The sequence below is a fragment of the Corvus kubaryi genome, unplaced genomic scaffold (assembly GCF_017639235.1).
Source record: "Corvus kubaryi isolate FWS band 111438036 unplaced genomic scaffold, C.kubaryi_AGA036_p1.0 37300, whole genome shotgun sequence".
Taxonomy (NCBI): Eukaryota; Metazoa; Chordata; class Aves; order Passeriformes; family Corvidae; genus Corvus; species Corvus kubaryi.
In genome coordinates, this window is record NW_024581093.1 from 747,760 (window position 1) to 816,883 (window position 69,124).

The 69,124-nt window shown below is 51.5% G+C and overlaps 2 protein-coding genes across 6 annotated transcripts in view; both read left to right on the plus strand.

The window, feature by feature from the left end:
* The first annotated feature begins 2,319 nt into the window (after positions 1 to 2,319).
* SLC7A5 (solute carrier family 7 member 5) lies at positions 2,320 to 37,470 on the plus strand. The gene is made up of 10 exons (XM_042027048.1): positions 2,320 to 3,075; positions 14,466 to 14,591; positions 24,166 to 24,271; positions 24,601 to 24,645; positions 26,149 to 26,272; positions 27,437 to 27,540; positions 28,170 to 28,266; positions 28,721 to 28,870; positions 29,737 to 29,914; positions 31,599 to 37,470. Exons 1-10 carry the CDS (start codon positions 2,493 to 2,495, stop codon positions 31,652 to 31,654), a joined length of 1,569 nt encoding a protein of 522 aa, XP_041882982.1. The 5' UTR covers positions 2,320 to 2,492; the 3' UTR covers positions 31,655 to 37,470.
* Positions 37,471 to 52,634: 15,164 nt separating this feature from the next.
* The window catches only part of KLHDC4 (kelch domain containing 4), a 24,881-nt gene continuing 8,391 nt past the window's right edge, over positions 52,635 to 69,124 (plus strand). For 4 of the 5 annotated variants that reach the window (XR_006015858.1, XM_042027056.1, XM_042027057.1 and 1 more), the window contains exons 1-8: positions 52,635 to 53,014; positions 54,069 to 54,160; positions 54,971 to 55,049; positions 55,887 to 55,985; positions 58,143 to 58,279; positions 63,232 to 63,324; positions 63,743 to 63,902; positions 68,472 to 68,553. Coding sequence is in view for 4 of the 5 variants with exons in the window: in XM_042027056.1 (XP_041882990.1) it covers positions 52,916 to 53,014; positions 54,069 to 54,160; positions 54,971 to 55,049; positions 55,887 to 55,985; positions 58,143 to 58,279; positions 63,232 to 63,324; positions 63,743 to 63,902; positions 68,472 to 68,553 (841 nt within the window). In the remaining variant the exon portion in view is untranslated. The remainder of the gene's footprint in view (positions 53,015 to 54,068; positions 54,161 to 54,970; positions 55,050 to 55,886; positions 55,986 to 58,142; positions 58,280 to 63,231; positions 63,325 to 63,742; positions 63,903 to 68,471; positions 68,554 to 69,124) is intronic. The other variant, XM_042027054.1, reaches the window with a different exon arrangement.

Genomic DNA, 69,124 nt, shown 5'->3' on the forward strand with positions numbered 1-69,124 from the left:
TCAGGAGTGAGGCCAGCTCTGCTCTTGTGACCATTTAATGGTTCTAGAAGCTGCCACCACTTCCATTTACCCAGGAAAACCAGCTCTGAGCTCTTTATCAGCACAGCCGAGGTGTTTGCTGAAGAAATGGGGGATTTGCTGCCAGCAGGGTGGCTGGATCAAGGCAGCTTTTCCAAAGAACTGGTTAAAAACATCCCCATCGCTCCTCACAAATGGCCAATTTGCTCCTGCTCCTGCTCATTGTTTGTCCTCCTGACAAATCATTCCTTCCCTCCTCCTTTTTGATGTGCCAAACTCCGAGTGCCTGAGTGTTAGCACATGGAGAACTGATTGGATAATCAAATAGTCTTCAAAGATCCTGCTGAATAACTTGGGGGCCTGAGGAGAGGTAATGTTCGTGGCCGGGCTGATAACAACACTCGGCATTTGGGAAGTGCTTTGAAGATACCAAGCACTCTGGGAACACACCCCAATGCCAGGCTGGTGTTTTCTCAGGAGTACAAATGGAAAAACAATTGCAGAATTAACTTCCATGGATTAAGTTGCAAGAGAGTCAAGTGTGTGCTGGGCTTGGAACAGTGGAACAGTGGAACAGTTCAGTGGCTGCTGCTCCACTGCCTCTGGAGCCTGGGATTTCTGGGTTCTTGGCTGTGAGTCCAGTAAGAAATTCCCTTCTGGAAGAATAAGAACAGGATAACTCTGTCCCATGCTTGTGAGAGTTCATGGAAATGCCTGTGTGGGTTCATGTCAGGTGTGAAATGCCCATGGTGGGATTCTTGGGGCCAGGAGTTGGACTTGATCCCTGTGGGGCTCTTCCAAATCGGGAGATCCTGTTCTAGGTCATTGTTGGCCTTGAGGAGCTTGGCCTGGAGCTCTGAAGTGAATCCCTTGATGAATGATTTTATTCCCCCAATACATAACTGAGTTTGAGCATTCCTCTGAAAACACCTGAAGCAAATACTTAATTTCAATCCCAGTCCTGTGTGCTGGATCCTGATGTAACAAGGCTGACACAGGGATAATCCCAAATGTTGTAAGTATGTGCTTCTTTTCCTGACTTCGTGGTCCTGTGAACATTTTACCTGGGATAAATCATGAAATGCAGTTCTAAAAATTGCCTGTAATGGTAAACCGGTAAGGTCAAATAAAGGCTTTTGGGGTTACAGAAAAACCATGATAAATGTTTTGTTGTTTGTTTTTAATTAATTGTCAGAGTCTTTCCAGTCTCTTCAGGTCCCATTTCTCCTTGAAAATTGGAAGAACGTGCTCGGTGCCAAGGTAATTTCTGTCTTTGCTCTCTTCCTAAACCTGGATGTTTACATGAAGTCAGCCGCAGGTTTTTGAGCCCCTGAGCAGCCACTAGATGTCAGGTTCGGATTAGTGCTCCGAGGCTTGGGCTGGTTGGGATTCCTGGAATGGCGGGAAGCGGTCGTGATGGAAATGAAATGTAACTGAAATGTGCCCTTTTCCCCCAGAATGTCGATCTCACGTTTCCCTGGAGTTCTCTTGGATAAAACCTTCCACCCCATCTCCTGCCTGTCTGAAAAGTGCACAGAGGAGGGTGCTCCAGGAGGAGGGACACCAACCCTGGGGTTTGGAGCTTGCGCTCCACTCCTCGTGTGCAGCACTCGCTGGGAAGCAGCTCCTCACAGGTACCACTTCCACTCTCAGAGGGAACGTTTGGAATCAGAGCTTCCAGGCTGGAGCCTCCGAGCTTCTCTCCTAGAGGGAGTATGAATTTGCTGAAGGATTGGCTCTTTGGGTATTATTGTAGCATCCAAGTGATTCTCCGTGGATGCACCTCTGCCTTCAGTGAGCAGGCACTGCCCTTTTTGCCTGCACGACTGCCAGATTGGTGAATTATTTTGTATTTTCGTTTTGCAAACAAGCATTTTTGGTGACTTGGCATCTGTCAGATTTGAGATTGGTGAATTATTTATTTTGCAGACAAGCCCTTTTGGCGATTTTTGGTGTCTGACAGGAGGGGCTGATTCCTGCAGCGCCTCTGCAGAGGTGCAGGGGATGCAGCGCCGGGGCCTTGCCCTGTGCTTGTGTATTCGGATGGAAAAGCCCAGCAGGATGGGGCTGGGGGGGGAGCTGGGAGAGGCAGGATCTGCGGGTTTGGACACACACAGAGGGATCCGTTCTCCTTTACACGATCACACAGAACACACCGCCCTTGCCGGTAAGAACACAGCGCTCATGCAGGGAGGAGAAGGGCCGCTGCGGGGAGCGAGCAGCACGCTGCACCCGGCGCTGGGCCGGAGCTGCGGGGGGGCCGCTTGCCTCCTGCCGTCCCCTTTTGGGGCGCGGGGACGGTCGGAGGGGGCCGGGCTGAGAGCGGGGCCGAGCGTAAGCCGGGGGCTGCACCATCCCCCCCGAGCTCCTGCCCTCCTCCTCCTCCTCCCCCCGGAACGGAGCCCGGCCCACCGCCGCCGGAACAAAAGGGGCGGCCGAAGGTGGCGGCGTGGCCGCTCCCGTGCTCCGCCACCATGTCTGCCAGCGGAGGCAGCTCCCCCGGCAATGCCGTGAAGAAGCGGAGCCCCGCCGGCTCGGCCGCCTCGCTGGCGCAGGAAGATGAGAAGCAGGCGATGGAGAAGATGCTGGAAGGGGCGCAGGAAAACGGCTGTGCCCGCTCGCCATCACCCTGCGGCTCGGCGGAGGGGGTGACCCTGCAGCGGAACATCACCCTGCTGAACGGCGTGGCCATCATCGTGGGCACCATCATCGGCTCCGGCATCTTCGTCACCCCCACGGGCGTGCTGCGGGAGGCCGGCTCGCCGGGGCTGTCACTCGTGGTCTGGGCCGTGTGCGGCGCCTTCTCCATCGTGGGCGCGCTGTGCTACGCCGAGCTCGGCACCACCATCACCAAGTCCGGCGGAGACTACGCCTATATGCTGGAGGTGTACGGCTCCCTGCCCGCCTTCCTGAAGCTCTGGATAGAGCTGCTCATCATCCGGCCCTCCTCGCAGTACATCGTGGCTCTGGTGTTCGCCACGTACCTGCTCAAGCCCATCTTCCCCACGTGCCCCGTGCCCGATGAGGCTGCCAAGCTGGTGGCCTGTCTGTGTGTCCGTAAGTAGCCGCTCGTGGCTTTCAGCTGACAGGGGATGGGTTAGATGGGATATTGGAAGGAAATTCCTCCCTGTGAGGGTAGGGAGGGCCTGGCACATGTTTCTCTGAGGAGCTGTGGCTGCCCCTGCATCCCTGGAAGTGTCCGGCTTGGGCAGGGCTTGGAGCATCCTGGTCTAGTGGAAGGTGACCCTGCCCCATGGAACGGGATGGGCTTTAAATTCCCTTCCTACCCAAGTCATTCCGTGATTCGATGACCCGCTGCAGGTTCCTGCTGCCCTGCTCCACGTGGTTCCTCATTCACCATCACCTCCCCAGCAGATCTGCACCATCTCTCCTGTGATACTGTGGCTGCATGCTGCCTCCATTTTTTTGGCTGTTTTGAATAGCCACAGCAGAAAATATGGCCCCATCCGTAAAAAATTGAGCAAAAAATTCCCCAAATGCCAGCTGTGAGCTAGTGAGGCTCTCTGATTCCCGACAGCGCAGCGAGCAGCGTGTGATAAACACAGCGTGCTTTTTTTCCTGGGAGCTGGGATAGGATTTCTTGTGCTCTCCATCAGGACTGTGCTCGGGCAGGGTAAAAGCCCCTTGTGCCGAGGCTCTGCAGGGCCGGGATGGGCATTGATGTGCGGGTTTGGGCGAGGGGAACAATTATCTCTCACCAGCAGCCGGTGCTGAACACGCCCCTGAGCTGCTTTCAGCACCACTTGCGAGAGGAGATATTTCCCGGCCGTGTGTGCGCTGACACCGAGCTCCAAACCTGCTTTGGTGGGGTTTCTTTTCGCTAGCAACCCTTCTGTCTCTGAAGCGTTGCCGTGCAGACAAGTTCAGTCACGGTGGGATGAATTCAGGGCCAGGGCTGCCAACCTGGGCACACAGAGCCCTGCCAGGGCACACAGCTCCTGCTGCAGTTTTTATCACCTCTCTGGTATTTTGGGCTCTGCAGTTTTGTCACTCAAATCCTATTTTTCGTTCCTGTGGTGACTGCAAAGTCACCCCGTTGAAATTCTCAATCCTTTAAATACAGGTCCGTGTCCTGCCTTTCCCTCCTCATTTCCCGTTCAATCCGTTCTGCTCCGCTGGAATGTAATGCCTTTATAAAGATGTTCATTGGGAGAGGATATAATTTTGTGAGGGATTTATAAAGCATTTGTTCACTGTGCAAAACCACAGCCAGGTGATCTCCATACTTCTGCATTTTGGGTGATGAGGAGGCTGCTCGTTCGTGCTGCCCTTTCCCAGGGGATTGTGTGAGATTCCTTCCCTCTCTGAGGATCTCAGGCATCCCAAAGCTGCAGCACATGGTCGTTATGGGAAGATATATTGTCTGGAAATGTCTCATAGCCGACCTGACCCAGGCTTTGGGAGGTAAATTATATGGCTAATTATAGGATTGATAACAGGCAGGGCAGTGGGTTGTGCTTTCTTCAGGCAAACACCGAAATTTCTCAGTCCCCAGCTGAATTTTTAGGAATATAAAGATACCTAGGCAGGCACGTGCATTTCCATCCAAGTTTCTTACAGCGTGGAGGGTGTTTATTAGGAAATGCACTCATTTAACTAAGAAAGCTGTAACGTGGTCAGGGAATAGTGCTGCTGATGGGTGTCTTGCCTTTTGGAAATCTGGTTTTTGAGCTTTCCTGCCAGTGTGCACTGTGGTTTCCTCAGGGGCACACAGGAGAGGGGCATGGATTCACGTGGCATTTGTGTTCCTTGCTGAAAAACCAAGGAATTGGGGCATAATTTAGGATTTTCAAAGTTTTGCTGTGCAAGCACAGATTGGAGCTGGCAAAGCCTTTGAGGACGTGTTCCTAGCTGTGACTTTTCATCTGCAGGATCATTCCCAAAACTGGTCTCTGTTCCCATTTTACTGATCAAAACCCAGTGCAGGGTTAAACAGACCTGCCCATGTTGGGATCTGGGCACTGATGGGGGATTTGCAGCATGAAACTCCTTGAAGCCAGGTCTTATTCCCATTTATCCTTCTCCAAGAAGTGTCTCCAGCCTTCCTTTGGTAGCAATTAGGAGTTTGCCTGCGGCAGAATTTGTTCTTGAACCTTTATCATGAAATGCCAAGGCAAGAGTTTGGAGTTCTCCAGATCTGCATCATTCCCATGTGTTTCTCCTTTAAACTCTGCTCTCCCCTGCACCGCTGGCTCTTGCTTTGTTTATGCTTTGGGTTAAATTTGGGGTTGTCTCCTTTGCTCCAAGAGGTTTGTTCATCCTGCAGCGCCTTCAGCAAGGCAGCTCTCAGGAACTTTGATTTTTGGAACTTGGATTTTTGGAATCGGCTTTTCATCTCCCCGGTGCCAAAACCACACCGTGGCCCAGGAACAATAAATGAAGTAAATCTGCTCCAAGAGCTCAGGGAGTCACACAACACTTGTGGGGACTAACAGACAGCTTTGTTCAAACACTAACTGCCCAGGGAGAGACTTTTTACTCCTTTCAAAAGCTCTAGAGTAGAAAAAAATGACCTATTTGTGCATAGGCTGTAGCACATACATTAATGAGTTACCTCAGAACGGGGGAGAGCAGCTTGGGAAGCAGCAGAGGAATTTGGGACCTGGGGCTGGAATACAGTAGCCAAAATCCAGCCTTGCAGAACAGTCCCAGCTCTATTCCTTGCAAAGTTTGTATCTCCACACCAAGTGCACTTGGCTGCACAGTTTTTTGTAGTAAGAGGAGGAATAACAAGTTATTTGTTTCCACTTTGCGCTGTTGAACAGTTGAATAAATCATGTGTTGTTCAGTGTTTGCCACCATGAACTTCAGAGACGTAATTAATGCATTAAGAGAATCTAAATCACAGGCTTGAGTGAAAGGAAAAAATGGCTGGAAGAGGGAATTCAGTTCCCCTGAAAGGTGCTGAGGAAAACAAGGTGGGTGGTAAGGAGAATTTAACTACAAATAAGTATTTTCTGCTCTGGAGATTGTAATCTACACACAGTTGGTATGCAGGGCTTCTTTCATGGGCACCGGGAGTGCCTGTGGTGTTTGCCAGATAAAGGCTGGGAATCCACTACAGGGAAGTGTTCCTGGAGCAGGATGGGTCAGGCTGTTCATCCTTAGCCTGGCTCATTTTATGTTCCCCAAAGATTTGGCTGAAGGCTTTCCAGGCTGTAGGTTACTTGGGTGATTCAGAAACTGGAACATGTTTTTTACCTGTGAGATTGAATGGTTGGTACTTTAAAACTGATCAGTCAGAGCAGCAAATGCCAAGGGACAGCAAACACAAAATCCATCCAAGTGTTTGGAACACAAGGATTGAAAGTTCGGGAAGCAGAGTTTGTGCATTTGTGTGAAAATCCAGCAATAATTTGAATTCTCTCACTTCTGATCTCATCTAAACCAGTTTTCCCCTCCTATAGCGGGTGGAGGGACAGTTATTAGATCTTGAATTTGCATATTTGAAGATCTATATTACAATGTCAGTATTGGACGTGGCAAAGAATTAAACCGTGGATTCCGTGCTCTGTCTCAGGTGTGAGGGGATCAGGCTTTCTTTCCCATCCTGCTGCCAGGATGTGAACATTTCTTCAATTCAAACTGATAAACCCTAACAAAAATCATTAAAACTCACCAGTGCACCGTGTGTGTTCCAGAGAGGGCTCAGGGATGGAAAGGGTTAAACTGATCTATTAAAGATACCCTGGCTATTCCTCATTTCCCCCTGGTAATTTGCAGATTTCCTGCTTGCACAGAGGCACCTTCCCAGCTGTTTGGGCTGTGGCACAGTAAATTGGATCAGGGAGACAAGGGATGAAGCTGCTCCCAGCCCTGAGCTGGTTCTTGGTGTTCCACAAGTGCCTGAGCTGTTCATCCCACACATCCTCACAGCCCGAGTGCCCCACACAGCTTCCAGAATTCCCTAATTTCCTGACAGTAAGATCTGCTCTGCAGTGGAAAACTGGGATTGGGCTCGATAATCCCTGTGGATCCCTTCCAGCAGGGTATTCTGTTGTGTATCATTTTATTCTTGCTCTTCAGCGTCAAGTCAGCAGTTTGAGTTTGCTTCTGAATTCTTGTCTCACTTGGTAATTAGGTATGCAAATCTGGCACTAATCACCCCAGCCCAGCAATATTTGCTGCTTCCAAAGCTAGAGAATTTTTAATCTTCCTCAAAATTTATCTGAACTTTCTTCACTGCTTCTGAGCTCTGCTGTTGGGCACTCCTGCAGGCGTGGAATTCCAGGGGAATGCTGATGAATTCCTCATTTGTCTCTTTTGTTTTGAGCAGCTGGAGAGTGGAAGAGTGAGCAGCAGCCAGGGCAGAGCTGAGCCAGGTCTAAGAGCCCTTGTCCTGTGGAAGTGCCTGACACTCCTCTGAGGAACCTGGGAGTCAGAAGGAGAAGGAATCCAGCCCAGGGTAGCTGCCAAGTTGTCCGGAAGGGAATATCCAGTGGCAGCATTCCACCCAGGAATCACGGATTCCGTGGGAAGCAGGAATGTCTTTATTTGACATGAAGGTTTTGCTTCCAAGCTTGCCAGGCTCAGCTCTTCGTCCAGGTGTGTGCAGGGCAGAGGAGGTGGATTTTCACCTCATCAGGTGTTAACTGGTGAAAAGCAACCCCAAAACACACCCAGGGCCCGCCTGTCTGAGATGGGTTCATGCTGCAGCATTGCTCCTTTTAATTCATCAGTCGGGACAAGCTGGGTGTGAAGCTTTGAAGATTTATTGTTTCTCCTCCAGAAAGGGAGGATTAAGAGACTAAAGCTCCATCAGCAAATTGCCCTCATTGGAGTGGAGTGGAAGGAAGGGGTCTGTGGAATCCCTGCTGGATGGCAGGGCCTGCAAGGCTGAGGTTGCTTTTTTTAATCTGTGTTTAATTAGAGCAGCATTAATGAAAACAGGCTCTGACACTCGCAGGACTCTCCAGAAATCAATGAGGGCTTGGAGGGCTCTTGAAACACACAGTGAGCAGCCACTGCAATTCCAGCACCCCTCTCCTGGCTCTCACAACAATTATCCCATTAAATGTTCCTGTGTTTGGATGATTTATGTTATCACTGAGATCATTCAGAGCCTTTCTCCTCCGGCATGAACAAATTGGGAAGGTTTGTGTGGAAAACCCCTCCAGGGTCAGCCTCATTCAAAGCAGCATCACTTGTTTGGAGTATTCCAAGAGTCTCATAGTCCCAAGCTCCAGAGATGGCCAATCCAAAGGGTGGGAAAGCCACTTTTTCCAGCCGGGATGCAGAGCTGAATTCTGTGCACATAAAATACCAGCAAGTGCTGCTCAGTGTTGGGAAGGTGAGGTGAGCGTGGAGGAGATGTTTAGCTTGGGATGGGTAATTTGCTGGGAATGGAAGAAATAGGGAGAAAGAGCTTTTCCATATCTTTTCTCTCTATATTTTGTTTGTCTTCCTGTTGTAAAATGTCCTGTTTGTGGAACTGCTGTGTCATGTCCTCTGGAAACCTTGGCAGGAAATCACAAGCTTCTTCCTAAGGAGACAAAATAGCAACTCCTGCCTCTAGGTAGGAGCCACCTGGCCCAACACTGGGGAATTCTTTGGAGTTTTCCTGTGTCGGAGTGTCCCACTGTCATTATGGGATGTTGGTACCACGGGAATAGGGGTGTTGTACAGATTTGACCTGTTCAAGGTGTCCAGGGTTGTTTGTTGGGACGTCCAGAGCTCCTGGTCTCAGGGTAGATTTGGAGATGATCCCTTTTTTTAAACTCCTTGGTAGGGCAGTTTGCCTTCTCCTTTGCTTTCTTCTTTGTTGGTGCACCATTCCCTGATTGCTGTTTTGGGAAGAGGAACAAAAAGGGAATTGGAAAGCGTTGCCAGCTGTGTTGATTATTATAAGGAGATTTTAATATAGACACTTTTGTTCTGGGGCCAAGTGCTTTCCAACAGCCTCGTGTGCCCCCAGGCCTCTGCCTTTCCTGACTGATTGCCCTGGGTGTTAAGTTTCTCCAGAGATTTGTCCTTGCAGAAATATCTGCAAAGTTTTTCCCTCTGCTTTTACCCTTCCCCACCTTGCAGGGCACAAAGTCTTCAATCAATACCTGTCAGCTTGAAATTCCTGATGCATTTTCTGCCTGTGACCTTGCCTGTCTCATGTTGGACTGTGCAGCTGGAAACACCTGAGACTTTTGGGAGGCACTGTGGCATCCCAACCACTGGAATATAAAACTGGTATGGGTTTCTTGCCTTGGTGAATTGATTTTCCCATGGGTTTAACCCACTCTAGTCAGTATAACTTAATTTTTCCTTTGTCCTATGTGGATTAACTCTTTTCCAACCTCTGGTGGGCTCAGGCGGCAATTCCCTAAAAGCCGTGGGATGTTCTGTGCCTGTTCCACGTGCTCTGCCATCCCTGGGATTTGTTCCTTGGTCCCACAGGCTCAGCTTGTCCTGTCTATGCCTGAAACCTGCTTTCAGCACGGTTGGTAGGAGAGAAAACTGCTGGTCTGTCACCTGCCCTTCATGGGGAGGGAAAGGAGCAGCCTTTTCTGTGGGATGAGGAAGGGAAAGGAGCTGGATTCTGGGAGTAATTGTGAGGGAAAATCAACGTCAGCCAGTGGCAGGTGGTAAATGGGAGAGCATCATCTTACAGTGGCAAGGGCCAGGCACTTGGGAAATGTGAGTTACAGACACAGTTATGCATGGTAGAACAGTTCACATTCCTTGTTTTCCTGGCAGGAAAGCTGATGGAGGGGATTTCCCTTCATTTTCCCTTTATTTTCCACAACTTCCCAACCTGCCGTGCGTTTTCACTGGGTCCTGTAATACCAGAAACAGGAATCTCTGGGGAATTCAGAGCAAGTTAATGAGTTTAGTCCTCTAAAGGCAGCTACTTCCAGACCTTTATCCCTGTTCCAGAGGTGTACGTGGAATTACACAGGCAGCCCCACAGGTCAGGCCCAGGGAACCCTACAGGAGGTGAAATTAAGGACAGAAGGGACATTGTGCAAGTGTGTGTGACCCCACAGGCAGCACGATGCAGCCACCCCAGTACCTCAGGAATTCCTGTGCTCATTCCAGGATCATTTCACCTGCAGAGCTGCTGAGGATCTTGGGTTGAGCAAGCTCCTATCACCCCCAGGCAGTTCCATGTGGGGCTGGGATTGGAGCTTTGCTCCATCTCCCCTCGGTTATCCCAGGAAAGCTGCAGCCCTGCCTGTCTGACAGGAATCTTGCCAAGGCTGTTGCATCAGAAGTGGCTGGCCCAGGTTTTCCTGTGCCTGGCTCCATTCCCACTGTTTGCTCTGGGCAGAGCCTCAGCTCTCCCCCATCCTGCCTTTCCCCTGAACACACAGGAGCTGTTGTTCCATGCATTTGTCTTGGATGTGTTCTAGGTGGGATTGAGCCGTTTCTCTGGCTGCTTCGCAGGCATTTTTTCCTGTTGTCATCTGGGAATGGTGTCTGGGAAGGAACTTGGGAGGCAACTTCAAAGCGATACAGCCATAAAATGAGAATTGGGGGGGGGGTAAAGTCCTGGGACTGATGTTTGTCCTTGCTCCTGTCAGGAATGGGGAATTCCCTGGCTGTGCAGGTGAGTGCCAGTGGAGCAGGTTCAGTGAGATGCCTGAAGCCAGTGCAGGACAGAGGAAATATTGAAGCCTGTTGTCTTTAGAAAGCCAGATTTCCCTCTGAAAGCCTCTGGCTTCCCTTGTGGCTTGAGTTAATCTTGGAATGAGGCTGGGCTGGAGCAGTCCTTGGAGGGGTGAAGGGATGAAGGGATGCACCTGGAGAGCAAAATCCAGGATCTCTCCTGCCAGAGTGGTAAGTGATGAGTAAGTGAAGCTAGATGAGATGTAAGGGAAACATTTGTTATTGTGAGGGTGGGCAGGCCCTGGCACAGGGTGCCCAGAGCAGCTGTGGCTGCCCCTGGATCCCTGGCAGTGCCCAAGGCCAGGCTGGAATGGACTTGGAGCACCCTGGGAGAGTGGAAGGTGTCCCTGCCCATGGGACTGGAACAAGATGAGCTTTCATGTTCCTTCCAACCCAAACCAGTCTGGGATTCTATGAAAAGTCCCCCCCCCCGTCTATCTGCCATCCCTTCAGCTTTCTAACACTTATTATCCCAATTATGTAAAGCGTTGGAGAGGGGCTGCTGGCTCAGCCCGGCCGTGGCACGTCAGGTCATGCTGAAATCCTTGTTCCTAGAATGATTCCTGATGGGTCACTCCAAAGCTCTGCCTGGCTGCTGTCTGACAGGGCTGGAGCCTTAGGAAAACACTGCAGGAATTAGGGCAGCACAGCCTGATCTCTGTATCACTGCCCTGATTTATGGTGGAGCTGTGCAGCTTTGCCGTGTTTTTCCTGGAGCGGTTCAGCCGAGGTGAGGGAGCGCTGCCAGGAGGATCCCGCAGCCCCTGCGTGGTGGGGCAGCATCTGGGATCAAAGCAATCAAAACTCGCTGCTTTCAGAAATCCCAGCCTCCTGAGAAGCTCAGCAGCCACTGGAATTTATCCTGGAATTTTATGGAGAAGGCTCTCGTCCTGTTTGCCATCTGCAGGATTCTTCCTGATGGGCAAGACTGGGGGATTTTTGGCCATTCCTATGTTGGAAGTATTGAAGTGGAGTAACTCCACCGTGCTCCTTTAGGAAAGAAATATTATTCTAAAGTGGGAAAAGCAAAACAGAGGGAAATGTGATACAAGGGCTCTGACTCACAACCATGGCAGAAACTTCCAGCCGTGTTTACTCTCTGATCCCAAAGTGTTTTCTCGTTTTTAGGAAGCCTGTTTATTTGGCACTGATGGGGTTTTGGGGCTGAACATGGATACTTGCACAGTGTAGGAAACTTTTTCCTTTTATTTTCACCACCACCCTCCAGGGGACTCTGTACAGAACCAGGACATGGCAAACAGCCCCTAAAAATCAGTGTTGAAGTGGGGGTGAAGCAGTTCCTGTCACAGACCCGGAATGCCTAAATGGGGCAGGGAATGTCACTGTCACACCTCTCAGGGCTGTCCTCACCACAGGAGCAGCAGCAGCAGCAGCAGCAGCGTGGTTTTAGACGTGTGAGCACATCCTTTAAATATCCCTCTGTAAACAAGGGCAGATTTATTTTTAGCATAATTGCTGGTCAAAGGGAATCCTGGCCCCAAAGCTCCCTGCCCGTGAGGATTCACTGGAGGTGCCTTCAGGGATGAGGTGGGAGTTCTGCTGGGTGACATTCCCTGTGTTTCCTTGTCCCTTGTAGCACTGTAAGGTCACTTGGTTAAGCTGTGTTTCCTCCTCCCTGCTGTCTGACCATGTCCCTTGCCCTGTCCCTGGAGGCAGACATGTCCCAGTGTCCCTGTGTGGTGACACAGCTGTGACCCCACCAGCACAGGGCTGCTCTAGGGGCTGAGAACCCTCAGGCCTGGCCCTGGTGTGTCTGTCCCTGTCCCTTATCTCCCAGAGCAGCGCAGGGCCCTGGCACGGGGACAGTGGTGTGGCACATCTGTCACCACAATCACTCACCCCTGCTGCTGGCCAGAGCCCAGCTCGTGCTGTCCTGTGACTCCAGCACGGCTCTGCTTCCTCAAAAACAGCTCAGGGTCATTTCAGTCTCAGCCACACTCCCAAAGGGGCTCCAAGGGCACGATACAAAATCCATCTCCAATCCTTGTTTACTTGTGGCTGTCACTCTTGTGGGATGGGTCGGATCATGCGCTTTCCTTCCTGACACATCCAGCTCTCGCTTCTCCGCACTTTAAATGCTCTTGTGTTGAAATGGCAGCGGATCCTGGAGATGGCAGGGTGGGGGAAGGAGCCAGTGATCCTGAAAGCCATCGGGTCCTGGGACACTGGCACAGGCTGCCCCATTCCTGGAAGTGCCCAAGGCCTGCTTGGATGGGGCTTGGAGCACCCTGGGATAGTGGAAGGTGTCCCTGCCCATGGCAGGGGTGGAACTGGATCTTTAAGGTCCTTCCAACCCAAACTCTTCTGTGATTCTGGGATCAGATGCTCTGGGCTCTAAGCTGGGAGTGCACATCCAGCTCATACCCTCAGGAGAGTGGGACTGGGATGTTCTGGGGAGCAGCTGTTTGGTTCTGGTCGAGGCCTTGGGCTCCTGTGAAAAAGAGCTGCAGGCTCTGGGAAAGAGCCTTTGTGTGAGGGCAGAGGCCAGTGGGGAAAGAATCCTGCGGGGAAAAGCCTCCAGCTCCGGGAGGAGATTTGGGATCTACTCCTCCCTGAGCTGCTGGTGAGTGCTCAGGGCTGGGTCTGGCCAGGGGACAGCCAGGGGGTCACTGGGCTGGAGAAGGGGCATCCAGCACGTGGGCAGTCACCCTCGGTGTGACATTTGCCTGTGTCCATAACAAGCAGGAGGGTGTGGGGGGGAAGCAAGGCACCAAAATAGTCAATGATTCGTGAGGGCAGCAGAGCTTGGCCATTATTTGCTCTGCAGCAGGTGAAGCTCAGCCAGGAGCAGCTCTGGGGCTTCAGACAAGGCCTGGTTGAGGCTGTGCCCTGCCTGGCAGGAATGGCATGCTGGCAGGAGAGAGATACAGAGGAGAAAGGGGGAGGGATATGGCAAAAAAAGGTCGGAGATAAACCCCAGTCGTTGCATTAACCAAAGGGTAGCTTGTGGGCAGCGGGAGCTTCTCAGCAAACAAATACTGCTGGGGAGGCAGTGCCGTGCTGGGAAATCCTCCATGCCCAGGAGCCCTGGCACAGACCCACAGCTGTCCCTGGCACCGGGGCTTTCCGCAGCTCCAGCTTCCCTTCCCCCCTGCCCCAGTGACCTGCAGGTGTTGCTTGTGTCCAGCCCGGGGTCAGGGCAGGGCTGGCGCCTTTCCCTTCAGCAGGGTCATGTGGTGTGGCCTCGAGAGCCTTTGGGGTGTTGTTTTTATAAAATCCCCATGGATCAGTCCTGGAGGCTCGGTCTGACATCCCTGGAGTGTTTCCACACACCAGCAGCACTGAATGGGGTCGATGGGACAGGGGCTGTGGCCATTGGTGCTGGGGGTGCAGTCAGGGCTGATATTTCCAAGCCCTCAGAAGTGTTTTCCAATGCAGCAGTGCCATTCCATGTCCCGAGGACCACAGGCACTGTTCACACCACTTACTGCCAAAATAAAGGGTGGAACTGAGAAGTGTGAGGCTGCAGAGCTTTCCATGAGTTTCTCTTCTGGGAAGAGGCTCTGGTTGGTTGCTTTAGCAAAAAGGAATCACAGAATGGTTTGGGTTGGAAGGGACCTTGGAGATCATCTCATTCCATCCTCTGCCATGGGCAGGGACACCTTCCATAGCCCAGGATGCTCCAAGTCCCATCCAACCTGGGCTCCATGGGCAGCCACAGCTTCTCTGGGCACCCTGTGCCAGGCCCTCCCCACCCTCACGGGGAGGAATCCCTTCCCAATATCCCATCTAAAGATTCCTTGTGCTTTTTGGTGCATCTGGAGTGTCTCCCTGGGTGCTGACGTTGTCCCTGTGTGTCCCCTCAGTGCTGCTCACAGCTGTGAACTGCTACAGTGTCAAGGCTGCCACCCGTGTGCAGGACGCCTTTGCTGCGGCCAAGCTGCTGGCGCTGGCTCTCATCATCATCCTGGGCTTCGTGCAGCTGGCAAAGGGTGAGTGCTGTTCCTTTTCTCCTTTTGGGACCGTGCAGGTAAAGCAGGATGAGGAACAAAGCCCAGGAATCCAACCCCGGGTGTTTCAGAGCTTTGCAAACCTCCTCTGTTCTCTTGGATGCTTGGGGGATGCTTCCAGCTTTGCCAAGGGCTGAGGTTTTGCATTTTATTTGTGGGATTTTGTATTTCTGTCACTGTCAGGCTTCATTTCATGCTACTGAAACCACTTAAAGTCTTTCCTACTTGGACAGAGACTGTGGCTTCTCCCTTTGGGATTGCAGGGAGTGAAAATGTTGGTGCTGCTGCACTGGGAAATCTCTTTGCTCACAGAGAATTATCTGCATGTGCATACCACTTCCAGTCATCCTAATCCTTCCACAAACTACCCCTGCACATTTCCCTTCATCCTGTTCCAGGTGTGGAGTGGCTCAGGCCAGCTCTGGGTCACCCAGGGACACCTGGGTCAGGCAGGGCTGCAGAGCCCACGAGGAGCAGAGAGATTGGAGCTCTCAGCTGGCGCTGGCACCTGGAAAAGGAGATAAAAATGGGAAGATAAAAGCAGATTTTCTGGTGGTTCTGCTGGTTTGCTTCATGAGCACATAAAATCCTCTCAAAGCAGGGAGATGGTTTGTTCCAAACCCATTTGAGTTTGTTCCAAACCTGATTAACTCACAGTTAAACCAAAGTGTGGTTTTTTCATGCAAGTTTTGTGGAAATAAACATTTCTTGGGGAACAGTCCAGTCCTTATTTTTTGCTCAAAAGGGGATAAAATCTCCAGGGAATCCTGTCCCTGCACAGGGGGTGTGTCTGTGTGTGCTCGTGGGTCTCTAATTCCTGTCCCAGCTCTGGGAGCCAGTGCTGTCTTTGCAGAATTTCTTGCTTTGTCAGAGATTTTATTTTCTTCCAGCTCAGTGCAGACACTCAACAGGGACATTGTTTGAGGCTTATCACAAAATACACCTCCTCCCTCTGCCCAGCTCCCCAGCCTGCTCTGCTGAACCTTTTGATTCTCTCCCAGGAGGAGAAGGATAAACCACTGTAAATCTCTTTTAGTTGGTTAACATTTTACCATGAAGATCTTTACAACTGGGCTTTGTTTGCAGATATAATCTTAATTTGCATCTTCAGAATGTGCTGTTCTTTTGGCCTTTTTGGGGGAGGCTGAGCCTCTTTCTGCCCTGCTTCTTCAGGTGGAAATCCACGAGGTTTCCCTTGACTCCTGTCTGTAACTGAGAAGGGATTTCTGCCCTGTGTACAATAAAAATCCCTCCTCCCCTCCCATGTCCCAGGAGTTGTTTTACTTCCCTTGAAGTTTCTTGCAGTTTCAGGTGTTTGTGGCTGTGCAGACCTTGCAGGGCAGGGAATTCCATGGGATTTATTTTCCTGCTGAACCACCTGGCAGGGAGATGGAAAACAGTTCCTGGACAGTAACACCTGTAGGCAAAGACCTTTTCTCCCTGTCTGAGCACCCAACACTCAAACCACAGTGGGATCCTTGGGATCCAGAGCAGATCCTGGTTTATTGTCCCAAGTGAAACATTCCTGCTTGTCTGAGTCCCTGTGCCACAGCTGGGACTCTGCCTGGCCTCCAACATGGATTTCATTAATCTCCTTAGGGAAGTTCCAGGCTCTCTGCTAAGTCCTTAAGAACATGCAAGCTCCTTTCCTGGCCCTTCCTCAGCTCCCACCTGCAGTTTGCACCTTGCTCCATTTTCCTTTCAGTCATTCCAGGTGACTCCATGCTTTTAGCAGGGATACAGCAAGGAATTGTCTCTTTTCTTCTTTTTTTTTTTAATTCAAGGAAAACACAAAAGCTTCCATTTTCATTGACAATGGGAAAACACTGCTTTGTCCCACACAGAACCACATTTCCACGCCCTTGTGTTCTGCTGTGCCCATTCCAATGTTGTTTTTGGACAAAGAGGACTCTTCCCACCACAGCTGGGTGAATCCAGCCAAGCTGGCAGCTGGTTTTGGGGTGCTGGTTTGTCTGGGGCTGCCCTTTCAGGGTGGATGGGGCTGTATATTCCCAGGATGATCTGGACAGTGAACTGGTTTTACTGGTTCCTGTCCCACTGCTGGTTTGTGTTCCCAGTATCCATAAACAGACCAGAGGAGCAACACCACATTTCTTGCTGAAACGGGGAAATTTCTGTGATTTCACAGAAATCCCTCTGCATTGACCTCCCACCTTCAGCTCTTGGCTTTTTCTCTTTTTATCCTTTCCTTGGCTCTTTTCCTGATTTGCAGAAGAGCAGGAATCTCTCAAGGCCAAAGGACTCTGTGGCAATTTTGCCCCACAGGAAAGAGCGTTTCCCTGTCAGCAGCTGCTTCCCATCTCTCCTTCCATGCCCTTTCCAAAGGAGGAGGCTGGAAGCTGCTTTCCTACTCAGCCTTTTTAAGTGCTTGAAGGTTGGCTCAGTGGAACTGAGCTGCTTGGGGTGCAGTTATTTTATTAATACAAAAATGAAACTTTTAAAAGCCTTTATGGGGCTGGAGATGAGTGGTTTGAAAAGTCCTGGATTTGGGTGTTGGTGTGTAAAACCTTCTGTGTGGCCCCCAGATTACAGCTTGGAAATAATAGAAATAAATCAATTAAATAAATAATAACTTACTTAAATACTTCTAGAAATAACTTACATAATAGAAATAACTTAAAACATAGAGAGGATCAGAGTTTTTTTACTCCAGTATTACAAAAACAAGGTTTATTTTGATTTTCTTACTTTACCAGCTCTCTCAATTTGCTTTCTGTCCAACTGGGTATTTTTTGGCCATATTCCTGGGATATCTGGGACTGGATCATGGAGAAGGGTTGGACAGCAGGTCTGAGGGGTATTTCTGCCCTGGATGTGACACGGAGGTCTGTGGGTATGTCCTCTCCATACCTGCCCCTTAAAAACTGACTGAGGTGTGGAATGGTCAAAAAATTCAGGTATTAAGGACAGCCTCATGCTTTTTACAGGTGAGGAAGTTGAGGAAAGGTTTTGATGTCAAAGAATTAGAAAAAACCATATCACAGATGTTTTACATGTATTATTTTTTTTTCCTGTGAATGATGCCTTGGGGTTTCTGGAGTGTTTCTGTCCTTGTGCAGCTGGAGCAGGGAGGTGCAGCTCCAGCCCTTGCTGTGATCCCTCACCAGCAGCTCTGCTTGAAAACCTGGAATTGGGCCTTTGGGATTTAGAGAAACAGAATTTAACACTGATTTTATTGAATTGCTTTTGCTGAATTTATTGTCCCTTTCCCTGGCTGATCCCTGATGTGAAATTCCTGGTGTGTGGTGCCTCCAGCAGCTGTCTGGTGGCAGCAGCATTTTTCTCCCTGACTCCTTTGGGCTGTCAGGGATGCAGAGCTGCATCTGCCAGAGCAGAGTGAGGTCAATTAAGGACAGAGCAGGCAGGTTTAACTCCAGAGCAGAGCTTAGACTGGGCAGGAGGTTTGGGTTTAATTTGGGGTTTTGTTTTTTTTTTTCAGAGAATCATGAAATTGTTTGGGTGGGAAGGGTCTTAAAACCCATCCAGTGCCACTCCTGCCATGGGGAGGGACACCTTCCACTATCCCAGGCTGCTCCAAGCCTGGGAGGAAAGGAAGAAGGAGTCAATTTTCCCTCCTTCTTTCTCAAGAATGGGATTCGTCACAAAAAAAAAAAAAAAAAAGGCAGGGGAAAAAAATATGGGCAGGAAACTACCAAAATAACCACCAGGGAGAAAGCCAGAGGCCAAAGGGGCACTTTCTAGCAAAAGGGATCTGATAAATGAAAGCAGCACCCAGATGTCTCAACCCCACAGTGCCAGACGTTGTCTTGCACCTGGAGTTCTAAAAATGGCATTTTAAGAGCCAAACTCTGCACTCTCAAGGTCTGAATCTTCCTTCTGGTACTTCCAGAACCCTCCCAGCAGAGTTTAGGATTTCCAGCCACAACATCACCTTTAAACAGCTTTTTACAGTGTTGGGGTGGGGGTGGCAGAGCTGGCTGGGATTGTGCCCTGGGACAGACCCTGGACAGGGGTGTCCAGGGAAGCTGTGGCTGCCCCTGGATCCCTGGAAGTGTCCAAGGCCAGGTTGGATGGGGCTTGGAGTACCCTGGGATGGTGGAAGGTGTCCCCCTGCCCATGGCAGAGGGTGGGATGGGATGAAATTTGAGGTCCCTTCCCATCCAAACCATTCCAAGATTCCATGGTCAGCCAAGGGCCTGGCCGCAGCCTGGGACACGGGGCTGGAGCTGTGAGAGGAGTCCGGAGCCCAGAGCAGGGGGGTGTTCCCCACCCAGCCCATGCCTGACTCCCGCCCTGGATCCTCCCTGGAGCCCAGTCCAGCGGATAGGGAGCATCCCTCCCGGTGTGTCCCTGGGGCACAAGGGCTTGCAGGGACAGCACTCCCTTGCCCGGCCCCCTGCCATCCCAAATGCCACCGCCGGGAGTGCTTCTCCAGCGGGGAGCTTCGCAGGGAGGCTCCTTCCTCATCCTCCCGTTCCCGGAGCGTGGCAGCAGGGACAGGGAAGGGACAGGGCAGCTGGGACAGCTGCCACACCCTGCCCCTCCAACTCACAGCAGCCTCCTGCTGCAGATTCGTCAGGTGTCAAACGCTGCCGGGCTGATCCCACACAGTTGTGTTTTATGGGCCTCACTCCCTAATCCTGGAGTTCTCCAGCCCGAGGGGATGGAGGAGCTCTGCGGGAGCAGAGCTCAGTTCTGCTCACACAGTTGTTTCCTCTCCCTCTCTGCCCAGAAAAGTTTTGGCAATTGCAGGTTCAAGGGCAGAGTTGAGCCTGTTTGGGCTTTTGCTTTGGACAAGTGTGGAGCTGCTGTCCAAAAAGAAATAAAATAGCAACAAAAAAACCCCAAACCAAGCAAAGAACCAAACTGAAAGAACACCAGCCCAAAAATACAGAAGCTGTGGGGCAGTGACCTGCACTGCCTGTTTTGATAACTCTGACCTGGAGGCTTGGCCTTTAAGGATGGTGGGAGCTGTTGTTTGTTTAATACCAGTGTTAAGGATGTTTGCTGGACACTGGGGATGGAGGCTCAGCGCTGCCTTAACTCCTCAGGGTGGGAGTGTGCCTGGACGTTCCCAAAGCTGTTTAAGCCAAGGAGTTGTGAGTTGTAGTGTGTTCATTTTGGGGATCCGGGGTGAAATTCCAGGTGCTGAGCTGGATCGGGGTGAGGGAGCAGAGAGGACTCTGCTTGCCCAGGGTGGGTTTTAAGGCAGCTGACCCAGGAGGCTCCGTTGGCTGCTCATTTTTCTGGGTGCAGCTATCCAGCAATGCAGACGGATTTAAGGGAGAGCAGTTAATGCTTTGGTATTTGTCCCTTTGCCTCTGTGTGTCCTTCCAGTCTCTGGTGGCAGAAGGAGCACTCATTGTGCCAGAGGTGGATCCAGGCAGTTGTTATCTCCATGGCTCTGTGTACACATGGACTTCTCCTGGCACTTTAAATCCATCCTTTCCCACTGCCTTTGGCTGCTGGGTTGGGATTAGTGTGCCTGTGGTGCTGGAGGGACAGGCAGGAGCATCTGCCCTCCCCAAATATTCCTGCACATCCAGCTTGGTGCCTCCATTAGCCCCTCTGGTGGCTCATTCAGATCCATCACAGGTTTTTATGAATGTGGACTGAACCTCTTGTGCAGACTAGAAAAGGAAAAACAAACTTATGGAAGTGGTTGGAAAACCCCTGGGTGCTTTGTTCAGGGCCTACACCTTGCTGTTCCTCTGCCTGGATGGGGATACACAAGGGGGAATTTTGGAATTGCCTTTTCCACTTCATTCCAAGGATCAAAAGGACCCTTTTTGTCCATCCAGGGGTTCTGCAGTGACTGGAGAGGCTCCTGGAGAGGCCTCACTCCAGAGCTCCCAATGCTGCCTCTGACTCTGCTGCCTTATTTCCCGTCAGCAGATGTTCTGCCAGCACAGAGGGTGTGAAAATCAGGAGGTGTTTGTTTGGGAGGTTTTTTGGTGGCTCAGCAGGATGCAGAGGAGGTGGGAAAGGTGACAGCACGTTGTGTGGCCTGAGTAGTGTCCTGGGGGAGCCCTGGAAAGGAATTGTAAAGTTGGAGTCATGAGGGGTGAGCCCAGGAGCCTTGGGGTCACCCTGAGGAGAAAAATGTCACAAATGTCTCTGGCAGAGCTCTCCACCCCTGGGAGCAGAGGATCTTTTCTGTGGAACAGGGGAAGGGACACAGCTGAGAGCTGTGGCTGCTCCTTGGATGCCCTCCCTGCTCCAGGGTTACAGCCCAGAAACACCTCTGCTGCTCAGGGGCTGCTGCTCAGGGGCTGCTGCTCAGGGCTGCCCCAAGCTGGGCTGGTCCCGGAGAGGAGCAGCCAGAAAGGAAGAACCCAGCAGCTCCTGTGGGTGCCCAGCTGTGCTTTCCAGGAGCTCCGAGTCCCCAGGGATGCTCTCCCAGCCCTGGCCCCTGTCTCTCTCTTCTTTTCTGGACTCAGCCCCCTGAATTCTCGCTGCTTTTCCCAGGAAATGGCTCAGCAGCCGAGTGCATCTCCTCCTCTGGGGTTCTGGGTACAGACACCCTGTGCTGAGGGCCCCATCTCTCCATGGCTGTGTTCCCTCTCCTCGCTGTTGGGGCAAGTTGAAAATATTTAATTACCCTGCAATGCTTTGTGCAGGAGAAGATTGCTGTGCTATTAAAACCAGACCAGGCATGACTGGGGAGCAAATGAACATTTTTGAAGGAAGGGCCTGAACACGCAGCGCCTCACACGGGTCCCTCCCGCAGCAGGGCCCTGGCTGACCCGGCACAATTACCGAAGTCTTGGCAGCTGGAGGAGCAGCAAATGGGCTTTGTGTCACAGCTCGTTACCTTAATTTGGTTAATTGTAGAGCAGAGTGCGGTGGAACAGCCGGTTCAAACCAGGCTCTGGCTCTCCGGGGTGCCGGGCACGGGCAGGGCCTGGGGAGAGCGCGTGGGAGCCAGGGCGGGCAGAGCTCGGGATGAGCTTGGGATGCCCCAGAGGCTGTGCTTGGCAGCCTCACCTGCACATTTGTAACCCTTGGTTAGATCTAAAGGCTGCAGATCCAAAAGCCTGGGGGCTGGAATTGTTGAGGCTTGAAGGATGGAGTGTCTGGGAAGTTTTGCAGATGGTCCAGCACACCCTGGTCTGGTTGACAAGGTGGGGTTGGATCAAAGATCCAAATTAGGATCAAACCTAAATAATTCTGGGAATTTTTAGCAGGGCCTGTTGATGGCTTGAGGGGTAATGGTTTTAAACTGGAAGAGGGCAGGTTTAGATGAGATATAAGGAAGACTTTTTTTATTATGACGATGGTGAGATATGGACACTCCTGGTTATTCAATTGTGTTCTGACATGTTGCTAAATCCATTTTACCCTGGGGCACAGAAATGGGAAGTTTAACAACTCACTGGGAGGTTTTGGGGAGATCCAACTTTCTGAAGGTGAGGTGGGAAGGGCAGTGAGGTGTTGGCTGCCTCAGGGAAAGGAATGTTTGGCTTGAGAGGATTTTGCCTGTGACAGACAGAAGGAGGATTTGGGCAGAGCTGGTGTCCAGCTGTGGACAAAAAAATGGAGTGGTGCTTGTGCTGCTCCCACATGGGAGCATTCTCCTGGGTGGTGAAGGTGATGATCCATGGATCGGGGTGGGAGCATGGAGAGCCTGAGACCTTTGAGAAGAGACATCCCGAGGAGTGTTTGAAATGCCTGGAGAGCCTCCTGCTCTCCCAGTCCATCCCATACTGTGCTGTTCCAGTAGCTAAACAGGCACTGTGAAGGAAAAGTGTCTCTTATTCCCAGAACAAAAGGCCTGGAAAGAACCAGGCTGGTAATTATTCAGGAAGGGCAGAGAATGAGGTGGGGAAAGCTGAGCCTGAGGGATGCAGCGGAATGTGATCCCCTGCATGCCCCTCCTGCTCAGCCCTTTGATTCACCTGGGCTAAACTGGGATTCTGGGCAGAACCTGCAAGGCAGAAATTGAGGTTAAACTCAGCCTGTTACCAGTCTCTGCATTTCCTGGCTCTGCTGTTGCACTCGGGTGTGTTTTTACAAAGGATTGGTGCATTTTGGGATGTTTTTACAAAGGATTGGTGCATTTTGCTGAGGAGGATCACGGGCTCCAGGGCATCAAAAACATCCAGCACATCCCAAGGGAGATGCAGGAAAGACCTTCCTGGTGCAAGGAGCTGCTGGGAAAGAGGTGACTCCAGCAGAGAACAGCAGTTGGGATTGGGATCGGGATCTGAGCAGGAGGAGCTTTGGGTTTCCCACTCTGGATGGATTCCCAGGCTGTGGATGAGCTGCTGCTGTGGGCCTGCTGCTCACAGCCACAGCATCCCCCTGCAAGGAAAGGATGAGGATGGGTCAGGGAAGGAGGAGGAAAGAGGAGATGGGGCTCTCCCACACACACAGGGCAGCTCCATGGCACTGGCAGAGGTCTGGAGCAGCCCCACGAGTGACAGATGCTCTGGGAGGCCGATGGTGCTGCTGGGAAAAATCCCTCTTTCCCAGCACTGGGAAGATGAGTGGGAGGTGTTCCAGGGCCGGTGCATCCGCATTTGTCACCCAGCCTCTGCAGCAGTGGCACAGGGGAGGGAGAATTTCCAGAGGGAGGCGAGAAGAAAGGCCATCCAGAGGGAAAATTCCTGCTGCTGGAGCATCCCTGTGCTTTTCCAGCAGCACCTCCTGGGTGCCCTGTGCAGAGGGATGAAGGGTTAAGCTCCAGCCCCTGCTGACTGCCTTGTGATGCAGCTGCTGGGGTGATTAGGAGAGATCTGTGCCCTAAGAGGAATCACATGGGCTCCCCCAGGGCTCACTGGGTGCAGAGGTGCCCCTCCGCATCCCACCACATTCCCTGCGCTCCAGGCTGGGAGCGTGGCTCTGCCATCCCTGTTCCACAGCCAGACCCCTGCATCAAAGACAGGGAACAAAACAACTGCAGAGCACTTAAAAGCAAAATAAATAAACCTGGGGCTGCTCAGGGAGAGCTGGGACAAGAGGGACAATCAAATCTTCTATTTCGGGCGTTTTCTTTCAAAAGCAGATCCACAACAGGAACTTTTGATCATCAGGCCCTAAAGAAGGTGACTTCTGATATCCAAACCCCCAGAACCTGACTTCCCTCAATCAAAGGGATTGCCACGGGCCTCTGCTTTATCAGGTGGCTGGTGGAACTGGAGGAAATCCTGGGTTTCTGGGGGTTTGGGTGGCTGGTGGAAGTGCAGGAAATCCTGGGGCTTTATCGAAGGCCAGCAGCCTCGAGTTGAGAGGACAATGTGACAATCTCTGTTTGCAAAGCATCTTCCAGCAGGAAGGTCCCCAGGATGTCTCTGGGACATCACCTTGGTGACAGCACGTTGCAGTGTGAGAAAGTTTGGAGGAGTCAGTCCTTGCTTGAGATGTGTTTTTGGGGGTCATTATTTGGGGATGAACCCAGCTGGACTGATCCCTGGAAAACTGGAGGGAAAACGTGCCCGTGCTCAGCATAACCCGAAGAGCAGCAGGGTGATAATTAAGATAATTAATCCTAAAGCAGCTCTTGCCTCCAGGTTTCTCTGGATGCCTTTGGGGTTCAGAGCCCGTGGCACTGAGCGGGGTTTGTGTCCTGCAGGTGATGTGGAAAACCTGACCCCTGAAAAATCCTTCGAGGGCACCAAGGTGGGCGTTGGGAACATCGTGCTGGCTCTGTACAGTGGCCTCTTTGCCTATGGAGGATGGTAAGGCACAGCCCTCTCTCTTCCTTCCACACTGAACTCAGTTCCAACTCCAATTCCAAACTGGAGCTCCTGATCATGCAATCATGGAATGCTTTGGGTTGGAAGGGACCTTCAGGATCATCCAGTCCAATGGGCAAGGACACCTCCCACTATCCCAGGTTGCTCCAAGCCCTGTCCAGCCTGGCCTTGGACATCAGCCATCCTAATTTTCCCCACAGGATCAGTCCCTGTGCCCCTCCTGGAATCCCCGTGCAGATGAGTTTAACTGAATGGCACTTATTTATGCCATGGACTAACCAGAATTAACCCCTGTCCCTTTGAAATTGCAGGAATTACTTGAATTTTGTGACAGAAGAGATGATAAATCCCTACAGGTAGGTGTGAGTGCAGGGATGACGTCCCTGGGGGAAAAGCTGTTGTTTTGGGGAAGCCCCTTCCTTGTGGTTTAACAGAGGAGGAAGCCAAGGTCTTTATCTGGAAAAAGAGAAAACAAGATGGATTAATGACCTTCCACCTCCCTGGAATCAGGGAAAGGGAACATTAATGCCTGTAGGAGCAGAGCTGTTGTTTTCCCTGCTCTCCCATGCCGTGTTATCAGCGCTGGGAGAAATCTCTGCTTCCTTGGCCTGACACCTCTGTGAGTTATGGGCCAGGAAAGAGCACTCAGGGCTTTATTGCTGCCTTGGTTAAACTCCCACTGAGCATTTGTGCTGCTCTCCGTGTGTTTGTGCTGCTCTCCGTGTGTTTGTGCTGCTCTCCGTGTGTTTGTGCTGCTCTCCATGTGTTTGTGCTGCTCTCCTTGTGTTTGTCCCGTGCTCTTCCCATCCTGTTGAGTGAGAGCTGCTTCCTGCTCTGCTCGTGCCTCTCGGGGTTATTTGGGGCCCTCAGCAGAGCAGGATGGTGCTGAGAAATCCCTTCGGCTCCTGGGAAGGTGCCTGGGAGCTGCTGAGAGCTGAGGCTTGGGGCCACTTGCGCAAGAGCCGGTCCTGGCTGACCCTGGGGGTGCTTTGTGCCTGCTGGGAAGCACAGGGTTGGATCTGCCCCTTCCCAGAGAAACATCAAAAAGGGGCTGCATTTTGCAATTATTTTCATGTCTGCTGGATGCAGTCGTGGTATTTGACTCTGCTCCTGCAGCTTGGAGCTCTGCTGGACCAATTAGAGTGGCACCAAGCAGGGTTTCCTTTTTCACATTCCATTCTCAAATGAAGTTAAACTGTTGGGAAAGGCAAATTTGTACCAACGCAGGCTGGTCACAGACCCACTCAGCTGTGCCTGAACCCCTTTTCTTTGAGTTCCTCAGCCCAGCCAGCTGCACAGAGTTAGAGCCTAAAACTGCCCCTTGCACCCCTGAGGTTCCCATCTCCCACAGGAATACCCCCAGCACAAGGGAGCTCCTTTTCCCAGAGAGAATCCCTGCGCTGGTGCCACTGGGTATTTTAATTAATTGCCTCTGCAGGGATCCTGAATTCGTGCTCCTGCATGGAACCTCTCCATGAAAAAAAGTCCCTTCTGCCCTAATCCTTCCCTCTCCATCTGCAGCCTCCAGGCTGTTCAGGGAATCATGGAGTCGTTAAGGTTGGAAAAGACCTTGAGACCATGAACCAGCACCACCAGCATGGGCACTGTGAACCATGTCCTCAGGTGCCACATCCTCGTGTTGTCTGAGGGATGGGGACTCCACCACGCCTTGGGTAGCCTGTTCCTGTGTGGATATCCCCTCTCCACGGGAGCAGCGTGTGCCTGGGCCACCGGCCACACGGAAAAGCCGGAGAACAGAGCAGCTTGAACAAAGCGAGCGAGCGCAGGGGGTGGCGATCCCTGGGATCAGCAGCTCCCTGCTCCCAGCTGCTCCAGGACAATGGATGTTTTTTTCCTAGAAACCTGCCTCTGGCTATCATCATCTCCCTGCCTGTCGTCACTCTGGTGTATGTGCTGACCAACTTGGCTTACTTCACCACGCTGAGCACGGAGCAGATGCTGATGTCCGAGGCCGTGGCTGTGGTAAGATCCTCGCTGCTCCAGCCTGACTCATCCCAGGGCAGGTGAAATCAGCCTTGGAATCACTGCACACATCTCCTGCTTTGTTCCAGACTGGTCAGGGCTGTTACAGAAACTCTGATGCTGAGCTGGAGATAAAGAGCAGCCGTGACGGGAGCAGGGAAGAACAGCATGATCCCGAGGGGATTATCCCGGGCAGCAGGGAGGGTGGCACTCGGTGCTGCTCTTCATTCCGAGCTAGGGAAGGTTGCTGCAGGCCTTGTGACTTCCCAGTGACTGCCCATCACTTACCAGAGCTCGATATTTATGGGGAAAGGTCACTCAGTCAACACTGAACTGGATTGTTCTCTCTCTGTGTCTCCCTTGTTTTAATTAAGAGAGAAAAATAATACTTCTATTAATTAAAATGCCAGTGTGGTCAGGAACCCTGATAGCTTCAGAAGGGAGCAGACCTTGCAGACTGAGCCTGACCAGGATTGTTCAGGGCTTCGGGGGGAATCTGCCAGCCCAGGATGAGCTGAGCCCCTCAGGTGCCACTGCTCCATCCTTTGGGTTGGGACCGAGGCCCTGCTCCAGCCTCAGTCTGTGCTGCAGGGAATCCTGGAATGGTTTGGGTGGGAAGTGACCTGAAAGCCCATCCCATTCCATCCCCTGCTGTGGGCAGGGACACCTTCCACTATCCCATGTTTCTCCAAGCCCTGTCCGTCCTGGCCTGGAACAGCAGAGGCTGGAAATCAATCCCATCTTGTTGGTGCAACGCCGCAGTGGAGCAGCACAGGCTCAGCCTGCGACAAAAAGCTGCAGGGCCAGGTCCCTGCGTGTCCCCAGGGCTGTGTCCCAGCTCCTGACTCAGCACTTGGCAGCAGCTGCTGTCTGAGTTTCCTCACAGTTTCCGTTTGGTCTTGAACTTTCTGATAGCTGTTGGACAAATGTTGTGTCCTGGCCCCGAAGGAAGGGCTGGCTGCTGATGGGTTTTAGCAATTCCACAATCTGCTTTTTCAGGAAAAGAGGAGCAGCACATGGGAATATGGGAAACTCCGTCACAGCTTCAGCACTGAGCTGTTTGAAATCTCATTTCTTGAGATTTCTCCAGATATTCTTTGTAGGTAGCTCTGAGTTTTTTGGGACATTGTGGGTGTGAAATGTGTCTCGTTGTCCCCCATTTAGGATTTTGGGAACTACCACCTCGGTGTCATGTCCTGGATCATCCCTGTCTTTGTTGGCCTCTCGTGCTTTGGGTCTGTCAATGGATCTCTCTTCACTTCTTCCCGGTAGGTTCCTTGCTCAATCCTGTGGGTTTTGTTTACAAGCTGTGCTTAGTTCCTCTTCCTTTGGAGTTCTCCTCCAGAGGGTGGCTGTGGGCAGACACAAAGTCTGGAGGGCCTGGAGGCCATGTGGGGAATGCAAGAAGACAAAGTCAGGCTTTAAAACCAGATTAAAGGCAACCTTTCAGTGCTCTTAATCTGCTGTTCCTCAGGCAAAGTTCTAGTGAGGTCAGTAAACCAGAACCAGACACAGCGCTCGGGGCTGATGAGAAAGTGGCTTTAATGAAAAGCAGAAAGTTGGGAGACTTCAGGGATGGGATGAGAATCCCTTGGGAAGGGGAGAAAGGCTGGGCAGGGGCAGGACTGAGATGGTTCCAGCTCTGACACATCCTTGCGTCTGGGGAGTCACTGAATTGCTGTCCCTGGAGAGCAGGATGTAAACCCATCCTTCCTGCATTCCTTGGCCATCTCCAGCCTCCCCTGTGAGTCAGGGGCCAGAGTTCCAGTCCTGGTGTTCCAGTCCTGCCTCGAGGCTGCCAGGGCTGAGCTCAGGCTGGCCCCACTTGTTCTGTGCTGAGCACAGAGCCCTGCAGGGGTGTGACTGCTCTGTGTTCCCTCTCTGTGTCCCCTCCCAGGCTGTTCTTCGTGGGATCCCGAGAGGGGCACCTGCCTTCCATCCTGTCCATGATCCACCCCAGGCTCCTCACCCCCGTCCCGTCCCTCGTGTTCACGGTGAGGCCCTGGGGCCGGGCTGGGGGGGATGGATCAGGGCTGGGATCCCATTGGAATGGAGCCACAGCCATTCCTGCATGTGCCTACAGGAGATGGACCCTCCTCTTCATGTCCTCATTGTCCACTTCCGTCTCGAATTCTCCCCATCCCTGGAAGTGTCCAAGGCCAGGTTGGACGGGGCTTGGAGCACCCTGGGATAGTGGAAGGTGTCCCTGCCCATGGCAGGGGGTTGGAACTAGAGGTCCCTTAAGCTTTGAGGGGTCCTTCCAACCCAAACCATTCCATGATCCTATGAAATGGTTCCAGGCACCAATTAAAGATGAGTTAAATAACTAAAAAATAGTCAATGGGATCCCTCTCCTGGCAGCTATTTCCTCTAAATCCCCCTGTTTAGTGCTGTAACATAGGTGGTTTTGCCTGCTTCCTTTCCTAATGGCCTTTTCCCTGGATTCAGTGTGTCATGACCCTGCTCTATGCCTTCTCCAACAACATCTTCTCAGTCATCAACTTCTTCAGCTTCTTCAACTGGCTGTGCGTGGCCCTGGCCATCATCGGGATGATGTGGCTGCGGTACAAGAAGCCAGAGCTGGAGAGGCCCATCAAGGTGAGAGCAGGGTGGGCGCTGCCAGGGTGGGTGGGTCCTTCCCAGATCCCCTCCCAGCACCAGGGGAGGCCCAGCTGCTGGTCCTGCATGGAAAAGGGGCTGGGATTGCAGGGAAGTGCTGTGTGCCACTAAAGGAGGTGTCCCTGCTGCTGAACCCCTGCAGGAGCACAAAGAGCTGCCTTGGGGACAGCACAGTGAGGGAGCTCTGGGTGACAGGGCCAGGGTGCTGTGGTGGCATCGCTTTCCATGAGTAACACACTCCCCAGGGCCAATCCCAGGCTGTGGCTCTCAGTGTAACACTCTGTACCCCCATGGAATTCCCCTAAAATAGTTTCCTGCTAAAGCAGCCGGCCCCGTGCCAAGCTCTGTCCCTGGCGTCCTTGGCCAGCTTGGCAGCCCCGTGTCCCATCTGGGAGGAGGCCAAGATCCTGTCAGCCCCCCATGCTTCTCCCCCAGAGGCTGCTTTTCCCTCATCCCACAGCACACTTGGGTCCGTGCCAGGCAGCAGCACCCACAGGGAAGCAAATCCACGGGCCAGGACTGGCGCCTTCCCAAAGGGAATCTTTGGTGGGTGTTCCCTTAGGTTTTGGGGTTTTCTTCTCAAAGCTGGGCTGCTCTCGTGGGTTCCCTGCTTGGAGTCCCCTGGGAAACTTGTGCTGTGCCTCTGTGGGGTTTGGTGCTGTTGGTGCAGATGACTTGGATAAGGAATTACGGGATTAGGGAACTGCGGTCCAAAACGGTGCTGAGAAAGGCTCTTGGCCATGGTGGAACAATCATTCCATCCCTCCCCAGGCTGGATAAACTCCTGGAGAGCCTCCCCTGCTCCCCTGACACATCTCCTGACCTGTCCCTTGCTCCCTGCTCAGGTGAACATCTGCCTGCCCATCTTCTTCATCCTGGCCTGCCTGTTCCTCATCGCCGTTTCCTTCTGGATGACGCCCAAGGAATGTGGGATCGGCTTTGCCATCATCCTCAGTGGGATCCCCATTTACTTCTTCGGGGTCTGGTGGCAAAACAAGCCCAAGTGGGTTCTCCAAGGCATCTGTGAGTATCTGCAGTGAGGAGCAGCTTTGGCTCCCAAGAAGTTTCCCAGTGCTGTGCTGCAGCTGGCAGTGCTGGCTCTCCTCCCTGTGGAAGTGGAGGAGCTTCCAAACTCCTGGCTCTGATCCATTTTTCTTTCACGGTAACAAGTTTATCCTGATGATTGCCATGTGTACCAAGCACCCAAAATGCATCCTGATTTGCACTTACGGCAAAGTTTGGTACCAATACCATGTTTTTTGGGGTTTTTAATCTTGGCAAACAGATTGTTAGGAGCAGAGCATAATTCCCTGCTCCTGGAAAAGCCCAGGGCCAAGCCTTTGCTCAGCAGAGAATCCCTTCCCAGTGGTGGAGGAAGGATTGAGGACAGCTGGCCTCCATTTGACTGCTGAAAATCCGCAATTAGTCCTGATCCACGGCTTAGCCAGTGCTAACATTTGGGATCCAGGCAAAGCTTGCCTTGGCATCCCCCTGTGGCAGCGGAGCAGAGGGAAGGGAAGGTCCCTCGATGTGTTCTCTCAGGTTTGTTTTTCAGGGATCTGCTCCAAGCTTTCCCACCAGCTGCCACAAGGCCAGGGTGTGTTTGGAGGGATGGAGAGGCCGTGCTTGGCACACGGAACCTCTGCCTCAACCACCGAGCCCACAAAGTCAATCCCTGCTGTCCAAGTAACTGAACCCAGCGGCTCCTCCCCGCTCTCCTGCAAGGGGCTGACCTAGAAAAGCAGACAAGGAGAAGTGCCCAGCCTTAGCTGGGTGTTTTATGAGGAAGAAAAAGGCTTTCAGCAGCACTCAGCACTCGTTGTTCTTCTTTTCCCCCTGTCTCCCTCTCCCTCTCTCCCACACTCACTTTTTTATCCTGAGTTTAGGCTCAGTTCCTGGAAAAGCCATTTTTGCAATGCCTGGGTGGTAAATTACCATATTCATTGTTTTCTTCCACCAAAGGATTGTAAGGAGAATATTGAAAATATTCTGGGAACAGACAGTGATAATCCTGCAAACGTCCACTGAGAAGCACAGGAACTTTAAATGTGATTTATTAATCCACTGCAGATAATTTGATCACCTCCCACTGATCTGAGCCTCACTTGGTTGTGCTTAGAATTAGTTTGGCCAGGCAGGAATATTTTGTGATCTCCAACCAGAGTGGAGCAGCAGGGAGCAGAGGAGGGTTTGGATGGGTGGGATAATAAAATGACTTCAGTTGAGCACCTTTTCCTGGGAAGTCTGCACCTGGAATGTCCCTTGGCTCCCACCTGCCCTGGGCCAGGCAGTGGCCTCTGCCCCGTGTGCAGGCCAGGGGGCTTTGGGTGGGTTTGTCCTTCAGAAGAGGCTGTGGGCTCACATGGCTTTCAGAATCAGAAGCAAAAGCTTCACCTTGGATTTTCCATGCCCATTCCTGACTCAGTTTTGGCTGCTCACACTCAGAGCATCCAGAGTTAGGTCCCGTATCAGCAGGCAGGGAGAAGCTGTGCCCAGGAGTGGTGGGGCAGTGCGGAGTCCTCGCTGCAGGAGCAGGGCTCCTGGTGTGAGGTTTACATTTTGGGAATGGAGTAGGGAGTATCCATGGAATATTACAGGCCTTAAATTGTACTTGGACTCAGGGTGGGGAGGCAGAGGGCTCAGCCCTTCCCTCATGGACCCAGATTTCTGTTGGTAATCCGTGACCTTTCCTTTGCTTTCTCCGCAGTCTCCGCCACAGTCCTGTGCCAGAAACTGATGGAAGTGGTTCCTCAGGAATCCTAGGCAGGAAAAGCAGGGACATTGAGCTTGAGGAAACGCACAACGTGATTTTGAGATGACACAAGGATCCGACCCCTCACTCCCGAATCCCAGGCACCGGAGCGCCCCGCGGGAGCCGCTTCCCGCTGCCGCCACGGCCCCAAGGCTCTGCTTCGCCTCCTGCAGCCCCTCCAGCCCCGCCCAGCCTTGCAGCCCAGTGAGGAGAAGTTCTTGGTACGAGCACGAGCCAGGAGGATGAATTCCAAAGGGCAATTCCAGAGAGGTGCTGCCTGTGCCCTCTGTGTGTCTGAGGGCTGTGCTTGGATCTGGGGGGCTCCTTTGCTTTGCCTCTGGGATCTGCTGGAGCCTGGTTGGAGTGGTCTGAGCGCCTGGGGGGGCTGGGGCTGCCACAGAGCCCTGGGGGGGGACCTTGGCCTGGCCCAGGGATGGGGTTGGGAAGCGGAGGTTTGCTGATGTTGCCTCATCCCCCCCCCAAACTAAAACCCCCACGTGCTGCAGGACCCCACCTGGCAGCGGGACAAGGCAGAGCAGGACCAGTGACGTGGGGGGGCCTCATCCGAGTGGCACTGTGTTCCTCCCTAGAGCCCTGCCACCCTTTGGATTTGGATCACCACTCCCAGATCCAAGCCAGCTCCCTGCTGCTGAGCCAGTCCTCCAGGATGCTATTCCTCACAATGCCCATCCCATGGCCCTGGGAATGAGCACTGAGGGGGGAGTTCCTGCTGAGAAGCCCTGGAACTGCACTCAGCAGAAGGCCAAGTCCTTGGCTTGCTCATTCCCTGCTTTTCTGTGCCAGGCTTTCATCCAGTGTGGGATGAGCAGCCTCATGCTCTCCTCACAGCCCTGCTCAGGGAGCCGTGTTTGCCCCTAAACCATCTGCAGAGAGCCATAAAGGGTGGGATTCCCCTGGCACATTCCCTGGGGTCTCTCCGTGCGCTGCCTGGCGCTGTTCCCTTTGTCCTGCTGTGTGTGTCTCCTCTGGAATGTGCCATGGAGATGGGACCAACCGGCTCTGCGGTGTGGAGAAGGGCAGATGTCCTGGCTGGCTGGAGCCACCTCGGGCTGCTGGAGATCATGGAATGGGGTGGAAAGAGACCTTAAAGCTCTTGGGCAGGGACACCTTCCACCATCCCAGGTTGCTCCAAGCCTGGCCGTGGACACTGCCAGGGATCCAGGGGCAGCCACAGCTGCTCTGGGCACCCTGTGCCAGGGCCTCCCCACCTGTGAGAAGTGAAAGTGAGTTCTGCTCTTAGGAGCAGGGCCTGGGCCTGATCCTCCCTTGTGCATCAGGTCTGGCCTGACGAGATCCCAGCACCACCCTCCCGTTCAGGAGCGATCCTGGAGCACAATCCGTGATCCACATGTGAAATCCTGGTTTGCTGTCGTGGGTGGTGCTGTCCCGTCCCTGAGCACTCCCAGAATTCCTGTAGTTCCCGAGTAGTCAGCATTGTCCCCTTAGGGACACGTTGCTTCCTCTGGTCCAAAGTGTCACCTTTGGGAAAGCTGCAGTTCCTGAACCATTTGCTCCTTGTGCCTCTGCGCTCCGACATCACTTGGAATTCTGATCTTTTCCCCACTGGAGCTGCTTTGCTGTCTGTGTTGCAGATCTTTGTGCTCGTGCTTTGTGCAGGTGGCTTGGTGAACTATTTCCCATTTTTTTTGGTAAACTTGGCCGTTGGGAAGCCAGGATGCTCCGGGAGCTGTCGCTTCCCGCTGGATTCTCCTCGCAGCGTAGAGTTCTTTGGGATGAAGGGGCATTAAGGACACCATGGTACTCGCTCAGGCCTTGTCCTGGGAAGTTCTGCAGCACTCCAGAGGTGTCAGGGGAGGGGCAGCTCCTGCCCAGCTGTGTGGCCGTGTCCAGGTGCAGCTCCACACTCCGGCTTTGCCAGCCCCGTGTCCTGCTCCGAGGCAGGAATAGGGGAGACAATCAGCTCTTTATTCCATGGCAGCTGGGGTGGAGATTCCCAAACCAGCTCAGTGACGGCGTGGAGATTCCCAATCCAGCTCTCCGGGAGCTGAGTTAATCCATGAGGATTTGCAGCTGGTTTGGGAATATCCAGAGGGCAGAACCCAAAGCTTTTGGCCAGTGCCTGGCTGTGCAGGGACCTACATGCAATGAGCTGGTGCATCTCGGATCCGATGCCTGTGGAGAGGCTTTGGCATAAATAAGGTCATGAATCACAAAACCTGAACTGGATTTTTGGCTTCTTCCAGCTGAAGGCTGAGATGGTTTTGAGCAGTGATGGGAAATCACAGCTCCTGCTGGAGCTGTTCCATGGAGAGGGGACCTCAGTCTGTCACCTGCCACTCAGGCTGCAGGTTTTTTTGGCTGTGAGGGTCTCAGGGCAGCTCCTGCAGGGCCTGGGTTCAGCGTGGGGGCTCTCAGTGCCAAAACCCACCAGCAGAATCCCTTGGGATGCAAAGCAAAGGCATTGGAATCTCAGCCACCTCAACCCAAAGTCAGTTGGCACCAAGGGCCCTCCACAGAGAGCTCAGGATTGGGGCCGGAGCTCCCAAGGGATGGCCACTTTGTCCATCAGGTGCTGGCCATCACAGTGTCCTCCTGGTGACCCTTTGACGCTGGTTTGAAAGAGGAGCTGTCACACTAAAAAATACTTTTTTATCAATTAATGGATTTGAATTAAATCCTTAACTCGCTCGCTTTGCTTTTTGTGGATTTTCATGGTTTCTCACTTGCTGCTGAAGATCTTTCTCTTGTACTAACCTGAGGCTCTGGCACTGATCCCACATTTGTGGGGATCTTGCCAGCATCTCCTTAGCAATAGAGGTTTAGGAAGAAACTGAACCAGGTACCAGCACAGGGCCACAAAAAGGCTGAGTTTGGTCAGCCACAGCTCACATCTCAAATTTATCTGCCAAAAAGCTGATTTCTTTCACCCTGGAGTCGTTGATCCCCCATAGCTTTCCTCCACCAGAGCTTGGTGACACGGCTGGAAGAGCTTGGGTTGGTTTTCCCTGGAGGTTTGGGAGATGATGAGGGAGGGGGTACAACTGAATTTCATTTAATATAGAAAAGACAGTGAAGTCGTTCCTGCCATCAGGGAAACGGCTGCCACAGCCTCTGCTGTCCCGCGTGGCAGCTTTTCCCTTGGATCAGCGGCCGTCCGCCCTCGGCTTGCGCTGTTCCCATGGATTTGGGTGTGGAAAAGGGAGAACGCATCCCTGGGAAAGATCTCCTTGCTGCTTGTTTTCTTCAACCCCAGAATGAGATGTGTCAGGGAGGGCAGGGAGAGCGACAGAGAGTTCCCAGAGTTTGCCATCGTTCCCAGCACTGGAGGTGGGATTTTTCCTGTTGTTTCTCCGTTGTCTTTGGAGCCCGTGGTCGGTCACAGCTCCTGCACCCATGGAGGGAGATGAACCCTCCCCACAAGGACCCTGCCACCACAGTGACCTAAACGAGGTTCCACGGGAGTCTCTTGCATTGACAGCTTCCTGCAAGTACGGCCTGGGCTGTTGTGTCCATGGAATTCAGGTTGGAAAAGACCTTGAAGGTCACAGAGCCCATGGGCGGCGCCGTGGCTGTGCCGCAGCGATCCCGTGCTCCTTGACTCACCCCAGCTTTCAATTATTGCTCCTCTCCAGTTGTTTTCGAGTTCAGGCTCCCAGGCTGGCAGTTGTTTGGGGTGTTCACAGAGTTGCATCCTGCAGGGATTGCTAAACAGAGCAGGAGCTGCTGGCCAGGCACTTCCGTGCCCGTTGGGTTCCTCTTTCTAAATGAACCCTTCCTGCAGCTGGGAGGGGAGCCAGCCCTGCTCAGCCCTGCAAAAATCAGGGGGATCTATGTCATCTTGGTGGATTTGAAATGATTTTTTTTTTTTAAACTTCCTGCCGAATTTGCAGTGTTTCCCATCTCAGACACCGTGTTCTGGTAAACACAGCTTTTGTTTGGAACAGCCCCCTCGGTGGCCACAGAGTTCAAAGGGACTCTGGCACAGTTGAACAAACTTTGAAGGCCCTTCAGCTGGATTGAAACTCCTGGGAAGTGGCTTTGCTGTTCTCCAAGTCCTCTCCCAGTGGGTGTCTCAGGCATGGCAATCAGTTGGGCTTCTGCAGGGGCTGCTCCATGCTGGGTCTGGGCAGGGGCAGTGGGGTTGCAGCAGAGCTGCTCCCTGAGCTGTGCCTTCCCAACCCTGGAGAGATGTGCCCAGTGGCAGGGTCCTGGGCTGGCTGCAGGGAATCCCAGGGAGTGTTTCCACTCGGTCTGGGAAGGTACCTGTGCCTTCAGCCAAGGCCACGGTGCTCTCGGGCTTTAACAAGAAATAAAATTCCGAACCAAACCCGTAAGGAAACTGCCAAACGTTGTCATTGCACAACGCTCCGGCTGCTTGGGGTTGTTCCCATGGGATGCCAGCTTTTCCAGCATCCATTGTGCAACCCCAGTGCTCATGACATGAAAGGGGAGGGCGATTGGGAAAGGGCTGGAACAAGGCAGCTCCTGGAGCTTGGGAAAGGGCAGCCCTAGGGTGAGGCAGCTCCGGGCTGGTGCCGAGCTCTGGCCGTGACCCCAGGGATTGAATCCCAGCCTTGTGCTGGCCCTGGGAGCATCCCTGGCTCCGGGATGAGCCAGAGCCAGCCACGCTTGGCTGCCAAGCAGGGAGATCCTGCAGGGATGGGAATCTGCTCCCTCATCCCTGACAGGACATCCCAGGGGAGCTCGGTGCTGAGGGATGTTCCAGGGGTTCCTCATTCCAGGTGGCTCCTTGAGGAGATACAGCCAGGATTGTGCTGGGTTTGCCTGGGCTCACGTTCTTCCCAGTTGGAACTGGAGCTGGCTTGGGAACGTGTGGGGGATGCTGCTGGTGCAACCAAGAGCTCCCAGTTTGATGATGCAGGGTAGGAAAGGTGGCTTGGGGTTGGTGATCCCAAAGGATCCGATACCCAGAGGATAATTTCATGCTTTTCACCCCCCATTCCTTGCCTGAGCAGGAGTGTTGCTTCCTCCAGCTGTGGGAGTGGTAATGAGTAAAAACAAAAGTATTTTTTTAAACACTGAATTAATTTCTGAACTGCCTAAAAGAGACTTTATAGCTACACTGGAGTTCTTCCCGAGGGCTGACGTTCAGCCCGGCGCAGGGGCTCTCCCTCATCCCGGCCTGTGGGATGTGCCAGGCTCTGGCTGCGCTGGGATCAACGTCAAACACAGGGAAAGAATTCCCTATTTGTTCAGGGGACAGGGGGAGGTCCATGTCCCACCAAAATCCTTGGAGAGGGAGGATCTTGAGTGGTTCCCAGACCTCGCTCCGACCCTCAGAACAAAGGGAGGGTGACCTTCACTCCTGGTGAAGAATCTGACTTTTCAGAAACACTTCGCTTTGTATTTTTGTTGTTTTTTATTTTAAAAACACAGAAAAAAAAATCCTCTTAACACACACAAGAAAACCTAGACCTGAGTTACAATTTTGTTATATTTGGTTGCTTTAAAAAAACCTATTTTACTAATTTAAATATTGCTGTAGATGACACTATTTATTTGAAAGGGGTAAATATCTTTTAGTCTTAACTCTTCTCCAGTAAGCGCTGTGTATTCCCAACATTTGTGTTCCTGGCAGCACAGAATTCCACTGACTGAGGGCTGGTCAGCCAGTAGCTCCTGAATCCAATGGCCTTGGACAACAAGATGTCTCTTGCAATGTATGGTTTTGGTTTTTTTTTTTGTAGTATTTCTCAATTCTTTTATGTCTGTGGTTTAACAGATCTGTTCAATGTTTGGGTTGTTCCATGTTTTGGGTTGTTTTGTTCTGTTTGTTTTTTTTTTTAACAAAGAAAGCTGAATTACAACACTCTCGTTGCTGGTCTTTGCCTTGGAAATTTTTCTTTCTCTGTGATGATCCCACATCCATCAGCACCTGGGCCCTTGGTTTCCAAGTATTCCTGTTGCAGCTGGGTTTAAGAGCAATGACAGCATCCATGCCTCCATGTCCATCCTCCTCCTTTAAATTGTAGTTAATTTTCCTGAGGTAGTTAATTTTTCTGGAGGCCTCAGATCCCACAGCTGGAGCTCCCAAATACGATGCTTTGTGTGGCAGCAATTCCTGGGGCTTTCTCCTTGGGAAGAAATGCTCCAGCATGGGAACTTTTCCAAGCAAGCCTGGAGCACACAGGGATGTGAATAACTCATCTCTGTGCTCCTGCCTTACCTGCCTGGAGTTTGCAGCCTCTGTGCCCCTTCCAGGCATCCTGGAGCATCCCAGCCCTGCTCCTCCATGTCCCACTGGTCAATGTCCCAATGGATTGTCTTAGTGAGGTTTTGTATTTATTTATATTTAAGTTGCCAGTTTATTCTTTCCCCTGGTTTCCTTCTTTGGCCACAGTTTTATTGTTTGGGAGAGAGGGACCTGGTAAGTACACTGATAGAAGTAGTTAATAACAGAGGGAGGTGGTCTGAAGAGCTCTCCTGGGGCTCATCTCCTGCTTCGGGCCACCTGAGCACACAGGGCCTGGAAGGGGAGTTGGATGGGGTGGCAAAGGCTGGAGAGCAGGCCCACGAACACAAAGGCAGCGAGTGGAATCCCCATGGATCTGTGCAGTGCTGCTCTGTGTGCCTGCCCCAGCCCGGCCGGGGCCCCTCCAGGGCTCTGGGAGGGAAGCAGGAGAGGAGCTGGACACCCAACAAAGGCAGGAAGTGTCTGCACGGCCTGGGGCTGACCAGGGGCTGGGGCAGGGGACGTGCTCAGACCGCTTTGCTTTGTGCCTTGGAGTTCAAACAGCGCAGATAAAAGGGGTTGTTGCTGACTGCAGGAGCCCCAGGACACTCTGTGAGCCCAGGGCAAAGCTGGGAAGGGATCTCACCTCCTGTTCCATGCATTCCCTGAAGATCACCATTGTTGGCTGCTGCAGACGGGGCCTTCTGGCTCTTGGCTCCCCCCCAGCTGACCTTTCCTTGGTGCCACTGTGCCCTCACAGAATCGTCGAATGCTTTGGGTTGGAAGTGACCTTAAAGCTCATCTCCTTCCAGCTATCCCAGGTTGCTCTAAGTTCCGTCCAAACTGGCCTTAAACATTTCCAGGGATGGGGCAGCCACATCTTCTCTGGGAAACTCCTCCAGAGAATGGACATCGATTCACAACGGTGCCACCGTGGCCGAGGGAGCCTCCTGGTGGGCTTTTCCTGGGAAGGACTCCTGGAATGGGAGCCACATGTGGCCGCAGCACTGTCTAGACACGTCCCCAGCTCCACTCTTGTGGCTGCTGGGCTTTGTCCTGGGGGCTGGAGGTGGTGGGAGAGGGCAGGCGTGGGAGCACATCGCTCTGGAAAACACACATGGAGCAAGGCTGACATTTTCCCACCCTCTGACCAAAACCAGGACATTTTTCTCCTCAAATTTTTCTTCTCCTCCTGTGTGGGAATGCCACCAAGGAAGGGTGAGCCCTTGGAGCAGCAGGTGGGAATGTCCCAGGACTGCAGGGAATTGCAAAAGCCATAAAACTGTTGTTTCTTTGAAGATTTGTGTGGAAGATGAAAAGCCCTAAATCTGTTTGGGTTGGGAAGAAGCCACTGAAGGGTGGGGTGTGACACAGACCGGGAGCAGCTTCAAGGGTGCACAGATAAAACAAGGAGCTGACAGGGAATTGTGGCTGGAACAAATAAAGGGATCCTTGGAGGGAAATAAATTAATACAGTGAAAACGAGCTCCAGGTATGAGGGAAATTGGATAAAACGAGACTTGATGTTGACTGACTTCCTTGCAGCAAAATAATACCCAGCAACAAAATTGTTCCCTGAATATTGAGGCAAGGGAAGTTCTGCCTGGAAGGGGTTTTTTTTGTCATTTTTTAAAAGGAGTTGCTGATTTTAACCTGAAAAGCCATGAAATAAAGGTGTCTCTCCAGCTGATTTTGCTGGAGATCTATTTTACGTGTCAAAGCTCAGCAGCACAGGAGTTTTGGAAAAGCGGGTGTTAAAGATCTTTAACAAAAGGATGTCTCCAACCCCCCCGATTCCAGACCTTGAAATGTAACAGGGATTTTTTACAGATCCCTGTAAGGTTTTTTCTCTCTGCATAATTCCTGGAGGTGCAAATTTCCTACCTGTCCTGGACTGCAGTTCTCCCAGATGGGAATGGACAGCCCAGGAAACAGCAGGGTGGGCAGGGAGGACCTGGAAATCCATGGAAACCACCGTTGTTCCTGGCTGTACCTCAGTTTCCCCAGCTGAGAAAGGTCCTGCTCATCTTCCCAGAACAGATTAAAGCTCTGCCTCCATCAGTTGGGGCAATAAGTGCTGGAAATTCCCCTGCTCTTCATCCAAGCTGCACAACGGGAAAGACGAATCCACGTTTGGATCCCTCTGTGGAATTAAGAGACCAGGGAAGCAAGAAACGGCAATTCCTATTGCCTGAGCCTCTTTCCTGATTTAATTAACATGTCCCTCCACCTCTGGCCTGGGGCCACCATGCAGGACCCTGTCCCCAAAACCAGTCTGCAGTCAAGGTTTGCTGGAGCAGAAGATGTCCCTGTTGCCTCAGGCCTGTGCAATCCATGCCTTGCAGCACCTGGGAGAGCTGAATCCAATTATCCATGTGCGCACCTGGAGCCGTGGCAGCCAGCAAAGAGTTGGGATGGAGCTGGGAAGGCGCCAGAAGTGAGGGACAGTGCCCAAGACATGGAAACAGGCAGGGTGACACATTATGTTTGGAAAAGAATTCCTTTTTTGCATGGAGAGCTCTTTCCAACACCTCCTTTTGGAAGTGATTCCCTGCCTCCCTCTGCAGCCAGGGCAGTAGCACTGCAATGTCCAGCTCCAGGATCCTACCCTGCTCTCCCAGTTTTTCTGCCTGAGCTGGCATCACTTGTCACTGTGTCCCTCCGAGTGACAGGGACACACGCAGGGACACACCCAGCTCTCACAGCCACCTCGGCGGGTGGGGATGCGTTCGGCCGTGGCTGCCTGCCTTCCTTTTCTCACACAATCATGGAACGGTTTGGGCTGGAGGTTAAAGCTCATCCAATTCCATGGGCAGGGACAGCTCCCACTCCATGTGTCTGCGTCCTGCCAGGTGCTTGGAGCACCACCAGGAACTGTGTGTAACAGCATCTGGTGATAAATCCTGTAGCCTCCAGAGCAGCCCAGAATTATCCCAAAAATGAGTGATAGGAATCAAAGGCACAGAGCCCTGTGCCATAAGTAAATCCTCAGGATGTTGCAATATTCCAGGAGTGTGGTGTGCTCCAATTTGGATCAGTTTCCTGGCTGGTTTGGTCAACATCTCCAGGAGCCTGGCTCTGGATTTCAGTGAGGTCATTTCTGCTCTGACTTGCCTGGGAAAAGCAGGGGCTCCCCCTCTCCACACGCAGCTCCTGGCCTTGTGTAACCAGAGAGAGCTGCAAGGGCGGGAGCGTTGTCCTTTGGGCTCCACAGAGCTCAGAAATCAGGTCTGGGCACCTCAGGAATTTGGGAGGTTTGTGGTGCAATGAGCTGCTGCTGCTGCATGTCGGATCCGGGAGCAAAAAAAGGCACCGGCTCAGCTAAAAGTCAAATGTCTGGAGGGGACGTGGTGCCTGTGCCAGGAGCAGGGTGGGGGTGAAGCTCCCACCCAGTCGCTGGGATTTCAGTCCCGCCAGGCTCCGTGTGGTGGAGAATATTCCAAACACACCTGGGGCCTGTGAGGACCTGAGTGAGATTCCTGCTGGCCCCGGCTTCCAGCAGCCCAAAGGCAGCAGGGCAGTTGCCCATGGCTATAAAACCACCAGCCCAGGGAATCCTTCTGGGGAAGATGAAGCTGAAGGTTTTGGGGTTGTCCCAGCAGAGGTTGGGGAGCGCTGCTGTGGCCGTGGGGGATCCGAGCAGCCAAGGGCGTGCCCAGGGCTCGGCTCCCACCCATCCTGCACGGCCAGGCCTGGCACAACACCCTGCCAGCCCCTCTGCCAGGCACTGGGGGCTGCCTGCAAGTCTCTGGCATGGGGGCACTGCTGGGCAGAGCTGGATCAAGGAAAAATCTTCCAGGGACACAAAGGAATGTGCTGTGGTGACTGAAGCTGCCCCACACGCTGGGCAGTGCCACCTTTTCCTGCACGTTTGCAGGCAGCTGGATCTTTAAATGATATTCCCGGTGAACTGCAGGAATGGCAGGGCTGGGAATGCTGGGCTGAGCTCCCTGCTGGTGGCTGCAGCCTCCTGCCTGTCTGTCTGTCTGTCCACAGCCCTGCTCCTGCCCAATGGGATTTATCACCGTGCCAACACTGGGTTTGCATTGGGGGGAAAAAAATCATAATCCACATTGACAAAGTTTCCTGAAATAGGCTTTTCAAAGAGGCACTGGCTTGCCACAATGTAAAGAGTTTAAGCTCTCACATGACAGCTCAGGTTGTGCAATGACTGCAGGAATCAGCTCCGGACAGCCCATTCCCAGGGGAGAGCAGGATCCTGGGAAAGCAGCTGCACAGAAAGGTCTGGGCTGTTAACTGGGGAGTCCTTGCACAGGTAGAGGAAATAATGGTTTCAAAAATAAAAATCCCAGCTCCTAGAAGAAAGTCATTTAAAGCCACAATGATCCCAGAGTACGTCACACCCTCCGAATAATCCAAAATTACTATTGCTGGTCACAGTTTTTTCTTGAGGAGGAACATTTGGGGATGGAAAAATCCTTTTGTCCCTTGTTTATATTTGTTTTCTTCATGTACCTCTAATATTTTCTAGAAAAACCAGAATCCTGGTATTACCTAGTTAGAAATCCTGCGAGCCTCAAACCATTCTCTCTTTATCTTCCACATTTAATTAAAACTAATAGAAATTGAAGCAAAATTAGCCTTTTTCCTAGTACCCCCTGGAATTTCTGAGCAGGTGCTATCACTGCTGAGCAAAGGTTAAACAGGTTTTTGTCTCTTATTCATTAAACCAAACCTGAGAGAAGCTCCTGTACCCAAGGCAAACAAGATAAACCCATAAATCCTGCAAAATATTCTCTCTGGGATTTGCTTCTCGCTGTGTGGGCCAAATACCATCTGGATTTCTTCCCTGCCCTCCACACAGAAAAAGCAGCCTGAAAAAGCACTTTGACACCCTGCTCGTTCTGGCCATGGGCTTGCAGCATCCTCAGGGACTGATGCAAGATCCTGCCAAGGGCTGTTGCATCAGAAAAAAACCAGCAGGAATCAGTTGACTCTGCCCTGTTTTCCCCCAAAATTGCAGATTCTCCTTCCTTCCTTTTTTTTTTTTTTTGGAGGAAAGGGACTTAGAGCCACGAGGCTGCTGAGTGCAGAGCTGTGCCGGCGTCTCAGCAATGGGAAGTTGTGCTGCAGAACAAGATTCCCTCAGGAACACAATTTATGGCAACTCTTGGATTCCCCCAACTGCCTGTTGTGGCCCGCTCCCCGCTGGGAAAAAGGCTTCAGCCTGGAGCCTTTGGATGCTGCAGCTCTGTTGATTCATGCAGGGGATTAGGCAGGCAAGGATGCTTTCATTTGGTTTTCCTTGGCCTTATTAAATGAATTCCAGCTTTTCTGTGGAGCTGCACACCCTGCTTTGTGTGCCACAGCCTCCCAGGCGCCAGGCTTGATCCTCCAAGGATCACTGAAGGCTGATCTGCTCCACCCTCATTCCCAAAATCCTGTTGGGATAGGGGGCTGCAACTGGCAACCCACGGATAGGGGGGAGACTTCTCTCCCACCCCTCTCTGAGAACACAACAAGGACAAAATGGATCTCAGGGGTGGTTGGCTCCAGCCAGGTGTGACAGGAACAGGGCTTGGGAAGAGATGGGGAATTGGAGACAAAGAGGAAAACTGACCTGGAATGAAAAAGGGATCTTGATCCTACAAACAGGAAAAGGAAGGTCAGGAGGAGAGTCCCTGCTGGGTGTGTGGTTTGGTGGTGGGCAGGAGGAAGAAATCCCTGTACACAGAACCCCAGAGGGGTGATGGGAAGAACTGGGCCAGAACCACAACCTTTGGATTGCAGCGCCTTGGGAAGTGGAGGGCTCTAGATACAGCTGCTCAAGGGCCAGCCCAGACTCCCTGCAGCACCTGGGTGAAGTTCCTCATGTTTTTACCTGGGGCTGAAGGAATTTGTGAGGATGCAGGCAGAGCACTGACTGTGCCTGACTCACTGCCTCTCCCCAGCAAATACCCACTGGCCTGCTCAAACCCCGCTGCCCTCCGGCTGCAGGGGATAAAGGTGAGGATTTGGGAGGAATGAGCCCAGCACCAGCCCATGCCTGCCTCCAGATGAGCCCTCCTCCAGGCAAGTCTGTGCCTGGGCACAGCTGCAGCCTCTCCTCACAGCTGCTCTGCACTTCAGAGCATCACTGGTTCGTGTATATGTGTGATACTCACGAATTCCCACTGATTGAACCTTCCTGGAGACTCTCCAATGGATGTCCCATGACAGCAGGGCCACGTGGAAGGACTCATTGTCCTGTGTGGGCTGTGCAGCTTCTTGATTTCATGGTGTCCTGAAATATCCAAACTTTTTTTGTGGCATCCCCCAGTGCCACAAGTGAGCAGGAGGTGCTGAATGCAGAGGGGAACGGGCAGCTGGCATTGCACAAACACATTCCCTGTGTCCTCCTCTTCCAGGGGCCTGTCCTGGTCTCTCACCTTGTACCTGGGGAGCAGGGAAAAGCAACTGTATAAAATCCAGGGGCAGGATTTCAATGATCCTTATGGATTCCCTCCAACTCAGAATATTCTGGGACTCTTTTCCAGGGGAGTATAACCCACCACTCCTGCTGGCTGGGAAAAGAGCATGGAAAAGAGGAATAACCCCTCATGGGACACCTTGTAGCCCACCAGCCCCAGTGACTCGGCCACCATCCCAATCCAAATCCCTCCTGGGCTTCTCCTCCCCAAAATGTGCTAATTTATCCTGTGGGAAGAGTGAAGCTGTGCCAGGTGCCAGGAGCCACCATAGAAACCCCATCTGCACTCCAAGCAATGCCAGACAGAGCTGCCCAGCAGGGAGCTGAGTAAATATTGGTTTTCCAGTGGGATCTAATTCTCACCTGCCTCACCAGCAGTGTGGTATGTCAGCTTGTTGTTCACCTGGTGACAATGAAACTCCTGCTTTCCATTCAGGAAGCACAGAAAACCACAGCTGTGATTTGTCCCCGATACCTGGGGTTGGCCTTCCGGTGGGGCTCTGTCTTTTCTAGGAAACAGAAATGACGCCTCACGTCAGGAAACCAAGGTGGTTATTTTCAGAGAGAACAGTTCATGAGACAGGGTGGAAATTCTTAACTGACATTGCCGGCTAAAATTAAACCTTTTCGTCAAAAACGGAGTCAGTGATAAAGAGATATGGGACAATCCCCTGTTACATCACATCTATAAAAGCACCCTGAGATGTGTTCAGGAGTGGATGTGAGGTCATCTTTTAAAATCTAAATTGCTGGAGTCTGAATTTTTCCAAGCAGCCATGCAGGAGCACAGGTGGGCTCTGTAGATGACACTCCATGTTCTGCTGGAAGGAAAAGTTTTATTGACAATTCATGGTCCCTAAATTGCCAGCCATTCCTCGAGGGTCTGCTGAGACTTTGGGGGTTCACAGGGAAGAGTGAGAAAGAGGAAATTCAATTTAATTTCAACCACAGAGAGCAGAGCTCTCCCATGTCTCCTGCACTGACCCCACCAGAGCAGCTCCTCCTGCTGCAGGTCAATGCTTTAGCAGAACATTCCTGCTCATGAGAGTGGTTAACACACCCAGTTGTACCTTTGTAAGCCTCTGAGAATTAACAAATATTTTCTTTCCTTTTGCAAAATCACAAGGAATCTTGCCAGGGTCATCGTTTCCTGAGGGTAAACGCTGAGCAAGATAAGAGATGTAAGGAGTTATCTCTGCTGAGGGGCTCAGGAAACCAGACTGAACTGGAGCAGAACACACCAAATCCTCCCCAGTGCCTTGCTCCGACTGGTAAAGCCTTGTCAAGTGCCTTGACAGCAGCAGGTAGGGCAGTAAATCCATAATCTGATCCCAAAGGCTGTCACAGCACCATCAGGAAAAGCAGTGCCAGTCAGCTGTGGAAAAACCTACTCACCTATCAGGCCAGGGTCAGCAGGTTTTTGTGGAGATAAACCAGAATTCGTGTCATCAATGTCACTGTTGTCAGGTGGGTAAAAATCAAACACTGAGGGTCAGTCCCTGTCCTTTAGCTCCTCATCTGTGAAAGCTGGGCATGGGAGGACAGGGAGGAAAGTTTCAGATACACTCTTTCTACTGAACAGGTTGACTCCCTCCTACTCTCTTTGACAGAAATTGGCCTCACAGGGGCTTAGACACAGCTCTGGAAATTCCACAGCCACCCCAGCCAGTCTCTTCTCACGTCTCACTCTTCTGGAACTCAGTCATTTTTTCTCTGATGTTTCAATTCAACCTTTTTCTGGCAATATATACAGAATCCTCCTCACCCTCCCTGCCACAAGATCAGTCCCCCTGAACACAGGTGAGCCACCGAGCCCAGGTTCCTAAGGCTCCCTTAGGAAGTCACAGAGGAAGATTGGTGCAGGAGATCACCTGAATGAGGGCATTGTCCCCTGGACTGCAACAAAAGCCAGCGGGACACTAAACGCTGCCCTGGCACAGCCTGGCTGTATCTCACTGCCGATTTCATCTGCCCCCAGCACTTCCTTCCCCATCAAAGGGAAACATCTCTAAAATGTTCTGAGCCCTGTGAGGAAGGGTTTGTGCTGGGAACTGAGCATTGGCTGTAAGATAACTGGAGGCTAATACAGCACTTAGGGTTATTTTTAAGTGAATTTGTATCTGCTTTCTGAGGGCACACAGTGCTGAGAACTGTGGCCAGTCCTCTGCAGCACCACCGCAGGCTCTGCTCTGGAGATGGTGTATCCCAAAAACCAACCGTGGGCTGTGCAGGCACCTCACGGCAGAGGATGTGTCCCTGAACGTGCTGGGACTCGTTCTTCGGCAAAAACATAGGATTAAGAGTGAAAATACTTTCTCCAGCACCGAATTCCTGAGGATGTCCTGAAGCTAGAGAAACCAAAACACAGAGGGTTTCAACAATCAATACAGACACATTTCAACACCCTCTGCTCACTGGAGAACATCGTGTCGCTTCCCTGCCGGCCTCCTGGAGCCGGGACATCCGCTCGGAATCCAGAGCTGTGCTGGGAGCCGGGACATCCGCATCCCTGAATCCAGGGCTGTGCTCAGAGCCGGGACATCCGCATCCCTGAATCCAGGGCTGTGCTGGGAGCCGGGACATCCGCATCCCTGAATCCAGGGCTGTGCTGGGAGCCGGGACATCCGCATCCCTGAGTCCAGAGCTGTGCTCGGAGCTGATGCAAGGCCAGGGAGGGTGTTGCAGCAGCAGCAGCAGCAGCAGCAGCAGCAGCGGGGCTGCACTGGCGCTGACACCTCGTGGGGCTCCGCAGCCACTGCAGCCTGACTCCACTCCAGCCCGGGTTGCATCAGACTCCGAATTTGAATAATAGGGGGGAAAAAATGTTCCTTTGCGTAAGAGCAGGGGATTTTAAGATATTTTTTGGCTGCTTTGCTCTCTGAGCAATACGACATCACTGTCCAGGACTCGCTTCTCACTCTCACCCCTGATTTTCTGGGGTTTCCTTTTACTCACTTTATTTTTCCTAGGTTCATCCAGTTGTTTCTTTAGAAATTTCAAAGTGGGTTCAAAGATATGGGGTTGAGCCCCAAATTGTGTCCCTGGACCTACAAACCCCTGAGCCCAGGTGAGCCAGGGACCTGTGCAATGACAAAGCATTTGAAGTGCTTCTGGGTCAGCTTGGGACATAAATGAGTGGAAAGATATCAAAACCTCTTCATTAGCAAATTTGGAATAGAGCAAAATCAGGTTGGTAACAGGTAAGAAAAAGCAGTTTCAGCTGGTGTCAGCTGGATCCATCCCTGATATTGTGAGCCCTGCTTGCCCAGGAAGATTAAGCATCTCTAAAGAAGCTTAGGTAGCCTAATTAATGGTTCACCAGCCTAATTAATGAAGATCCAGGACAGACGTAAAGACAGTCTAAGATTACTGCTTTCTCATCGCCGTTGTGGTGCTGGCACACAGCAGGAGCAGATTGATGGGGGTCAGTGTCCCAGAAAATGTGACAAGAGCTGGACAGAGCCTTTTGGAGCAGCTGCTGGAGCATTTCCACCAGGAGCAGCTTCGGTTCTGGGCTGGTAAATCCCATCACAGCTCAGTGACACTGTGGACACACCCAAAATACCCCCACCAAAGCTGCTCTGATGAAACAATGGCACCGGAGCCCAGTCCCTGCAGCAATCCTGGTGTCTGATAAAGGACAAGCAAAGGAGGGCAGTGACACTTGCAGAGAAATTTGGGTGGAAGTCTGGCTGGAATAGCATGGAAACAGCCATTCCTCCAAGGGCCCTGTCCTGTGCTTCCTCAGAGATATGAGCACACACCTGTGCTGGGATTGAGTCATCAGAACGTTTCCCTGAAGGGAATTTTGGGATTCTGGTGCTTTTGAGGGGGGGGGGGGATAAGCTAGAAAGCCAGTGAACAGTGGGAGCAGACCCCTGTCATGTGGCAGCTGCTGCTGGTGAGCAGCTGAAATAATTCCACAATCTCCCAGCTCTGGCACAGAAGGTGGATCCTGGTCAGCGTTCCCTCAGCACCCTCAGAGGCAGGGTCAGCTTTACACAAATCAGAAATTCTAGATTTCTCCCAATCCATAACCAGTTAAAACCAGAGATCAGAGAGAGGGGAGACTCAAGCTCCTTTGCTCTGACGTTCTTCTTTATTTGCTCCAATTTTCCTCTCAAAAACTGCAGAAACCCCAAGGAAATCCTGCTGGAATGGCAAAAGTAAGGGCTTTCACAGCTTCATGGGGAATTTTTGGCCTCAAGCCTGGCACATTGCTGACGGCTTTAAATGGATGTCCCTTGGGATGTGTATCTGGATACAGCCACGCTTTGTATTTTCCTCAAGGGAAGCCACTGCCTTCCTTGGCTTCCTCTGTTCTCAAGATATTAAAGCACCGATTTCCAAACAGAAAATCCAGGAAGCCAATTTAATGGCTGGGAGATTTTATCAGCTCCTGGTTATAAATGAGCCTTGAATGGAGCAGCAGCTGCCTGCCTGCTCCCGATCCAGCTCCAGGTGCTCCAGGCATAAGCAGGGACTGAGGGGCCTCTGCTGGACTGTCAGCACGGCCAGGATAAAAACCAAGAGTTCCCAACTGTTTTCAAAGTGAGCCTTGGTTATGGACATCCCTTTGTCCCTCAGCTGGATTTGCCTTTGGAGATGAACGATTCTGGCTGTCACCAGAACCTGGAGGGCACATTTTGGGTGGATTTCTCTTGATTTTATCTGTGTGAAGGAGAAAATTGCAGCCTGAGCCCAGAGACCAAGGGTTATTTTGATTCATCATGTGAAGTGTTCCTGCATGAAGCTGCTTCCAGTGACAGGACGAGAGGAAATGGCCTCAGGATTTGCCAGGGGAGGTTTAGATTGGATACTGGGGACATTTTTTCATGGAAAGGGTTGTCAAGCCCTGGCACAGGCTGCCCTGGGCAGTGGTGGAGTCCTCAGACCTGGAAGTGTGTAAAAACCATGTGGATGTGGCACTTGGGGACATGGTTAGTGAGGAACATGGTGCTGGGACTTGATGATTTTAAAGGTCTGCTCCAACCTTAACAATTCCATGATTTTCTGGGCTTTTTACCACACAGTAGTTAAAGAAAATAATTTTTCCTGGGTATCCTGACATGTCCCAGGACACTCGGACCCTGGCCCTGCTGAACTTCTCTGACACCGCCGTGTTGTGTTCCCTGGCAGTGCTCCGAATTCCCACTGCGGTGTGTCCCACCAGCATGGTTTGACTCCCCATCCCTGGAAATGTCCAAGGCCAGGCTGGACAGGGTTTGGAGCAAGCTGGGATAGTGGAAGGTGTCCCTGCCCATGGCAGGGGGTGGGATGAGATGGTTTTTAAGATGCCTTCCGACAAAACCATTCCATGATTCTATGAAACACTCCCCATCAGCAGCCCCACAGCTCTCTCTGTTTGCAGGGCTTATCTTTATCCTCCTCCTTCCATACAGACAGAGTCAGAACTCTCCAACACCAGCAATTCCAACCACTGCAATGCCTTTTTGGTTGATTTAGTTCCTGTGCTGTCAGCATGTCCTCCCGCTTAATCTGTGGCATTAATTCCTTTCTTGCTACTGGCTTCAGAAAGCATTAACAAGGGAAAAATAAATCAAGTGTTAGAGCACAAAGAAGACTTGTGGGAAAAAGCTTTTGAGCCTTTTCTGAGGCTTTCATGCCTGTTATTCTTTACTTTGCTGATACAGCTGGATTTACCATCCTGTTGAATGAGCATATTCCAGACTATAAAAAAATAACAAAGTCAAACCACGTGGGCTTTGTATAGGTCAGAGCTGGAGAGGGGCTGCCAGAGACAACAGCACAGGACAACTTCAGAGCACGAAATGTGCAAACACAGCCAAAGTCCAGCTTATGTTCCTCCAAACAAAGCAGGGACCAAACCTGAGACACAACAGAAAGGAGTGTGGGACATCAGGGCGTGGGAGCTCTGTGTGTGTGTGTGTGCCCCAGCTCGGAGCTGCAGCTGTCTGCCAGCTGTGTGCAGATGTTGGTGGGACTGTGGGAACATGGAGTGGCCTTTCCCATCCTGGGTGACGGGAAGCTTGTGGAAAGAACTCACCTACGTCAGTGTTGGAGTCCTAAATTGATGTTTTAGGGCACGTTGGTGCTCTCAGGTCTTTAGTCTCATCTTTACCCTCATCCTTTTGAGGCAGGCTCATCCCTTAAGTCACCATTGTGGACACAGCAACTCTTCAACAGTGGAGCAGGGCTGTGTTTATCCCTGAGGAATTCCTGTCCTGTTTCACGCTCATGTTGTGCTTTGCATTTTCAAAGGGCAGTGCAAAGCTGTGGCTGTCTCTCCATTCTCCTTTCTCACATCCCCTGTGAGAAACCAGACTGGGGAGTTCAAGGGATCAGAGGACTCACACCAGCAACGTCCTGCCCCACGTAGGAGCCAGCTCCAAATGACCCTGCACGTCCGAAACTGCACCAGAAACATGGAAAATAAAGGGGTGAGAAAGCAATCAGAGCTTGGAGAATCTCTGCACTTATGGAAATAACCACGAATGATGAAGCACCAAAAAGGGGTGAGTGGAGCTGGGTGTGCAGGAAGTGAAAAACTTCTCGCAGGTGAAGACTTTGAGGGCCAATTTCCTAAAAATGCAGATTTTTTGCATTTCAAAGCCTCCCTAAAAAGTGCTGGAAGATCTGGACCCAGAGGAATTGTTGACCTGTAGACATCAGGAGGGGATGTTTTCACACACTGGTGTCTTTTTGAGGTTCAAGCCCAAGAGCAGCAGGGGAACTTCCGAGCCCATTTGTAGTGTCGGAACTCGGCAGAGCTCCCACATCTGGGAATTGCAATTGTCCCATTCCCTTGACCCGGTGCCTCCATAGTTTCTGTTCCCCTTCCTGCACATAAACACGGACAAGCTGCAGCTTGAGCTGGAACCACAATGTTTTCAGAACGAACAGAAAAACACAGTGCTGCTCAGGGTGTGCATTGTCTGCAACCTCAAAATAACTTTCCCAGCTCTTCCCTCCGTGCTCCAGGGCTGTGTTTCCCTGATCCCAGGTTCAAGAGTAGGTGGATGTTCACAGCAAAGGATCCATCCTGCAGCTCCACGGCACATGCTGGATGTTTGGGATAACTCGGTGGGCGTTGAGCTGTACCTTAGTGGAGACCCTCGCTGGTTTGGGGTGGTGAAAACCACCCTGCTTTCTGGAAATGAGGGGTTTTGTGGGAATTCAGTGAAAAAGATAATGATTTTATTCCTTCTGCTCAGCAAGAAACAATCATGGTGGCAATTCTGATGTGCAGTGGGATAAACTCACAGCTAAAAGTTGCATTTCAACCCCTATTTACACCCTTAGGTGTTCAAAGTAGGTGTTTTCCCAGGAATTTTCCCCTTGGCTCAGCATCTGTGCAAATGCTATATAAATCATCATTATTCCTTCTCCATCACTGAGGGAAAAAGCAGCTGCCTGGCATTGCCTGACAGCGCCTGTACTTCCTTTGGCTCTCCAACAACTCAGGACTTGGAGAGTGGCCTGGATAAACCCCATTCCCAAAGACGTGCAGCTGGAAATGGAAACACTTGCACAGTGCCCCAATCCCTGGGGAATTCTGCCCGTGGCTTATTTTTATTTTATTTCTGCACAGGGCCTCCTGCAGGCCTGGCTCACATCTCAGGTGATGGAATCACAGCATCCCGGGATCACTGAGGTTGGAAAAGGACTCTGGGATCATCGAGTCCAACCTGTGACTGATCCCCACCTTGTCACCAGCCCAGAGCACTGAGTGTCACATCCAGGCCTTCCTTGGACACTTCCAGGGATGGGGAAAACTGATGCCAATGTTTAACAACCCGAAATAAATTGATCCTCATCACAGAATCATGGAATATTTAGGGTTGGAAGGGGCCTCTGGAGATCATCCAGCCCAAGGCAGGGCCACCTGCAGCAGGTGACACAGGAATGCATCCAGGTGGGTTTGGAATGTCTCCGGAGAGGGAGATTCCATAACCTCCCTGGGCAGCTGTTCCAGGGCTCTGCCACCCTCACACTGAGGTGGAACTTGGCTGTAGTTTCGTTCATGACCATTGCTGCTTGTCGTGTCACTGGGCACCGCTGAACAGAGCCTGGCACCGTCCCCTTGTCCAGCCTGAGCCTCCCCTCGAGCCGGTGCCCCTCCATGCCCTCCCCTGAGGGGGGGCCATTTTGTGTGAGGGGAGGGGGCCATTTTGTGGGCTCCACGTTCTCCTCGGGGCGGGCATCAGAACAAACAGAACATCCCGACGTGTCCGAGCTGTGCCAGGGCTGTGCGGGCGGTGCCGGCCGGTGTGCGGGGCTGCATTAACCCCTCTCCCCGGCCCTGCGGGGCTCCTGACACCGGCTCAGGGAGCTCCCGCCCCGCTCCCTCAGCGCGGGCGGCGGTCCCCACTCCGCTGGTGCGCTAGGGGGCGCTGCCGCCGGGCACAAGGAGCGGCCGGGGCGGAGCGGCCTCGTCCCGGCCCCATCCCGGGGCCTTCCGGGGTATCCCGGCCCGGCCCGGCGTGATCCCGGTGTGATTCCCGGGGAATCCCGGCCTGCTATGATCCCGGTGTGATCCCGGTGTGATCCTGGCCCGGCCCGGTGTGATCCCGGCTCGGCCCGGCGTGATCCCGGCCCGGTGTGATCCCGGTGTGATCCCGGGGTAACCCGGCCCCGTCCCGGTGTGATCCCTCTGGAATCCCGGGGTATCCCGGCCCCGCCGCCATGGGGAAGAAGGGGAAGCGCGACAAGAAGGGGAAAGGCGCCGAGAAGACGGCGGCGAAGATGGAGAAGAAGGTGTCCCGCAGAGCCAAGAAGGAGGAGGTGACGGGCGCGAGTGAGGGCGCGGGGCCGCTGCGGGTGCCGGGGAAGGATGAGGACAGGGTTGGCAGCAAAGGAGCGAATCCAGACGGAACCTGGGCTGTCCAGGGAAAGTGTGGATCAGGGAACCGTAGGATATCCTGAGTCGGAGGGGACGCACATGGATGATCCGGTGTAGCTCCCGGCCCTGCGCAGACACCTCAGCAATCCACCACGTGCCTGAGAGCAGTGTCCAAACCTGCTTGAACTTGGACTTCCAGGGATGCCCCATCCCTGGCAGTGTTCCAGGCCAGGCTGGACGGGGCTTGGAGCAATCTGGGATAGTGGAAGGTGTCCCTGCCCACGGCGGGGGGCTGGAATGGGATGAGCTTTAAAGTCCCTGATTCTCTGATGCTAAGCAGAGTCAGTTACTTGGTTAAATCGCATGGGGTCCATTGTGTGTGACAGGAGGTGTAAAAGAAAGACACGAAAGCACAGCTTAAGGCTCCTTTTTGCTTTCCATCCCCTTCATCCTTCTGGTCTTAAAAACAAACAAAAATCTTTGTTTCTCGCACTCCTCGAAGGGCTGCTTGTATTTAAGCCTTTTCCGAGCGACTCTTCCCTGTTCAAAACGTGGTGTTAGTGGCTTAAAGACATGGAAAGTGTCCCTGTAGATGTGTCCTGGCTGCAGGGAGAGCTGATTCCATGCTGCAGAGGCAAAATTCCCACACTTTGGAAATCTCTGCTTGGCCCGCACCTTCAGAAAGGTGACCTGAAGGGAGGAGATGAGCAGTGGGGTTGTGGGAGAGACCCTGGCTCAGAACCTCCCTCCTGCTGCAATCCTGCTTCTGCCCTTGGTCTGTCAGCAGTTTTGGGGGGGCAGATTTTGGCTTTAATTGAGTGAAGTTGAAAGGGAATAAAGAAACACGAGGTTTCTCTGGCTATAAAAGAGTTTCCAGTTGTAATTAGGCAGGGTTTTCAGTTCTTTTTTTTTTAAGGGAGATTGTGGGAGTGCGTGCTGGTTTCATGTGTGCTTCTGTGCATGTCAAGCAGCTCATGTCTGGCTTTTTATTTCCAGGAGGATCTTGAAGCCCTGATAGCAGAATTCCAGAGTTTGGATGCTAAAAAGACACAAGTAATTGAGTCATCCTGCCCACCCCCCTCACCCAGGTAAGAGCTCGTGTGAGGCTTTGGCTGCCACTTGCAGAGCAGTTGGGGGTGCCTTTAATGGCATTTATTTATGTAAAGTTATTTCCCAAGAGTGGAAGGTATAGCTGATATCTGGAGTTAGAAAATACCTGACATCTGGAGTTACGAAATGCCTAGAATACTGAATACCTGGTTAAAAAAGGAACCAAAAACTTTTTGGTGCCAAAATCCCCTTTTTAACCATTCCATCAGCACAAAAGAGGCAACGCAGAGTCAGATTTCAGGGCTTTGAGGGAAAATAAAAGTGAAGAGGAAGTTTTGGATTTGGACTAGAGGGCTGAAGGGAATTCAGAGGCAAAAGGATGTGTCATGAGGTAAAAAGCACTTTATTAAAGTGGGGTTCACGTACTTGGGGTATTCAGGAGAGCAGTGACCAGCAGCAAGTGCAGAATAATGACACAGATAAATGGAGAGGAGACAGCGCAGAGTTCTGGGCCCTCATAAAAGTCATTTTTGTTCCTGCCACCCCAGCATTAAAATTCAGGAGCTCACGTCAAAGGGGGAGTTAAATCACAGAGTAACGTGTGCTCCTGAAATAGGAGAGGCTCTCAGACAGTGCCCAATTCATCTTGGTGGAAGTTTTGGAAGAGATTAATTTCTTTGGAGAAGTTTTTAGCCCTGGGGTGAACATCACAGGAGGGTAATTTGGCAGATGATAGAGAGACCTTTGTGGCTGGAGGGCAGAGGTGCTGATGCCTGATTTAAAGGCTCCAAGGTTCAGGGTTTTAAGGACTTTCAGATCTGTTTTTTCCATCCTTGTTCTTCTTTCAGGCTGAACTGCTCCCTCTGTGCTCACCCCGAGAGAGACGAGCTGATCCTTTTTGGAGGTGAATATTTCAATGGCCAAAAAGTAATGTATACTTCATTTTCTTTTTCTTTATCTGCCCCCTCCCTCCTTTTCCTGTAATTTGCACGGGTCTCATTTGAAAGGAAATTCAAGGCAGAGTCATAAAATATGTATTTGTCCCTGAATGAGAGCAAAAGAGCCTTTTAATTCTGCCATGGGTCTGTCTCATGGCTGAGCAGTTGGCAGGAAGGAGACACGCTGGAACCCATTAAGGAGTCAGAGTGATTGTCTCAGCATCAATATTTCAGGGCTTCATAATTTCTCCAGACTTAATTGTAGCCATATCTGCCCCTCATTTGGGATAACTAGAAAAGAATCTCTTCCACTTCTCAAAACAAGATATTTCTGCACCTTTGCTGCTGGCAAGGCACTGCCTGCCTTGGAGGTGGGAGCAGCAGCAAATTATTGCTCTCAGGAGCACTCTTGCTCCTGGATTGCTGCAGGTTGCAAGTGGTTGTTGTGCTCCTGGAGACAAACTGCCCTGGAAACTCCAGCCTGGCAGTGATATTTGGTCACCTCAGGGTTACCCAGTGTGATGAACTAAATTGATTCTGCCTTTTTTACCACCTGGAGCTGTTCTTTGCTCTGGAGTTGAGCAGCTTTAACCTGAACATCTGTGTTAAGCTCCAGCTTTTTAAATCCTGGTATCTCAAGCTGTCACCAAGGGTTTGGGTAAGAACATTCCCAGCCCGGTGGAACAGTTGTTGCCTCCCAATGCAGTGCAGGGGTTTCTTGTCCTTCCCTGCCCGCTGAGGAGGTTGCGCTTTGCAATCTTCACCCAAATTCCACCAGGCAGAACTGAGCTGAGCTGAGCTGCTGTTTCCTGTCCCTGTCCCACAGACCTTCCTGTACAATGAGCTGTACATTTACCACATCAGGAAGAACAGCTGGGCCAAACTGGAGATTCCCAACCCACCCCCGAGGCGTTGTGCTCACCAGGTAAAGCTCTGGCTGCCAGAGCAGCTGCTGGGATTGTTTTAAAGATTATTTGGGAGGAGGATTTTAATTTTTTCACCTCCTGAGGGTTTCTTGCCTCTCTTTGTTCTCCTCATAATGAGCTGCCAGTGGTGTCACTTCAGCTCTTCTGCTGAGGGGCCTGTCCAAGGCTGCCTGAGGTGCTCTGATCCCTGGGTGTCCTCTGGAAGTGTTCAGTGTGGAATGAAGGTTTGGGGTTGTATCTGTTGATCTGGCAGGACTCAAGCAGAGCTAGGGGGGCAATTCTTCTTTAGAAATGAATTCTTTTTGCTGCATTGTACAAGGACCAGCTCAAATGCATAATCCCAGGGGGCCCTGGATTTTCAAACTGGAATTTGACCGAAGTGCCTTATTGCCTTCATGGCCACAGCCCTACATCCATGAGCATCCCAGACACTGCCACTGCTGCCAGCAGGGAGCACTTGGGCTCTTCTCCACCTCTCTGGAAATCCAGGTCACAGGCTGCTTGTGAGGATGAAGGATTTGGGTTTGTTTACTTTATGTGAACACCTGCACAGTAGAAACTGGACCAAAGACTTGTATTTCTTGCAGGTCTTTGGCCCTCACCAGCTGATAAATTTTCTTAACCTGCTGCAGCCAGTGGGTGACTGGTACCTTCCCAAAGCTGCCATACAGGATGTGAATGTCCTTTTCCTACCCATCCCAAAGCTCTCCAGAGCTCCCTGGTAAGATGCAACACCCCAATTAGGTTCATATCCCTTTGTTATGTTACTAAGTGCCAGTCTTGCTCCGAGCTGCGTATCCTTGAATTGAAAGATTCTGACTTGATTTTTGGGCTATTTTGTGTTGTTTGGACTAGAACTTGATTTCAGAGGCTGCATTCCAGTAGCCAGCAGGTGGCTGTCAAGCAGCTCCATCCAAAGGGAGCAGATCAAGAGCTGCAGCTGGATTACAACAACAATAATCTGAGGAGTCCTGCTTTCAGCAGTGTTTCCTGTCTGATAATTAATTATAGTTTCACAGGGGACAGTTCAGCCTCATGAGCTGACTGGTTTGTCTTCCTTGTGGTGTTAATGCATAGCTCAGAGTTAAACAGAAATGTGTCTGGGGGTGCCAGGTGCATGTTTTTAGTTTTATTTGTCATCCCTGGTCTCTGACACACAATCCACTGTTGGAGTGGAGGTGAGAGGAGCTAAGGGCAGGTGTTGGCAGTTGTTCCAGGAAAAGGTTTGGTTTTGTCACGAATTTCAAGGCAGCTCTTGGAAAGGTCACCCACAAGTATGAGCAGGCTGTTGCATAAACCTTCCCCTTAAGCTTTTAAGCACAGGATGCCCATGGAATTCAGGCACATACCTGCTTTGTTTAGGTAACTTCATGTTCCCACAAATCCTGCCTGAAAGCACACCCTGGATTTTCTTACATAATCATTTCATGTTTGGGCTGGTTTATGGGAGGGCATGGTCCTGTGTGGGGCTAAAAATCTTTTTTTGCTGGGAGAGACAGGCAGGGAATGAAGCCTTGTGAGGAAAGAGATTATCCCAAAGTTGATCTGTGATGGGTACCCTGGAAGAAAACACAATTTGAAATTTGCACAGCCACAGCATTTCCCTCTTGGGATTCCTTCCTTCTTCCTTGGTCCTAATACAGATAATTTTAATGAAGTAGAGCCTTGCTCTCCTCCCTGCTTTTAACTGGCAGCTTGCATGCCAAAGGTGTTTTGGTGCTGTTCTGTGCCAAAAAAATATAAAAATACCCCTCTCTGCTGTGACACAATCAGAGCAGTAAGAGTCTCTCCTCTTGTCCAAATGCTGCACATTTCCTTCTGTGTTTGGGGGGTTTTTTTTGTTTTGTTTTCTTTTTCTTGTTTGGTTGGTTTTGAGCAGAGGGAGTCGAACAGTTTTTGTTAAGCTAATCCCAAGATGTTTCCTAGGAAACTTTGAACTTCCCTCAGGAAGTGGGAAGAGCCCAGCTCCTTGGCCAGCTTTCCCTTGCTCTCGGGAAGGTGTGCTAAACATTGAGTACTTTTTATTCCAAATTCTCCTTCCTTCAGCCCCAGAGAGCTGCTGTTGTTTCCTCAGATTTGGAGCCGTGTGCTTGGCTGGTGAATTTACGTGCCTGCTTTAGAATCCTGCTCTGATCCAGCTCTTCCCTCTCCTGCAGGCAGCTGTGGTGCCCACGGCTGGGGGGCAGCTCTGGATCTTTGGGGGGGAGTTTGCCTCTCCCAACGGGGAGCAGTTCTACCACTACAAGGATCTCTGGGTCCTGCATTTGGCCACCAAGACCTGGGAGCAGATCAAGTAAGTGCTAGGCCTTCATGTCTGGACCATGCTTTTGCCAAGAAATTTGGAGCAGTGATCCCTGAGATCCCTGGAGATCTCCCAGTTGACTGGAGCAGCCAGTTTGTATCTACCCACGGAGCCAGCTTCATCCCTGGGAACTGGCATTTGCTGCCTTGAGATTCCTCGGGATAAACAAGCCAGTGATTGAGACCTGTCAAAGTAAACAGGTGCCAAATGCCTTGGTAGTTTCTGAGGGGAGTGAAGGTGTAAATATTTTCAGTGGATCTGGCCCAAAGTCCTCTGTTGATGTTTCCTTAACCTTTGGCTCCTCGTTTTGGCTCCTCATGTTTGTGTTTTCCTGAGAGGAGTTCTGACATGACACGCAGTGGACTGAGAGACAGGAGATTGGCTTTGGGTCTGAGTTTGGCATTGGCTTCCTCTTGGACTTGAGATTGTCTTGTACTCAGAACACAGCTTTGGGTGGGCTGGAGCTCCAGATCACCCTCAAAGTGCACTGGGAAAAGCAGCAGCTTTTGAACACTTAGGAGCTCCATGTTCTTCCTTCAGGTGGGAACACCAGATCTGCCCACGTTGATCCCTTTTCACCCTATTAAGGCATGGGATCTGTAATCTGTGTCTGTCACCCTGTTAAGAGTCTGGGGTCTGTTACCTGTCTCTGCCTCTGCTTGCACAGTAGCTGAGGGTGTTTTGGGACGAGCTCTGCCTTGGCACATGCCTGAGGCCTCAGAGTGACTCACTGTGCCTGGCTCACCTTTCTCTCCTCTCCCTGCAAAGTGAGAGCATTGATAGTGCCTGACAAGTGGGAGTTTGGAGCCTACTCCATTTGAGCTTCCTGCCGTGTTTGGGTGGCCCTTGCTGGAATTTTGGGAACACCCATGCCCTGGTCCCAGTGTTGGAATCAGACAAAGCACATCTCCCATCCTTGGGCTGAGCTCCAGGAGCTGCATTAATGACGCAATGGGAGGGAATGGCTTTGTTTTAATGCTCACCTGGCTGAGCATGAATGAAAATCCAGCTTCTGCTGCCTCTCTGCTTTTCCATATGGCATCTTGATCAGGAGCCTGCTTGGAAAGGGGAAAAGGAAATTGTTGAGATGATTGTTGAGTTCTGCAAGGGAGTTTTGCCAGCTTCTTTTAAAACTCTGATCATGACACCTGCTGCACTTCACTTCCCTCAGCATTTCCCATTTGCTGGGTCATGGTGGGGAACCATCCCTGGCACAGGCCAAGGAAGAGTTCCATGTATCCAGTGTGGTGCCAGTGTTACCCCAGTAAATGCCAGGTGGCAGACATGGGGTACAGACTAGAGCTGGGTTTAGAAGACATCATTTTAGTGCAAATAATAAAGAAAATTAATTATTCATGATGAAATGTCTGGACAAGAGAGGCAAAGTTTCCGTTTCTGTTCCCATGGGAGGGATAACAAGTGCCCCATTCCAGGTGGGTTTGATGTGTTGGTTTGTCCAAGATGACCCTGCTGTGATCTAAACTTGAAATTCTAGAAAATCTGGTTATTCCAGCCCCACAGTTCAGATTCCAGGCAGTTATATTGTCCTTCCTGGCCTACTCTTCCTGCCACAAACCTGGTGCTGTGAGGGGCTTGACTGTAAAACACTTGGGAAGAGAAAACCTTGACTAACTGTGAAAACTTCCCTGTGCTGGGGAAGTGCAGCTCCATTTTCTCCTAGCACAGAGCGCAGTGGTGCCAGGCTGCCTGGCAGAGTTCAAAGTTGCTATATTTAGCAAGATTTAGCTGTGTTTCCTTGCATTTTGCATGCACAAAGATGATCCAAACACAGCAAATCCCAGCCCGTTAGAAGCCGTGCCAGCAGCTGACTTTGACTTAGTGCAACCACCTTATCTTGTGTGTGATGCACGAGGTTTCCTCAGTCCGTGAACTGTTTGTTACCCTGCCTTGGAGCAGCAATATTTTAACCTAATTGCCTCATTCCTTCCTAGACAGAACATTCCCCCTCAGCTCCCTGTGGCCCAGTGCACTCCCTCAGGGAGAGACAGGGAGCATCCTTGGGGCTCGTGCTTGGGAATTGCCACATCCCTCCTCTGGGGTTGTCATTTGAGCCAGTGGAGCTCCCTTCACTGAAATTCTGGAATGCTGATGGTACTTCCTGTAGGATTTGGTGGGATGTGGTGCTGTAAATATCCCAGTTTCACCAGTGTCTGTTGAAGTGGAGCAGTCCTTGCAGAGCAGGGTGGCCCAGCACAGGGTTGTGTCTGATGGATGCCTCTCCTTGCTCACCAGAAAAATCAGGTCCTGCCACACCAGGTAGAAGGTGCTTAAAGAAAAGAAGGGTGTTCTGGTGTAAATCAAGTAGATTGTCAGCCCAGAAATGAGCTGGTTCTTTGGCAGATCAGGAAACAAATGTACAACTGTGGATTGACTTGCAAGGGCTTGGAATTGAGGATTTTGGGTCCTGTGCCAGTTGTGTTTTCCTTTCTCACCTTCCACCTGAGTGTCCAAACATGAGGGGACAGAATCTGTGCGTGCCACTGACCCCGACACTGGGGCATTCACAGGGAAAGGCGTAAAACAACACAAATCCTGAGTTCAGCTTCCTCTGAAGGATAAAAGTGCTCTGTCCTGAAGTGCCCCTTTGCTGGGATGTTCTCTTCACCCCCACTTTTATTATTATTGAACGTTCCCAAGCTTCACCTGAGCGTTCTCTGGATGAAGAGGTAGCTCCTGCAGCCTGTAGCCACTGGGACAAGTAATTCATGAATCTGGGGGCTGAATTCAGGTCTGGTTTGTTACTACAAGCCCCAGAGTAACTCCACGAGCAAAAGGAAATTCCTTATGGAGCAGCTCAGATCAGCCTCATGCTGTACATGTGTAGAGCCAGTCCTCAGCCAGACTTTTTAATCTATTTTTAAAAAAAGTCTGGAGAATTTACAGCTCCCTCCCACACGTCTGCTTTCTGGTGTCAACCCCATGAAATAGAGCATTAATCATAAAGTCTGAGAAACCATTTCCAAAAGGTTTCTTTGGGACCAGGAGCAGTGAAACAGGTAAAAGGGAAGAGTTTGTAGTTGGAAAACAAGTTGCAGGAAGACCCTTCTGGAGCGGGAATGAGGTTCTGCATCACTGCCAGTCCTGCCTGACTGTGCCATTTGTGCCTTGGAGTTAATTCTGCATAGGTGGGAGCTTTATTAAAACACATCAATGAGTAAAGTTTTTATTGTTCAGGATTGATTTTGAACTTGGAGGAAACTTGCTTGAGAAACAAGGCACGAGATACTCTGGGAACAGGATTTTAGTGGTCATGTTGGGTTTTAATTCATTCTCTCCTTAAAAAAAATAAAAAGGTGATTTTAAAAGTGCCATCTTTTGGAATAATGACACGGGAGCTTTGTTACAGCAAGAGAAAATAATGATTTCAGGGCTTGATGAAATTAATACCAGAGGTGCTGTTCTGCAGGGTGATACTTAAAAACCCAGTAAATGCTTGGAAAAACCACCTCTCTGTTAGAATAAAGAGTCCAAGCAATCAATATTAATTCAGTCTTCCCCAAACACTGCTGTTCTGGTGGAGTTTCTCATTATCACAGGGGTGAGGTTGTCATTTTCCATGGTGAATAAGGGCCCTCATTTTCCCTCTCCACAAAAATCCATCACCACATTCCCAGCTCCCTGCTGCCACTCCAAGTGTGGCGGGGGACAGGGTTGGGGCTTTAGGTTTTGCTGCTGTTTTCAACTTCATTTAGGCCCTGATTGTGCAGTCACTTCCACACCTTAAGGCTGCCTGTTGGAGGAGTCTTGCTGGGCTCAGTGGTGCCAGCTGGGCACTTTGGGAGACTCCTCAGCGAGGGAAAAACGGGATGGGTTCCACCATGGGGGCAGGGAAGAACACACGCAGCAAACCCTGTTCGCCCTCCAGTTTGGCCTAAAGCTGGCTTTGTTTGAAAGTTCTTGGAGTTGTTTTTGTTGTCTCTCACGTGATGCTGTGGGTGAGCGTGAAGGAAGGAGAATCCATGTTGGAATGGTGTCCAGCTGCCCGGCTCCTCGGGAGCCTCTTGGATGTGACAGATGGAGGGGGTGTTGCTTGTTTTTGGAAGTGGAAGCAGCACATCTAACTGAAAGGTCAGGAAAGCTTGGAAGGAGCAGGGATGTGTAGCTGCTTTTGAGCATGTAGGATCATAGAGTGAGTCACAGAGTCATGGAATGCTTTGGGTTGGAAGGGACCTTAAAGCTCATCCAGTTCCAACCCTGACACCTTCCACCATCCCAGGTTGCTCCAAGCCCCGTCCAGCCTGGCCTCAGACACTTCCAGGGATCCAGGGGCAGCCCCAGCTTCTCTGGGCACCCTGTGCCAGGGCCTGCCCACCCTTGCAGGGAAGAATTCCTTCTCAACGTCCCATCTATCCCTGCTCTCTCCTTCAGTAGGGTAATGATGATAATGATGACTTATTTTGCTGCAATACCTTTGTTCTTGAGGAAATCTGAGTAATTCATGAAGTGTTTTCACTGGTTTGGTGTCATACCCAAACTGAGGTGGATGAGTGAAGGTGTTGTGGGTATGTGATTTCCTAAGACACTGAAGGAGGGGGGATGTCAGAGCCAGATTTTGTCTCTCAGTGCTTGGAGAAAACATCTCAGTTTGGAGCGTCTTCCCTGTAATTGTGCAAGCGCTGTTCATTAAACTCTCCTGAAAAATCAGCTCCTGAGTCATCACTGAAAAGACTTTGGGTGCTGTTAGGGTGGTTTATCTCGAGGAATAAAATTGTCTGTGCTGCCATCCCAAGAGTTCCAGGAAGAGCACACGTCCTGTTCAGGAGAAAAGCAGACACGGATTGAGGCAACCACGTTCCCCAAGGTTCCCATGTCCAGGAGAGGTTGAGCTCAGCCAGCTCAGCTGCCAATGACCAACAAAAAAGGCCTGATGCACTACCAGGAAAGGGGATTTGGCTGAGAAATGGAATTTCTTTGTGTTTCAGGGCACCGGGAGGGCCCTCTGGACGAAGTGGACACCGGATGGTTGCGTGCAAGAGGCAGCTGGTCATCTTTGGAGGTTTCCATGAGAGTGCAAGGTGGGTTGCAGGGGTGGCTGGGGGTTTGAGTCCTCCTTAAAAAGGACAACAAAATTTCACCAGTAACAGAAATATCTGGGTGTTAATGGGAGGATTATCCTCAGCAGAACTGGGACTGAAGTAGATTCTTGTGTTAGGAAGACAAGGGATCTTGATTTAAAGTCTTCAGGTGTGGGAGAAATCATTGTAGCACTGAAGTAGCTGCCCATCCTTGTAGCCAAAGCTCAGTCCAGCACTTTTGGCCTCTGAATCTTACCAGATCCTTATCTTGTAGAAACATCTTCCCCTGTGGGGTGTGCCATGCTGTGGGATCACAGCTGGGCTGTCACGGGGCTGGGAGCAGAGCTCTGAAGTGCTGTTTTAGCCTGTCCTGAGCATGCCCATCACAAAACGTGCTGTGCCTGTGTGCTCTCCCTAGAGATTACATCTACTACAACGATGTGTACGCCTTCAACCTGGACTCCTTCACCTGGAGCAAGCTGGCTCCAGCAGGGATTGGGCCTGCTCCAAGATCTGGCTGTCAGATGACTCCCACTCCCGAGGGCAACATCATCATCTATGGAGGCTACTCCAAACAGGTGGGGGACACTTTGTGCTAAGTCAGATGTTGTCCACAGGCTGGGAACTAAAACAGGCATCTTCTAATTATGGCTTTTTTTCCGTGCAGTTCTGCTGGTTGAGGGGCTAATCTTGGTTCAAATGAATTCTGTGTTTTCCCTGCTGTTCTAATCCAATATAAGGAATTGATATCACCGAGGGAGGAATAAGCAACTGGGAGAAATGACATTTTTTTGGCAACTTAAAGCATTCTCAGGTATTCCTTTGTGTTTCAGCACTTGCAGGTTGAAAGCAGCAGTTGCCAGGAGACTTTTATTTTGTGCCATCAGTGGCAGAGGTGAGGGAGCAAACTCAGTAAGCCAAAAAAGACTTTTGATAAGCACCAGACTCCCCCAGCTCTGCTCCTTGCTCCGTTAATCTTGGGAATTTACACCAGAGAGCCCTTTGGAGCACATTCCTTATTGAGCAGGTATCCCTGTCTCCGTGCTGGGCAGCAGGAAGGAAGTGTTTCATTGAGCAGAAGGCTCCTGCAAAAGCTTTTCATGTTGGGGATGCAGGCAGAGGCCCTGGATCCTGCTGCTCCCGTGGAAAGGCAGCACTTCCAGCTGGGGGAGGAGGACGCCTTGTTCTTCTGAGGGGAATAAATGAACAAAGGAGGGAAGCAGGGAGAGGGGAGAGAAGGGAGTCAGTCTCTCTGTATATTTAGAAGCATTTAGGCCTCCTCAGGGCCTGAGCTTCGGGCTCTGCCTCATCAGATGTGCGTTGGATTCAACAGCAGTAACGACTCAGAGCCTTTCCCACCTGAAAGGGCTTTGTCCTCTTCCCTCATCTGTCCTGTTTCCTCCCTCCTGAGGGTGGGAAGGAAGCAGGAGCCTGCATGCTCTGCTAGGTGTGGAGTTCTCCTGGAAGCCCCATGGAAATACAGAAGTCACATGTGTTTGCAGCTGGTTCTGTTCCACTTCTGCTCTGGGTTGCTGTGGGCTGCTAAAAATGAAGAAGGGATGGAGGGAATGCAAAGCTGCCCTCAGCCTTTGGCAGGGCACTGGGCAAGGCTAAGAGCTGAGGGAAGTTCTCTGCAGCTTGAAAAACAGCTTTTCCATTAAGACAGACACTCCATTAAGGCAAAACAGACATTCCATTAGAACAAGACATTTTAAACAGATGTTAAAAGTCTCCTTCCTTTGTCATGTAGAGAGCTCTGTGTGCTTCTCTCTGAGGGGCCATTCCTGACAGGCTCTGCTGTTGTAGCACAAACTGACCAAAGCTCTGGACAGAATTTTCTCTGCAGCCTTTAGGAACAACAAACCTTCAGCACGCTCCTGAAAATTAAATTCAGCAGGATATGGCCCCTCTAGGAGAGACTCAATTCTGTTAATGTGTGGCTATTTAATTCTCATTGTGTCTTCACTTAGAGCTGATTGTGGAGCTGAGTGTCTGGGTTTGCTTTGAAGTGGAGAAAATGTGTTTGCCAGGGATACTCTTGGGAGAAGGTAGACGTGGAGAAAACAATACTTAAGTGGAGTTGGGCAGATACAGGAGAGGACTTATTCCTTGTTTCCAGTTAGAGAGGCAGATGCTCCAGTCAGGGGTGCTGTGCAAATATTTTGGGGCATATGAAGACATTTTTCCATCTGAAACCAGGCAAATATCCAAGCAAAGCACCATTCATCAAATGTAGAGTGTTCTAAGAAGAGGCAGGACTAAGTCACACATGCGATGGGAAATTTTGAAGGGAAGGGGAGAGGAAAATCATAATAGGTCTTCTTTCTGAATAGAGACATAATTTGGCTGTCACAGTGCTGGAGGAGGGTGGTGACATGGCAGGGCTGCTGTCCTGTGATGGGCAGGGAGCTGGGAAGGCAGAAACAGAGTTTTGGTCCCTGCTTTGATGTCCTGAACTTGCAGAAGTGATGTGGAGAGTCTGTTCTCAGTAACGTCTGTCAGTCCAGGGCTGAATTCCCTTCATGGGACCTGGATTAAAAAGTCTCTTTCCTGGCTGGGGAAGTAGAGGCAGAAAAGATGGAAGTGACTTGTCTGAGGCACTCCAGGACTTGCAGAGCCAGGACCAGCACCTTGGTCCCCACACACCTTTGCTGTGCCAGCCACTGCATTTTCCCAACCAAACCAGGCTGCAAATGGTGAAAAAGGAGCTTTCCAGCCCTGGGTGTGACTGCCTTGAGATGCTGGTGCCTGGTATTTTAAAAAGCAGGATTCTTAGCACAATGGTGTCTGTGTGCTCCTGGTTCATCAGCGGCCTGGAGACGATAAAGACAATTTCTGTGATCTCCTGCAGAAGGGGATGTTGTAGGTGCTGCCAGCTCTGCCTAGAGCACACCTCAGAATGCCCAGAGGAGCTCAGACTTGCTCTCCTGCTGATCCTAAAGATGTCCTGAGCCCTTTGCCGTGCTGGGGATGGGGCTTGCTGCAGCGAGCTGCATTTCAGGCTGTGTGAAGCACCGAGGCCTCTCCATTGCTAAGCAACAGAGGGGCTGGAGCTGCTGCTGCTCCGCCTTGCAGGTGCAGCCTACAGGCCAGGGGAGGGCTGGAGTTACACGTGGGCAGGGCTTTGGGATGCTGGAGATGGCTGGGGTGTGGTGATTTTGTTGTTGGTTTGGGGTTTTTTTAGTGGCAGTTGTCACAAAGCTGAAGTGGATTGTGCTGGGACACGTGGAAGGGTTGAAGTGCCTGAATTGTAAGATCTGGTGGGACTGGCTCCCTCTGTAGCTCTGCCTGCTGAACACTTCTGCTATTTGGATGTTTTTAATCACTGTTGATCTCATATCAGACATTTTTAGCACGTGGAGAATCCTGATTCCACTTCCCAAGCTCTCCCTGCCTCAGTTTCTTTGCTGTCTGTCAGCAGAGCTGGAATTTCAGCTAATACCTGTAAAGCTCTGGTAACTCCCCACTGTACCTGCACGTGCAAACCACAGGCTGTCCACAGTGGATATCCCAGCCTGTTTTGTGCTGGAACACAAACACCTGGAACTTTAAAGCACAAAGGATAATGGGGGAGCAGGAACCTCTTGTCAGTGATGGAATGATTTGCTCAGGGCAGACATGTCCTGGCTGGGAGGGGATGGATCTCTCCAGCAGCTGGAAGTGTCTGTGAGCTGGGGAAAGCAGGCGTGTCTGTGACAACAAAAACTGACTCCCACTCCGCCTCATGGCGGTTTTCTGAGCCCAGGGAGCTTTGTCATGTTGCACTCACAGTGTGTTTACTACAGGCAGCTTTTCAGGAGGAAGGAATGCAGTTATTCCACACAGCTCGGATGGTTGTGGAGCCAGCTGCTCTCTCTGTGTTTGCTTCCCTGCCTCTCCTGCCATGCCCATCTCGCTGTGCTCCTCACACTTCACCTGTGTGCAGTTGTGCAGTGCCTGGAACACACTTCCCTCTCCTCTCCCTGAGAACTGAATACCATTCCCTGGAATTGGATACCAGGCCCTGCAGCAACAACAAAACCTGCCAGCTGCAGGGTACAGGTGTGCAACAGGACTCTCATCCTGCTCCTCATCTTTCTGAGGGCTGAACCTCGGGATCCACTGCTGGGATCCCACTGGCATCCTGGGAGCACAGTTCCTCATCCCAGCAACACCATGGCCCCAGGAGGATGGGAATTACAAGGAAGCAGGAGCTGTGCATGAAGGATGGGTGGATAATGACATTATTAACAGACCTCCTACAGTGGTGTGGCACAGAGCTGCCTTGGAATGGTGCTGTTGCCATGAGCACTGGAATCCAGGGCTTACAGGGAAAGGAGCAGGGAAATCACACTGGAAGTCAGGCATTTAATTGCTTCAGCTGAGCTTTCATCCTGCCCTTGCTGCTGTCTTGCTGTTGCCTTTTGTAGGGGTGGGAGTGGGGTTTGTGCTTCTGTTTGGGAGAACGAACCTGTTGCTCAGGGCTGTGTGGCACCCCAAATGCCACAGCTGAAGTGGGGCAGAGGTGTCACCTCTGCCTCTCCTGTGCTGTCTCGGGTGGGTGACAGGGACCCACAGCCAGGGCTGGTCACCAGGCTGCACCACATGAGGTCCTTGCAGATCAGAGCTTCTGCTCAACATCCAGGGGCAGAATCCCAGAGGGCCTTACAAGCCCTGGGAAGTTGTTGTGTCCCACTTTGGGGGAGTGGGAATGTGCTGCCTTTTACAGGAGTTAAATCAGTCCCTTGAGAGCACCTGGCCCTGGCTGTAAAAGGCAGCACCTTGGCTCTCCTGTTTCCTCAGTGCTGCCCATGTCCTTTGTTTGCAAAGCAGTTGGTTTTAATCCCTTGTGACAATTGATTTCTCCTTTCTGGGTCCCAAAATTCCTGCATCCCACAGTCTCCATACAGCCACAAATCCCCACAAACCTGTGCTGCAGCCTGGAGAGCCCTTCCTGCTGCCACAGGCAGGAACTGTGGCACATCACAGCGAGTATCCCTGTTTGGTTTCCAAACCCTCCATGGTTTGGAGCTGCCTGATGCTCCAGAGCCTCCTCTGTGGCCTCTCCTTGCCCAGTCACAGCGTTTGCCTTTTCAGTTGGGTCCCCTCTATGGTTTGGGCCACTGAAGCTGTTTCCCTGAGCATCCCTGTGTTTCCCTTCCCTGCAGAGGGTCAAGAAGGATGTGGACAAAGGCACCCTGCACACGGATATGTTCCTGCTGAAGGCTGAAGGGGCAGGCAAGGAGGAAGGTGAGCGCTGCAGGCTTGGGAATGCAAATCCTCTCCCTTCCTTGGAATAACACACCAAAAAAACTTGGGACCAAATCCCCCTCTCAGTGATAACCTCTGTGCCCCAGTGTCGGCTCAGGAAGAAATCCAGGAAAAGACATTTTAGTGATTTTTTCTTCGGTTTGTATGTGGGAGGGAATTAAAACAACATTTCCAGATTCTGGAAATTCTGTTTCTGGGACATTTTGATCAGTGCTTTCCTGTTCCACAACAGAAAATCGTTGGGATTGCAGAATTCTCCTGGGGTGGGGTATTCCTGGGTGGATGCCAGGTACCTACTAAAGGTGCTCTATCCTTCCCTCCGCAGCTGGAGGAGGGAGAGAAAATCCAATGGGAGACTCATGGGTTGAGATAAGGAGAGGGAGAGATCACTCAGCTCTTTCACTGCTCCAGTGTGGGCCCATTCCATGGGGTACAATAGTTCTGGAACAGACTGACCCGTTGTGGGTTGTTGGTTATCTTTGATTGGAATGGGAATTCCATGGTTTTCCTTAGGAGAGAGAGTATTTTGTCCTTCGCTCAGGCAATGGGA

Coding starts and splice junctions, on each gene's coding strand:
- SLC7A5 (XM_042027048.1), top strand. CDS start 2,493: ATGTCTGCCAGCGGAGGCAGCTCCCCCGGCAATGCCGTGAAGAAGCGG. Junction 24,646..26,148: donor GAGATGATAAATCCCTACAG/GTAGGTGTGAGT, acceptor TTTTTTTCCTAG/AAACCTGCCTCTGGCTATCA. Junction 28,871..29,736: donor AGCTGGAGAGGCCCATCAAG/GTGAGAGCAGGG, acceptor CTCCCTGCTCAG/GTGAACATCTGCCTGCCCAT.